Source organism: Heterodontus francisci, chromosome 8 (assembly GCF_036365525.1).
Source record: "Heterodontus francisci isolate sHetFra1 chromosome 8, sHetFra1.hap1, whole genome shotgun sequence".
NCBI classification, from domain to species: domain Eukaryota; kingdom Metazoa; phylum Chordata; class Chondrichthyes; order Heterodontiformes; family Heterodontidae; genus Heterodontus; species Heterodontus francisci.
The window spans coordinates 8,848,978-8,909,359 of NC_090378.1; the positions used below are offsets into that span (position 1 = coordinate 8,848,978).

The 60,382-nt window shown below is 44.6% G+C and overlaps 1 protein-coding gene across 1 annotated transcript; it reads left to right on the forward strand.

Moving 5' to 3' along the window:
• The first annotated feature begins 8,140 nt into the window (after positions 1-8,140).
• LOC137372640 (vitellogenin-like) lies at positions 8,141-33,934 on the forward strand. The gene is made up of 35 exons (XM_068036612.1): positions 8,141-8,180; positions 8,289-8,312; positions 8,413-8,564; positions 9,677-9,928; positions 10,014-10,175; positions 10,390-10,538; positions 10,838-10,985; positions 13,042-13,199; positions 14,369-14,534; positions 15,002-15,127; positions 15,217-15,435; positions 15,720-15,937; positions 16,045-16,142; positions 16,512-16,636; positions 16,743-16,844; positions 16,951-17,070; positions 17,177-17,351; positions 17,701-17,785; positions 17,935-18,120; positions 18,204-18,354; positions 18,634-18,856; positions 22,141-22,301; positions 22,838-23,161; positions 25,813-25,866; positions 26,147-26,296; positions 26,400-26,612; positions 26,718-26,860; positions 26,949-27,087; positions 27,192-27,321; positions 27,932-28,124; positions 31,093-31,181; positions 32,954-33,048; positions 33,139-33,289; positions 33,392-33,553; positions 33,767-33,934. The coding sequence occupies exons 1-35, from the start codon at positions 8,141-8,143 to the stop codon at positions 33,868-33,870; spliced, it is 5,187 nt and encodes a 1,728-aa protein (XP_067892713.1). The 3' UTR covers positions 33,871-33,934.
• The last annotated feature ends 26,448 nt before the right edge of the window (positions 33,935-60,382 follow it).

A 60,382-nucleotide genomic window follows, 5' to 3' on the forward strand; every position in this document is an offset into this window, starting at 1 on the left:
GAAGAATTTAGATTGGGGGCGGCTGTTTGAGACTAAATCAACATCTGACATGTGGGAGTCTTTCAAACCAGGACCAGCATGTTCCTGTGAGGGAGAAGGATAAGTTTGGCAAGTTTCGGGAACCTTGGATAACGCGGGATATTGTGAGTCTGGTCAAAAAGAAAAAGGAAGCATTCGTAAGGGCTGGAAGGCTAGGAACAGACGAATCCCTTGAGGAATATAAAGACAGTAGGAAGGAACTTAAGCAAGGAGTCAGGAGGGCTAAAAGGGGTCATGAAAAGTTATTGGCAAACAGGATTAGGAAAATCCCAAGGCTTTTTATACGTATATAATGAGCAAGAGGGTAACTAGGGAAAGGGTTGGCCTACTCAAGGACAGAGAAGGGAATCTATGTGTGGAGCCAGAGGAAATGGGTGAGGTACTAAATGAGTACTTTGCATCAGTATTCACCAAAGAGAAGGACTTGGTGGATGATGAGCCCAGGGAAGGGAGTGTAGATAGTCTCAGTCATCTCATTATCAAAAAGGAGGAGGTGTTGGGTGTCTTGCAAAGCATTAAAGTAGATAAGTCCCCAGGGCCCGATGGGATCTACCCCAGAATACTGAGGGAGGCAAGGGAAGAAATTGCTGGGGCCTTGACAGAAATCTTTGCATCTTCATTGGCTGCAGGTGAGGTCCCAGAGGACTGGAGAATAGCCACTGTTGTTCCTTTGTTTAAGAAGGGTAGCAAGGATAATCCAGGAAATTATAGGCCGGTGAGCCTTACGTCAGTGGCAGGGAAATTATTAGAGATAATTCTTCGGGACAGGATTTACTCCCATTTGGAAACAAACAAACTTATTCGCGAGAGGCAGCATGGTTTTGTGAAGGGGAGGTCGTGTCTCACTAATTTGATTGAGTTTTTTGAGGAAGTGACAAAGATGATTGATGAAGGAAGGGCAGTGGATGTTATCTATATGGACTTCAGTAAAGCCTTTGACAAGGTCCCTCATGGCAGACTGGTACAAAAGGTGAAGTCACATGGGATCAGAGGTGAGCTGGCAAGATGGATACAGAACTGGCTCTGTCATAGAAGACAGAGGGTAGCAGTGGAAGGGTGCTTTTCTGAATGGAGGGATGTGACTAGTGGTGTTCCACAGGGATCAGTGCTGGAACCTTTGCTCTTTGTGGTATATATAAATGATTTGGAAGAAAATGTAGCTGGTTTGATTAGTAAGTTTGCGGACAACACAAAGGTTGGTGGAGTTGCAGATAGTGATGAGGATTGTCAGAGGATACAGCAGGATATAGATCGGTTGGAGACTTGGGCGGAGAAATGGCAGATGGAGTTTAATCTGGACAAATGTGAGGTAATGCATTTTGGAAGGTCTAATGCAGGTGGGAAGTATACAGTAAATGGCAGAACCCTTAGGAGTATTGACAGGCAGAGAGATCTGGGCGTACAGGCCCACAGGTCACTGAAAGTGGCCACGCAGGTGGATAAGGTAGTCAAGAAGGCATACCACATGCTTGCCTTCATCGGTCGGGACATAGAGTATAAAAATTGGCAAGTCATGCTGCAGCTATACAGAACTTTAGTTAGGCCACACTTGGAATATTGCGTGCAATTCTGGTCGCCACACTACCAGAAGGACGTGGAGACTTTGGAGAGGGTACAGAAGAGGTTTACCAGGATGTTGCCTGGTCTGGAGGGCATTAGCTATGAGGAGAGGTTGGATAAACTCGGATTGTTTTCACTGGAACAACGGAGGTGGAGGGGCGACATGAGAGAGGTTGACAGAGTTTTGAGCGGCATGGACAGAGTGGATAGTCAGAAGCTTTTTCCCCAGGGTGGAAGAGTCAGTTTCTAGGGGGCATAGGTTTAAGGTGCAAGGGGCAAAGTTTAGAGGGGATGTGCGAGGCAAGTTCTTTACACAGAGGGTGGTGAGTGCCTGGAATTTGCTGCTGGGGGAGGTGGTGGAAGCAGGTACGATAGCGACGTTTAAGAGGCATCTTGACAAATACATGAATAGGATGGGAATAGAGGGATACGGTCCCCGGAAGTGCAGAAGGTTTTAGTTTAGGCAGGCATCAAGATCGGCGCAGGCTTGGAGGGCCGAATGGCCTGTTCCTGTGCTGTACTGTTCTTTGTGGTGAGAGTGCTACCCACTGAGCCACAGTTTGAGGATGTTGTTTAGTTTTGGATACAAAGACAAAATGAAAGTATTCAAGCTATCAAGGCACAGAAGAACTGTAAGGCTGATCGCTAGCATCAAAAGCTTGTGTTGCAAGGGTGGGTTGTTTTAACTGCCCTCTTCAGCTTTGAAAGGGGGTGACATAGAAGTGTACAAGATATGAAACAGTAGAACAAGGTGACATAAGTTAAAATGGGTGAAATGAGAGACAGATAGTAGGAAAACTGCTTCAAGGAATGAGTGAACAATATGTTTAATGTTCTTCTGAATTGTGGAGACAAAAAAGCTTCGCTCCATTCTAAAGACAAATTGATGATGGAGGATATGGCTTTTATTTTTTTTTAAACTCTGGGTGGAAGAGCACAGATAAGCTGATGATCTCCCTCTGCTGTATCTATATTGTACATGTTTTATATATATATATATATATATATATATAGATATAGATATACACATGTTAAAAGAAATATTTTTATGCAAAAGCATATTAGTGAATCAGATGGGTTTTTACAACAATCCGATTGTAGATTTGATTGTTGCGATTTTTATTGTGATTGACACAGCTTCAATGACCACTTTTGGTAATGCATTCCATATCCTAATAATGTCCTTTAAGGAAGGAATTCTGACGTCCTTACCCCGTCTGGCCTACATGTGACTCCAGACCCACAGCAATGTGGCTGACTCTTAACTGCCCTCTGAAATGGCCCAGCAAGAGTCAGTTGTATCAAACCCCTACAGAAAAGTCAAAAAGGAATAAAACCAGGTGGGCCACCAGGCATCAACTTAAACACTAGAAATGACAATGGCACACCTTGCCCAGCCGATCCTCCGAAGTCCTCCTAACTAACATCTGGGGACTTGTGCCAAAATTGGGAGAGCTGTCCCACAGACCAGTCAAGCAACAGCCGAAGGGCTGAATGGCCTACTACTGCCCATATTTCTTATGTTCTTACTTCTTATGTCATACTCACAGTATCATATCTTACAGCCAATGTTTCAGAGTCCTCCATTACCATTCCTGGGTATGTCCTGTGCAGACTCATCAAAGTTGGCGGCACAGCGGTATATAGTCGGGAGGGAGTTGCCCTGGGAGTCCTCAACATTGACTCTGGACCCCAGTACGTCTCATGGTATCAGGACAAACATGGGCAAGGAAACCTTCTGCTGATTACCACCCACCACCTCCCCTCAGCTGATAAATCGGTATTCCTCCATGTTGACTACCATTTGGAAGAAGCACTGAGAGTAGTAAGGCCACAGAAAGTACTCTGGCTTTGGGACTTCAATGCCCATCACTAGGAGTGGTTCAGTAGCACCACTACTGAAAGAACTGGCCAAGACCTGAAGGACATATCTGCCAGATTGGGCCTGCAGCAGGTGGTGAGAGAACCAACAAGAGGTAAAAACATACTTGACCTCGTCCTCACCAATCTACCTGTCGCAGATGCATCTATTGATGACAGTATTGATTGCAGCGACCACTGCACAGTCTTTGTGAAAAAGAAGCACCATCTTCACATTGAGGCTACCCTTCAAAGTGTTGTGTGGCACTACCACCGTGCCAAATGGGATAGATTTAGAACAGATCGAGCAGCTCAAAGCTGAGCATCCATAAGGTGCTGTGGGCCATCTGCAGCAGCAGAATTGTATTCAACCACAATCTGTAACCTCATGGCCCGGCATATCCCTCACTCTACCATTACCATTAAGCCAGGGGACCAACTCTGCTTCAGTGAGTAGTGCAGGAGAGCATGCCAGGAGCAGCACCAGACATACCTCAAAATGAGGTGCCAACCTGGTGAAGCTATAACACAGGGCTACATACGTAAGCAGCATGCAGTAGACAGAGCTAAGTGATCCCACAACCAATGGATCAGATCAAAGGTCAGCAGTCCTGCCACATCCAGGCATGAATGGTGGTGGACAATTCAACAACTAACCAGAGGAGGAGGCTCCATCCTCAATGATGGAGGGGCCCAGCACATCAGTGCAAAAGACAAGGCTGAAGCGTTTGCAACAATCTTCAGCCAGAAGTGCCGAGTTGACGATCCATCTTGGCCTCCTCCTGAATTCCCCAGCATCACAGATGCCAATCTTCAGCCAATCAGATTCACTTCAAATTATATCAAGAAATGGCTGAAGGCACTGGATACTGCAAAGGCTATGGGCCCGGACAACATCCCAGCAGCAGAACTGAAGACCTGTGCTCCAGAACTATCTGCACCCTGAGCAAAGATGTTCCAGTACATCTACAGCAGGGACATCTACTTAGCAATGTGGAAAGTTGTCCAAGTATGTCCGGCACACAAAGCAGGACATACCTGATCTAGCCAGTTACCACCCCATCAGTCTACGCTCGATCATCAATAAAGTTATGGAAGGTGTCGTCGACAGTGCTATCAAGCGGCACTTGCTCAGCAATAACCTGATCACTAATGCTCAGTTTGGGTTCTGCCAGGGCCACTCAGCTCCTGACCTCATTACAGCCTTGATGCAAACATGGACAAAAGAGCTGAACTGAACTCAAGGCAGCATTTGACCAAGTATGGCATCAAGGAGCCCCAGCAAAACTGGAGTCGATGGCAATCAGGGGGAAAACTCCGCTGGTTGGAGTTATACCGAGCGCAAAGGAAGATGGTTGTTGGAGACAAATTGTCTCAGCCCCAGGACATTGCTGCAGGAGTTCCTCAGGGTAGTGTCCTAGGCCCAACCATCTTCAGCTGCTTCATCAATGACCTTCACTCCATCATAAGGTCAGAAGTGGGATGTTTGCTGATGATTGCACAATGTTCAGCACCATTCGCGACTCCTCAGATACTGAAACAGTCTGTTTCCATATGCAGCAAGGCCTGGACAATATTGAGGCTTTGACTGGTGAGTGGCAAGCAACATTCACACAAGTGCCAGGCAATGACCATCTCCAACAAGACAGAATCTAACCATCTCCCCTTGACATTCAATGGCATTACCTTCGCTGAATTCCCCAACATTAACATCCTCAAGGATACCATTGACCAGAAGCCTAATTGGACCAGCCATATAAATACTGTGGCTACAAGAGAAGGCCAGAGGCTAGGAATACTGCAGTGAATAGCTCACCTCCTGACTCCCCTGTCCTGTCCACCATCTACAAGGCACAATCAGGAGTGTGATGGAATACTCTTCTCTTGCCTGGATGGGTACAGCTCTAACAACACTCAAGAAGCTTGACAGCATCCAGGACAAAGCAGCCCGCTTGATCAGCAACCCATCCACCATCTTAAACATTCAATCTCTCCACCACTAATGCACAGTGGCAGTACTGTGCACCATCTGCAAGATGCACTGCAGCAACTCACCAAGGCTCCTTAGACAGCACCTTCCAAACTCACGATCTCTACCACCTACAAGGACAAGGGCAGCAGTTGCATGGGAACACCACCACCTACAAGTTCCCCTCCAAGTCACACACCATCCTCACTTGGAGCTATATCGCTGTTACTTCACTGTCACTGGGTCAAAATCCTGGAGCTTCTTCCCTAACAGCACTGTGGGAGTACCTACAGCACATGGACTGCAGCGGTTCATAAATGTGGCTCATCACTACCTTCACAAGGACAATTAGGGGTGGGCAATAAATGCTGGCCTAGCCAGCAAAACACATATCCCATGAACAAGTGAAAGAAAAGTGAAATATTAAAAGAAAAGATAGAAGGACTAAAGGATAACGCAGGGATAAGGATAGAATGCTCCAACATGGAGTTGCTGCTGATTTAGGAGTGATAGACCAAATGATCTTCTTCTGCACTGAAATGTTCTGGAATGTTGTACTTTACATTCACAATTCATTCTTCTACAATACTGCTTTTCTTTTAAAGTAATCATGATAGGTGTAAAGATAAGGCAGAAATATAAACCGTTTTCAGACATGGTTACCCCCTGGAGAGATCATCCAAATAATCCTTTCAATCAGAATTTTTTTTTTATTCGTTCGGGGGATGTGGGCGTCGCTGGCTATGCCAGCATTTGTTGCCCATACCTAATTGCCCTTGAGAAGGTGGTGGTGAGCTGCCAGCTTGAAGCGCTGCAGTCCATGTGGGGTAGGTATACCCACAGTGCTGTTAGGGAGGGAGTTCCAGGTATTTGACCCAGTGACAGTGAAGGAACAGTGAAATAGTTCCAAGTGAGGATGGTGTGTGGCTTGGAGGGGAACTTGCAGGTGGTGGTGTTCCCATGCATGTGCTGTCCTTGTCCTTCTAGGTGGTGGAGGTTGTGAGTTTGGAAGGTGCTGTCAAAGGAAATAAGCTATGGATGTGTCAAAAACTTCAGTATCTTGCCACAGGAGCAGAACGAAGCCATTTAGCTGCTCAAGCCTGTTCTCCCATTCAATGAGATCATGGTTGATCTGTGACCTAACTCCATATAAGCGCTTTTGCCTCATATTCCTTAATACCTTTGGTTAACAAAAATCTATCAATCTCAGAAATAATACTTACAATTGATCTGGCATCAATTGCCATTTGTGGAAGAGAGTTCCAAACTTTCACCAACCTTTGTGTGTAAAAGTGTTTCCTAATTTCATTCCTGAAAGGTCTGGCTATAACTTTTAAGCTATGGCCTCTAGTCCTAGACTCCCCAACTAACATAAATAGTTATTCCCAATCTACCATATCAATTCCCTTTGATTATATCACCCCTTAACCGTCTAAATTCCAGGGAATATAACCCTAGTTTGTGTAATCTCTCCTTGCAATTTAATTCTTGAGTCCGGGTATGATTCTAGTAAATCTGTGCTGTGCTTCCTCCGAGGCCCATATAACCTTCCCAAACTGTGGTGCCCCGAATGGTTCATCGCATTCCAGGTGTGGTCGAAACAGTTCTTTGTAGAACTGAAGCATGACTTTTAACCCCTTGTATTCTAACCATTGAAGGACATAGTGGAAGGAATAGTTCAGAGGTTGACGTTTCAAGTAGTGCTATAGTAGACATTGGCATTGCAACAAAATAATGCTGTCAACTCCCCTCCCCAACAAAGGGCTGAAAAGCAATCACCCCAACTAATAGCATGCAGAGCTCCACTTTCCCCTCAGAGACAAGCCTAACTAACTCGTATGATCTAAGATCAGACAAGTTGCCTAAACCCCCTGACCTGCTCCCAAGCAACTTGGATGTAACAATGGAAGCACTGTCCACTCAAAAGGCCTCATTTGTGCACTTAAATGTACATAAAACATACATGTGACTGTACATTTCAATAAAAAATATTTTGGAAAATCAATTTAAAAAGAAAAGATGAAACAAACCTTTCGCTTAGCAAAAGGCTGTTCATTATCCAACTTGACCAGACCAATGATGAATATATATCCAATATAAATGGAAGTTGGAATCATTCTGTTCCTGATATGAAATTCTGCATGAAATCAAGGTGCCTCTTTTCCTCTAACTTGTAATTTCTCCTTTAGATGCTGGACTGAGGTGTATTAACTTTACATGTTTGCATTATTTTTGAAGATTCAGTCTGGCCCAAAGCAAATCTCGACATAGTCAACAATGAATTGACTGATGGTACAAATGACTATGTGACATGGTTTGTTCAAACAACAGCAAGTTTATCTTGATCTGCCCAGGTCATCACAACCTTTGCAATGAAATTACAATCATGTCAAGCCACATCATCAATTGTTTATAATATTTAAACCTTTAACATTTAAAGTTATTTTAACATATCTCATGATTTCTTAACCAAACTTGTGTATGGCTGTTACATTTACAAAGAGAATAAAGCGTGTGGTTCATATAACATTTGGATTGAAGCTTTATGTCTTTTCAAAATTAATTAAACCAAATAATGCTATTCCAAAATCATGAACTTTGATACTGATAAAAATTGGATTATTCAGCAAAGTGACAACTTCAAGTGGTCACCTGATACAGAGTAACTGGCTATATATTGGGAGTGTCGAACAAACTGAATTTAGATTCAACATGAGGGCCATTATCTTCTTTTTGGTTCTCGCCTCTGCGGGTAAGTCAACACATCAAGTATTTTCACCCTATTTTTCAAAGCAAATTCTTAAACATTTGATAACAAAATGTTTTTTGTGCTCACCTTTATTTACGTCTTAATTTCCAGGAAGTCAGCATGTCAACAGATACGGTATGTATATTTCTTCTTGTTCAAAAGCTGTGATATTTTGCTGCCAGTTCAATTTTATCTTTTTACGATTGATGTCACTTGATTATTTCAAATTGCACAGATCCCAGCTTCTCTGAAAACAAGTTGCATATTTATAAGTATGAAGGTGTGATTCTGACTGGGTTGCCGGAGAAAGGCTTGAACCGAGCTGGTTTGAGAATAACCAGCAAAGTGAAAATCAGGGGAGCAGGACAAAGGCAGTACCTTCTTCAAGTAAGCAAATTTATGGATTTTTCTGCAATATTAGATCAGTGAGAGCAAATACAAACAAACAAAAAATAATCAAGGAATTGAGATGAGCTCTTAAGCTCTTAAAGAGGCTGACATAAAAACAAGTTTCACCTTTTGTTTGGGCCTGTTCTTCTCAAACAGTAACACAGTACTTCATACTACTAACAATGTGTTTGTAGCTTTGCTATTCTTATTCTCCTGAAATCAGAAATGAAAGGTTTAAGTGGGAAGATAGTGAAATGTACTGGAGCCGCAATCCTCCATAACATGGCTTTCCAGCTCCCAGCCATGCAAAGATACAAAGTGAACCGGCTTCTGCCCTTCAGTAAGGGAAATTGACAAGAGTGAGATCGTCTAGAAACTCTTCAGCTCCCACAAAAATAATTTGAAAAAGGACCAAAGCAGTAGGGCCAAAAGAAGAAAGTAAGGACTAACTTGCTTAGTAGAAAGTCTGGTTAAGTACATGAGGGAGGAAGGAATAGGAGTTATGCTTATAGGGCTTGTGTGGAGAATAAACAATGGCACAGCCTATTGGACCAAATGGCCTATTTCTGTGCTGTAAATATAATGTACATAATATTATGTATTTAAAAGCTGTGGCCTCAGAAAGTATTGGTACAAGCCAGGTATTATCCCATCTATGTTGTTTTATGGAACCCCAATCAATATGGACCTTTTGCACTTTGTTATGTTGCACGCGTTCACAAGGCTCCACTCCTATTTGTTAAAATTTAAATATTCAAGAGTGTACTCTAAATATAAATAAATGAAGTAAAGTTAGACTGAAAAGTGTCCGGGAGGTCCAAGGGAGCGAGTCTCTGAGCACCTCCTAAACCTAAGTTGACACTGGATTTGCACTCCATATTCACTAATGGCGCAGTGAAGGAGACAGGAGAGGATGCACAAGCAGTCAGAGTCAAAGGATTGGATAGTTCTGGTTAAGTTGTAGAGCTGGAAGCAGTTACAGGCATATTGTTTCAAAGTACAAAAAGTATGCAAAAATCAAAATGTCTAATTATTAAAACCAGACTCTGGGTCATTAAATATATTGGCACTAGCACAGCTTTCATCTCCTGTATATATCTTAACCTCAGCTTGAAGATCCTCGGATTGAAGAGCTCAATGGAATTTGGCCAAAAGATCCATTTTCCTCAGCCCGTAAGCTGAGGGAAAGATTGGTATCACAACTGACCAAACCTGTGAAGTTTCAGTACGACAAAGGCCGAGTGGGAAATATCCAAGCGCCTGAAAGCTTACCTGAAGATATCTTGAACATCCACAGGGGAATCCTGAACATTTTCCAAATCACCATCAAGAAATCGCAAAATTTCTACGATTTACAAGAGGTAGTTTTTTCTTCAAACTTTATACTCCATCCGCTCTTGCTTTCTTGGTCTCACACAATAACTCAATTTTATTTGCCATGTACAGGCTGGGATTGAAGGAATCTGTCATGCAAGATATATAGTTCAAGAGGAGAAAAGAAGGGAGCGCCTGGTTATAACAAAAGCAAAAGATTTGACCAACTGTCAGGAGAGGATTGTAAAGCAAACTGGTACAATCTACACCCAACTCTGCCCTTCCTGTCAGCAGGTACACTTTTCAATATCAATTCTTTCTCAAATTATTCCAAGTTATCTCACAATAAAAATAAGATTATTGCATATCCTGATAGATTTCCCTAGTGGAAACACCACTATTTCATCTGGAAAATGGGTTGGGTTGTTAGAGGTCTGATCTTGTTTTCTGAACCTACCAACAGAAATACACAGAATGGTAACCATGTTGATGTTTCTCTTATTTTCAGAGAGGCAGGAACATACGTGCGACTGCGGCTTCCACCTTAGTCCTAAAACCTACATCAAGTGGTGCAATCCTTCAGGAAGCTAAGGTTCGAGAAGTGCATCAGTTTACACCATTCCATGAACGTGATGGAACTATTCGGCTGGAAGCAAGGTAAGACTTTGAACATTGTCCCATAAATTATCTATTTTCCAATGATTCTCATCAATTCATATTCCTTCTATTTCTTAAGAGTGTCTCTAATTTAAAATTGTCAAATATTGGTAAGTGTAAAGCTTTTGTAGACTAGTTTGATTATAGGTTAGACCAGGAGGTTGCTATTATTTGCTGCTGAACAAAAACTTCCCCAATGACCCAATCCTGACCTTTCCCCCCCTTTTATAATGCTGTTTGACATTCTTTCATTGCCACATTTGTTATTGCTAGCCTCTGATGAACATTTTCCTTTGCAGACAAAGCCTTATCCTGCAGCAGATCACAACAGCATCGACGAGTGAAGTGCCAGACCTACAGATTCGACAAAGCTTGCAGTATCGCAGTGAAAGCAATGTACTCCAGCAACCATTCAAGCTGATTAAGAACCAAAATGTGATCACCCAGGTGAATATCAACAAACCTTTTTCATTCATTCATGGGATGTGGCATCGCTGGCAAGTAATTATTGCCCATCCCCATCTTCAGCAGCCCACCACCCCCTCCACCGGGCCTGCCGGTCTGGCCTCAGCGACCCGGCTTCACCTACCTTGGATCTGGGCTCCAGCGTTGGGCCTGGGTCCAAGGCCACTTGCAGTACCAAAAGTGGCCACCGCTCCTGGTGGAGCTGCCAATACTACTGAGCTGAGATTGGTTGGCAGCTCTTGGAGGTGAGATCCCCATCTCAATGGGACAGGGATCCGGGCACTGGGCTGTTAATTGGCCTGGCGCCTTAGAATGGCACTGGGATGGCACTGGGGGTGGTTGGCAGGGGGCTCCAGCTGGCCGAGGCAGGATTCCCCACAGTAATTCAGGCCGGCACCAGGACCCTGCTGTGGGCACATAATCCGGCCCTCAGGCTGTTAGGTGGCGAGTTCCAGATTTTTGATCCAGTGACAGTGGAGGAACAATATATTTCCAAGTCAGGATGGTGAGTGGCTTGGAGAGAAACTTGCTGGTGGTGGTGCTCCTGTGTGTGTGCTACCTTCTTCTAGGTGCTAGAGCTCATTGTTTGGAAGGTGCTGTTGAAGTTGCTTGGTGAGTTGCTGCAGTGTATCTTGTAGATGGTGCACACCAGCTGCCACTTTGTGCCGATGGTGGAGGAAGTAAATGCTTAGGGTGGTGGATGGGGCTGAAGCATTTGCAACAATCTTCAGCCAGAAGTGCTGATGATCCATCTTGACCACCCCCGAAGAACCCAGATTCACAGATGCCTGAATTCAGCCAATTCGATTCACTCCGCGTGATAGCAAGAAACGACTGAAGGCACTGGATACTGCAAAGGCTATGGGCCCTGACATTATTCCGGCAATAGTACAGAAGACCTGTGCTCCAGAACTTGCCGCGCCATTTGGAGGAGTTCCTCAGGGTAGTGTCATAGGCCCAATCATCTTCAGCTGCTTCATCAATAAACTTCCTTCAATCATAAGGTCAGAAGTGGGGATATTTTCTGATGATTGCACAATGTTCAGCACCATTCGCAACTCCTCAGATGCTGAAGCAGTCCGTGAAGAAATGCAGCACGACCTGGACAATATCCAGGCTTGGGCTGATAAGTGACAAGTAACATTCACGCCACAGAAGTGCCAGGCAATGACCATCTCCAACAAGAGAGAATCTAACCATCTCTCCTTGACATTCAATGGCATTACCATCGCTGAATCCCCCACTATCAACATTCTAGGGGTTATCATTGACCAGAAACTGAACTGGAGTAGCCATATAAATACCGTGGCTACAAGAGCAGGTCAGAGGCTAGGAATCCTGTGGTGAGTATCTCATCTCCTGACTCCCCAAAGCCTGTCCATCTACAAGGCACAAGTCAGGAGTCTGATGGAATACTCTCCACTTGCCTGGATGGGTGCAGCTCCAACAACACTCAAGAAGCTCGACACCATCCAGGACAAAGCAGCCTGCTTGATTGGAACCCCATCCACAAACATTCACTCCCTCCACCACTGACACATAGTGGCAGCAGTGTGTACCATCTACAAGATGCACTGCAGCAACGTGCTAAGGCTCCTTAGACAGCACCTTCCAAACCCACGACCTCTACCAACTAGAAGGACAAGGGCAGCAAATGCATGGGAACATGCAAGATCCCCTCCAAGCCACATGTCATCCTGACTTGGAACTATATTGCCGTTCCTTCACTATTGCTGTGTCAAAATCCTGGAACTCCCTTCCTAACAGCACTGTGTGTGTACCTACCCCACATGGACTGCAGCGGTTCAAGAAGGCCGCTCACCACCACCTTCTCAAGGGCAATTAGGGATGGGCAATAAATGCTGACCTAGCCAGCGATGCGAAAGGTGTCAATCAAATGGGCTGCTTTATCCTGGATGGTGTTGAGTTTCTTGAGTGTTGTTGGAGCTGCACCCATCCAGGCAAATCTTTGCCTCTTACTGTGCACTTTGTCATAGTAATATATCTTAATTTTCTGCTGTGTCGTTTTTCTTGATAGATAAAAGATACCTTAACTCACATGGCTCAGCACAATATGCAGAATGTTCATACTGATGCTCCAGAGAGACTCTTGCTGCTTGTCCAGCTTCTCCGTTCAAGTTCACGCAGAGATCTTCAAGAAATTTGGGTCCACATTCAGAAAAAAACTGAGCTAAGGTATCTTATCACAACAGTAATTTTACAATTTAAGATGCAAGTTTTATTCAAATATAATTAAAATATTTCCTGTTGAAAGTTCAGTGATGACTATCATCCAATTCTACCATGTCCAATCGCCACTTCTGCCTCAAGTTCTCATACACAAATCTACATATCTAGCTTTTTTTTTTAATTGTCATGAGATTTATTGCTTACGTTTATCACAAGTAATTTATTTGGTTAGTTCAGCTGACTAATCCAAAGTACAACGAGTTTAGACAGTCTCAATGAAAACCCATTGAATCACCAAACAGTGATGTCTATTTGAAGTAAAATACAAAATATCAGTTTTATCAATGACAGTAATAATTAGGATTTTCAGCTTTTTTCAAGCAATATAATCCATGATAGTCAGAATTTTCTCGAAGAATGGATTCAATCAACCTCTGACACAAATCAGAACTCAATCACTAACTGGGAATCTCAAACTAAATGAATGAGACCTGGTGTGAGGAGTGGAATTGCTTTGCCAGTGCAGTAATAACTTGGCCTCCAAAGCTGGAGTCAGACTAGGCTGGATCTTCAATCTGTACTTTACCTGAACGCGACGATCAATTATTTGGCTCCAGGACAAGAATTTGTAAAACACCTCCCCTCAATTTACAATGTTATGTCACACAGTAATCAATTACCATATTGTCCAGTCATAGAGTCATAAAGTCATAATGGGACAGGAGGAGGCCATTCAGCCCAATGAGTCCATGCCAGCTCTCTGCAGATCAATCCAATCACTTCCAATCCCCTGCTCTATCCCCATAGCCCTGCAAGTTTATTTCCCTAAAGTGACCATCCAATTTCCTTTTGAAATCATTCACCATCTCTGCCTCCAACACCCTCAGAGGCAGTGAGTTCCAGTCCCAGAAATGGTTCACTGCAATTTTTTTTTTTACATTCACTCTCAGGATATGAGCATGGCTACAAAGGCCAGTGTTTATTGCCCACGAAAAGGTGATGGTGTGGTGGTCAATCTTCTTCTTGAACCAGTGCTGTCCGTGTAATGAAGATACTACCACAATACTGGGAATTTCAGCTTTATGACCCAGCAGCATTGATGATATTAATGTGGTGCCGGGAAAGGGTATGAATGAAAATTTTAAAAAGCTTCCTGCTTTGTTTCTTAACTATAGGCACTGGTTCCTTGAGGCACTTCCTGCTGTTGGAACAATAGAATCCCTGAGATGCCTCATCAGCAGAATTCAAAATAGTGAAATCAGCCGCTTTGAAGCACTTCCAGCTTTAATTCTTGCAATGCACCAAGTCAAAATTGACCAACAAGTTCTAATTTTAGCTAAAGTGAGTATGTGCTTATTCTATCCTTTCTACCTTTTATAAAAATTAATTCTGGGAATGTGAGCATCTCTGGCAGGGCCATCATTTATTGCCCATCACTAGCTTCAATGACAAAGATTTATGACCTCCAAGTGGTCTAGACTATTTCAGAGTCAACCACATTGTTGTGGGACTGGAGTCACAAATACGCCAGACCAGGCAAGTTTCCTTCTTAAAAGGACGTTAGTGAACTCATTGGCATTTTAACAAATATTCAACAACTTCATATTCACTTTTAATTTAGAGAATTTTTAAACTGATTTCATATTCTAAAGCATGTGGGATTTAAACTGACAATCTTCTGGGTTACTACTCCGGTTCCATAACCACTATACTACACTTTACAGAAATCTAACTCCTAACACAGTTTCACAGTGTTACTATATGCAATGTAACTTTCATGGTCATCCTTAATTGGTTTGTCTGTGCAGGATATCCTTAACCTTCAGCAAGTAAAGAAATGTCAGTTTCTTCGCAAAGGCACACTTCTTGCATACGGTTCTATGGTTTTCCGACATTGTGCAGAGAAGTCAACTTGCTCCAGTGACCTTCTGAAGGTGAGCCGAGGTGACTCATTGGTCTGTCTGCTGCATTTGCCGTGTGTGTGCGACTTCTGCAAAAATCCTAACTGAGACTTTTCTTTCAGCCCCTCCATGACTTGCTGATCGATGCCAGCAATCGGCCCAATGATGAGGACATCGTTCTTGGCCTCAAAGCAATCGGAAATGCGGGGCAGCCAGCGAGCATCAAGAATATCGTGAAACTGTTACCTGGAATAGGATCAACGGCGAACACTCTCCCGTTGAAAGTCCGAGTTGATGCTATCATGGCACTGCGTAACATTGCAAGGAAGGACCCACGGACGGTACAAGAACCTTTTTTTAAATTATTATTTGTTGTGAAATTAACTTAAGCTTCAATTTATTTCTGAAATTGATCACATTTAATGCATTAAATCATTCATTGAAAATAAAACATTTGGGCAAAATTGGACACCTGTGGGGACACAAAATGAATGGTCACCCATTGTGTGCCTCACTCTATATTCAATTGCATTGAATTCAATAGGCTGATTATCCAGCCCAGGTTCAATTTCACTCCTATACAGTTTTACCACAGTTAAATTCTCCTTTTTATCCTCTGTACCAGGTACAACGTATCACTGTGCAGACATTCCTCAATCGAAAGAATCATCCTGAAGAACGAATGATGGCTTGTGCAGTACTGTTCGCTACCAAACCACCTCTGACTTTAGTAGCCATGGTGGCTAACTCTCTGCTAACTGAGACCAGCTTGCAGGTGGCAAGTTTTACCTATTCCCATATGAGATCTCTGTCTAGAAGTTCACTTCCATCTATCAATTCAGTGTAAGTACACAGACTTTCCTAACCAATGGAAGGTTGCAGGCCATTCACAGGTGATTCAATATTAAGCCCCAGTGTTTGATAAATGTTACTACTGTTGTTTTTCACAGGGCTGCTGCCTGCAATCTAGCTATAAATCTCTTGAGTCCCAAACTTGAGCAACTTGGGCACCGCTTCAGCAAAGTTTACCGCGTGGACACATTTATCTGTAAGTATGTCGGCCCACTGCCAGGAGAAAGTTTTGTAACAGCAGCTTAAAAGTCACAAGTTTTAACAATGAAAGAAAGAACATTTTAAATGGAGTCCTATGAATTTATTGCATCTCACAGCATTGCCTTCAAGTTCCTTCCTCAAAATAGACAGTAATATGTTTTATATTGTACAGCTATAGTAATAATTCATGAACTATCCAATATAGTATATGATTAACTGAAGATCACAACCTGTGTTCAAGTTGATATTTACTGAGAATGTAATCAGTCTCATTTTAAAGGTAACAAATTTGGCCTAGTGCATTTTTATTTTTGATAAGGAGCTAGAAACATGCTGGTCTCATTGCTCTATTCTTATGATGTAGACCAAATGATGGCGGGAGCATCTGCAAAAGCCCTCCTAATTAAGACGTCCAGTAGTGTCGTTCCCACAGCACTGTTGGCCAAAGTCAGAGGTCATGCTCTGGGAAGCTCATCAGATCTTATAGAGGTAATCTACCATCCGATTGGAGCAATCAACCCTACACAATAGAGAATCTATTACTCCAGTTTACTTAGTAGCTCTTTTTCATTGTGTTTCTTTTTGATCTACAAAGGTTGGTTTACGGGCAGAAGGTCTCCAGGAGATCATAATGAAAGCTCGTGCACCAAACCTTAGGGCAACTGAGAGTAAAACTATTCGGCGCATCTTAAGCAAGGTGAGAGATGGTTAGCACGTTAGATTGTTAAGAAATGTATTATCTAATGTCTTGTGGACTAGTGAGTCCTGTGTATTAATACCAATTAATACTTTCTGTCCTCCAGTTTATAAATTGGAAAGAATTGCCAGAAGAGGAACCTTTGGCTTCAGCATACATCAAACTGTTTGGGCAAGAGTTAGCTTTCATTCAACTGAGAAAAGATGACCTTGAAGCAATTGGGCAGGTACTAAGGTTATAAGTAAAAGAACATTTTTAATGAACTGACTCCGGAGAGATTCTGTGAAACTACTAACTTAGGTACCATTGAATTATCTCTTTGCATTTTACAGACGCTTTTTAGTCCAATCAGCAACAAATACGTGGAACAACTTAAAAATGGGATTCTTGTCAATCCTGCCAAGGCATTGGTATTAGCTGAGATGCGACATGTTGTACCTACAGTAATTGGTCTGCCAATGGAACTGGGCATCACCTCCTCTGCTCTAGCAGTTTCCAGTATAAACGGTAAGATTCTTATGAACATTTTAACTCAAAGCAAAGTTTACCTTTAGTTTGGGGAGTAACTAGTCAATATATTAATGAAGCCTATATGTACATCTCCAGGTTGTGCCAATGTGAGATGATGTTTTCCTCTCTCTTTATCCTTAACCTAATTTGGGCAGAAATTGGTGCAGCTAGTGGCTGACATGAGTTTAGTGTCAGGCAGGATTTATACAACTGCGCATGATCAAGGCTTTGAACGATTATGGCACTTAGTGTAGAATAGACTCATAGAATAATACAGGAGTCCACATGAAATATACCTCTCACTGAGGAAGCAACTTCCTTTTCTCACTTCCTTTTCTCAAAACAGTTCAAGCCCGCTCTGAAGCCCCCATTCATAAAATTCCACAGTTGCTCACTTCCAGAATTCAGCTGAAGGCTCAACTCAACCCAAGGTATTCACTTCAAACTATTTTGTTTTGAGAACCAGAAATAGTACCACTTAAATTTCTTAATATGAATTATTATTCACTGCAGAGATCTATTATGTTTCATGCCCTTACCAGGTCTGCTGACTGTTGATGCCTTTTCTGATATTTTGCAGTGTGTCCATACTTACCAGAATATTCATGGGAATAAATATGCCTTACATCCAGTCAGGCGTGGCACTCCAAGTAAATGTCCGTTCAATGATCCCTGTGGACATAGCTGCAAAGATAAATCTAAAAGAGCGAAATTTCAGGATCGACTGTACACCAGCTGAAAAGGAGAACAGGATTCTATCTATGACGTAAGTACATCTCTCTTGTTTGATCAACTGGTAACAATTTGATATTTAATTTATTATTGCCTAACCCAATATTCAATGTGTAGTTCTCAGGTTTATGCTGTTTCAAGAAATGTTGAGGATTTGCCTGCGGAAAAGCTGACCCCGATTTTACCTGTGACACGAGAAAGTCGCATTTCGAGGCAAAGCTTCAGATCTTCATCTCGCTCAGCTCGTGCAGTAGGCGATAGAATTGTTGTAAGTATATCTCACCTCAAGGCGCTTACCTATTGTCTCTCGAGATAAGAAGGCCAAAGAAGAATCTCATTTGTTACATGTATGAAATCAGCCTTCCACTCAGGTATCCATTAATGTTCAGCTCTGGTCATTCTGTTAATTTGTATTGTATTTCGATTCTCTTCACATATCACCTGATACCAACCCATTGTAATTTAAATTCGCCTGGTATGTGGCAGTTAAAAAAAATCTTTATGTTACTGTCTCACAGGTATGTTCCATTTCCTTGTGTCTCCACAGGCACATCTGTCTCCAGAAACACTGTCTGACCAAATCCCGTGTTCTGAAGAAGATCAGAAGCCACGTGTTCCCAATCGCTTGTCCTATCACACATGTGCGAAAGCAACTAAATTCGGCTTCCAAGCTTGCTTGGACGCCAGAATGGAAAACGGTCTTTCCTTCAGACATAGCCCATTGTACCGGCTGATTGGAGAGCATACTTTGAACGTATCCATTGCACCAGGTAAAAAGCGTGAGAAAACATTTCCCTTAAGGTTTCTCATTCTCCAGTTGATACCTAACAACTTATTTGGATCAAAACAACCCATGTTCAAGTCTATGCATACAACTGTTTTTTTTATTCTTGCATGCAATGTGAGCATTGCTGGCAAGGCAAGCAATTGTTGCCCATCCCTCATTACCCTTGGGATGGTGTTTGTGATCCTCCTCCTTTAACCGCTGCAGTCCATGTGGGGTAGGTATACCCACAGTGCTGTTAGGAAGGGAGTTCCAGGTTTTTGATCCAGTGACAGTGAAGGAACAGCGATATAGTTCCAAGTCAGGATGGTATGTGGCTTGGAGGGGAACTTGCAGGTGGTGGTGTTCCCATGCGTCTGCTGCCCTTGTCCTTCGAGTTGGTTTGCATGGTGCTGTCTAAGGAGCCTTGGTGCATTGCTGCAGTGCATCTTGTAGATGGTACACACTGCTGTCACTGTGTGTCGGTGGTGGAGGGAGTGAATGTTTGTGGATGGGGTGCTGATTAAGCGGGCTGCTTTGTCCTGGATGGCATCGAGCTTATTGAGTGTTGTTGAAGCTGCACCCATCCAGGCAAGTGGAGAGTATTCCAGCACAATCCTGACTTGTGCCTTGTAGATGATAGACAGGCTTTGGGGAGTCAGGAGGTCGGTTACTTGCCGCAGGATTCCTAGCCCCTGACCTGCTCTTGCAGCCACTGCATTCATGTGGCTACTCCAGTTCAGTTTCTGGTCAATGGCAACCCCCAGGATGTTGATAGTGGGGCATTTAACGATAGTTAATGCCATTAAACAACAAGGGGAGATGGTCAGATTTTCTCTTGTTGGAGCTGTCATTGCCGGGCACTTGTGTGGCACGAATGTTACTTGCCACTTATCAACCAAAGCCTGAATGTTGGTTCAGGTCTTGCTGCATATGGACACAGATTTCTTCAGTATCTGAGGAGTTGGGAATAAACCATTCGCTTGCCTTGTCATCAACTCTTTGCACGAGGTTGATTGCACAGCTGTTGAATGGGTCCACTTTATTTATTTTTATTTAGAGATACAGCACTGATACAGGCCCTTTGGCCCACCGAGTCTGTGCCGACCATCAACCACCCATTTATACTAACCCTACACTAATCCCATATTCCTACCACATCCCCACCTGTCCCTATATTCTCCTACCACCTACCTATACTAGGGGCAATTTATAATGGCCAATTTACCTATCAACCTGCAAGTCTTTGGTGGTGGGAGGAAACCGGAGCACCCGGAGGAAACCCACGCAGACACAGGGAGAACTTGCAAACTCCACACAGGCAGTACCCAGAATTGAACCCGGGTTGCTGGAGATGTGAGCTGCGGTGCTAACCACTGCGCCACTGAACTATGCAATCTGTTGATATATGTTGGAACTGTCTCAGTTTGACAAGTGAGAAGCTATAGCATTGCCATGTGTACTTATAGCTGCACATTGATCCAATAGGGTTGTGACCTGTGTTTGTAATTATCAGTTTTCAATTCATGTACTGTACCCCTTTTCTGGGAATTGTAGCATCTCAGTGACAAACTATAGGTCTTTTTGAAGTTAATAGCACAGAAGGAAGCCATTCAGCCCATCATGCCTGTGCCAGCTCTTAGCTAAAGAATATCACTGTACTCTATAGCTTGATATAATGGTACCTTGACCTAAAAGGCCCGTCTCAGACTAGGATTTAATAGTTTTGATTCTTAACAATGCCCTGTGCAAAGCTTAGGATGAAGAGAATCTTGGTTTCCTCGTGTGTTTGTTTTTCTTTATGATCCAGCACCTTCAACATTCACTCCCTTCACCACCGACACACAGTGGCAGCAGTGTGTACCATCTACAAGATGCACTGCAGCAACTCACTGAGGCTCCTTCGACAGCACCTTTCAAATTTGTGACATCTACCACCTCGAAGGACAACAGCAGCTAAAGGCCTGCTACCTGACCCGAATCCGACGGGGCCGGACGACATGTGTCAGGTTCGGGTCGGGTCGGGTCGCACTTCCGGGTCCGGCATTCGGGCTTGGGTCGGGTTGGGCTGGATCAGACACGCTCTATCACCACCTCAGGTAAGTGACTTTAATGTTAATTTACTTTTTGGACTTTAAAGCTGGTTTTGTTACAGTTATTTTAAGCTTGTGCAGGTGAGGAACAAAGTGAAAAATGGAAGGTCGGGTTGTGCGCGGGAAAAAAATGGAAGGATTCGGGCTTGGGTCGGACTCGGGTCAGGTCTCATCTGCAGACCCGAGCAGGCCTTTAACAGCAGCAGATGCTTGTGAACACCATCATCTGCAAGGTCCCCTCCAAGCCACACACCATCCTGACTTGGAACTTTGTTACCATTCCTTCTCTATTGCTGGGTCAAAATCCTGGAACTCCCTTCCTAATAGCACTGTTAGTGTACCTACATCCCAAGAACTACAGCAGTTCAAGAAGGCAGTTCACCACTACCTTCTCAAGGGCAATTAGGGATGAGCAATAAACGCTGACCTAGCCAGGGACGTTCACATCCCATGAACGAATAAAAAAAAATTGAGGTGCTTAAATGAAAGGTAATTACTGAACTTGGGATATAAATGTATTAAGGGATACTGAGAAAAGGCAAGGGATTTGGATTAAGAACACATGGCTAATGCAGCTAAGAAAATTGGAGATCAGGCACAAGGTCTAAATTGCTCTGTGCTCTTCCCCTGTTCTCAGGTAAAGCCTGAACCATCCGTGATCACTGTTCCTTTTCTTAAATTGATCAGATTCTCAAATAGAGGAGAAAAGCCACCAATAGCAAACCGGGTATAGCATGTAATACTTACTATAAGTTGCAGGTCTGTTCCACAATTTCTCCACATCACAAGTCATGCTGTAGACCTTACCTCTTAGCAGCAGGATTACTTTCATTTCCTAGATCAACATAGGATGTGTCAAAGATGGTATAGGCTTATTGTAAAAGACTGGAGGATCCGTGAGTACAGCTTGAATTCTTCCGCCCTTAAAACAGAATTCTGACCCACTACGAATCATTTTTTAATGGCTTGAATGGTCTTTACCAGTGGTGGTGCTGATTGTTAATAATATACTGGAACACTAAGTACCTGTCCTTGATGAATCAACATCAGCCATGCCGCTAGTTAAGTCTTATGGCAATGATGGTGTCTTTCGGTCTCTTTGAAGACTGCACGGTAGAGGCTTCTGAATGAATGCCTAATTGGTGATGGGGATGAAAACAATGTGACCTGTTGTAAGTGCTGCTTAATTTATTTCCAGTTAATTCAGAGACCGATATTGAAAGGATTGTGCTAGAAATACAAGCAGGATCCAGATCATCTTCAAAACTAATGCGAATGCAAGACAAAGAGTTGGGGCCAGAAAGAATTCGCAGCAGCTTAAGTGAAGACCGACTGAGACTGATGAAAACAGAAACACGGGTACCGTCTGATTAATATATGTAATGAATTTTCAAATAGCACCTTCAACTTATCACAGAAACTTGGCACAGCTAAGATACCTTCCGCCCGGTTTAAATTAAGACGTGGAAATTTGAAGCAAAGTAATCCATTGGACCATTACCAATCAATCTGACAGTGTGGCAGCACTAATCAAAGTATGTCCCACACAATGTCAATGTGCAATAGGAAAAATACAATTTTCAAAAAACATCCAGCAAGCTGTCACTAAGTAGCTGGGCCATTAGACAAGCAAGGTCCCAACACTGATACCCAGTCAAATAAACCTGCCCATCAGTGGGAAGACGAATAAACTCATCTGCTGTGTTGGAAAGGCTAATGGAATTCGTACTTCTTTCACTTTAGGTCAGAGGAATCTAAGTTAATCTAAATACTCGTCACCATGGGCCGCGAGATGTCAGGCTAGCTAGAAATCCCAGTGTCCTCCTTAAACTGCCTTTTTCTCTTTCAATCTCCACAGTGAAACAAGTTACCTTTAAATGTTGTTTCCTTTGCAGACTAAATTGCAGAATAGCACTTGGACCAAACGCAACTCACTCAGTTCAAGTTCCAGCAGCTCTACGTCACACACAGGAAGAAGAGTCCATTCTCGAAGCTCTTCACTTTCAAGTAGCTCATCAGAGTATGCACAGCGCAGAAGTTCTCAGAGATCCAACAAAAGTAGAATAAGCAGGAACAAAGCTGGCATGAGGAGGAGCAGTAGCAGCAGCAGCAGCTACAGCAGCAGCAGCAGGCGGAGCAACAGACATTTACGACCAACCACAAGCAGACACACCAGCGGTACTGTGCACGGTCAAACTAGATTGTCCAGTAGAGAAGAGGTAATTGTTGCTATGTAGTTGATTCCTGTCAATAACTTGTTCTTTTTATGCTGGTACATGAAATGGAGAGGTGCCAGAGGATTGGAGAGTGGCAAATGAGTGTAAGGACAGTCCTAGCAACTTACAGGCCAATTAATTTAACATCAGTGGTGGGTAAGGTTTTGGAAACAATAATTAGGGAAAAAATCAACAGGCATTTGGAGAGGTTTGGGTTAATTAAGCATAGCCAGCATGGATTCATAAAAGGCTTGACTAATCGAATTGAACGTTTTGATGAAGTAACAGAGAAGGTTGATGAAGGGAATGCGGTGCATGTTGTTAATATGGATTTTAAGAAAGTGTTTGATAAAGTACCACATAAGAAGCTGGTTAACAAAATTGAGGCTCATGGAATAGGAAGGTCTGTGTCCTATTCGACTAAAAAAAAAGTAGATTAAAGACAGAAAACAGTGGGTCATTGTAAAAGGTTGTTTTTCATTCTGGAGGCTGACAGACAGTGGTGTACCCCAAGGCTCTGTGCTAGGACCACAGCTTTTTTTGCTATATATAATTGACTTGGATCTTGGAATACAGAGTAGAATTTCAAAATTTGCCATTGATACCACCAAACTTGGAGAAGTGGCAATGAGAATGATACGAACTGCCTGCAAAAAGACCTAGACAGGCTTGCAGAATGGGCAGACAAGTGGCAGATGGAATTTAATACTGACTAGTGTGAGGGATGCATTCTGGCAGAAGGCATAGTGTGAGGCAATATAGTCGGAATGGCACAGTTCTAAAGAGTGTGCAGCAACAGAGGGACCCTAGGGGTGCATGTGCATCGATCTTTGAAGGTGGCAGGATATACTGAGAGAGTGGCTAGCAAAGCATATGGGATCTTAAGCTTCATAAATAGAGGCATTGAGTACAAAACCAAGGAAGTTATGTTTCTAATGAACCTTTATAGAGTTCTGGTTAGGTCCCAACTAGAGTATTGCATCCATTTCTAGTTACCACACTTTAGGAAGGATGTGAGGGTCCTTGAGAGGATACAGAGGAGATTTACCAGAATAGTTTCAGAGTTGGGGGATTTTAGTTACAAGGTTAGGTTGGAAAAGCAGGGGTTGTTCTCTTTGAAACAAAGGAGATTGAGGGGAGATTTAATAGAGGTGTACAAGATTATAATAGGCTTAGATAAATTAGACAAGGAAAAGCTGTTCCAATTAACTGATGGTACAAAGACTATGGGACACAGATTGAAGGTTTTAGGCACAAGATGCAAGGGGAATGTGAGGAAGAACTTTTTTATGCAGCCAGTACCAATGACCTGGAACTGGCTGCTCACAAGGTTGGCTGAAGCAGAGAAGATCAATGATTTCAAAAGGAAATTGGATGGGTACTTGAAGGAATTAAACTTGCAGGGCTATGGGGATTGAACGCGGGAGTGGGACTGACTAGATAGCTCCAAAGAGAGCTGGCATGGACCTGATGGCTGAATGGCTTTGTTTTGTGCGGTAAATGACTCCATGACTTTCTATTGAGCAAAGATCTCTTCTTTGTCTCCGCAACCTCAAAACCATACTTTGCTCTACAATTTCCCAAACTTCCAAAATTGCCAACTTGCAGTTGGGGTTGTGATAAAATAAATTTATTTCCCATAGGATCCTTCCTGACAACAGAGACAGAAATCTTCCAGCCTCTCTATCTAGACTGGATGTAAACTAGATCCCTGAGATAATAGGTTCATGTATAACTGTCTCATTAACCACCCCATCACTACATTACCCCTCCCCCGTAATATCATGCTTTACTTATTATAAAGCAGATAAGCACGCGCAAACGAGTTTATAAATGTGGCATTCTGAAACTATGTGCATTGTACCTGAGGAAAATAATATTAGAATCACAATTTATTCTCAAAATCTTTGAGCTACATGTAAATTATGTTGACGGTGATTGGGGAATTCTAAGTTGCAAGTCAGGTATCATAAATATTCACCTATGAGATTCAACATTCACTTTTGTGAAATGTTTCAAATCCCCCCCAATCTGTCTGTTGGAGCAGCAAACTTAAATTGTAGAATTAACTTCTTTTATGTTGAGCCAAACAGTTCAGATCTGAAATTTGCAGAGTATTTTCGTTGATTCAAAGAGCCAGCACAGGTCTGATGGGTCAAATGGTCATCTTCGGTGCTGTAAAAATCTATGATACCATGATGGTTGTCTCAGCATGAAAGCTGCATTTTAGGCTTCATACAGTAATGAAGGGTTTTTTTTTTCATTGGATATTCTAGGCCCATAATTCCAATCGAAGCCTGGGCAGAACTGAAGTGAATCACCCATTGGGGGAAGTAGAAAATGGGGTGAAATCCAGTTCCATTGCCTCAGGTTTTCTGTAATAGAGGAGTGGAGGGGTTGGGGGAGGATGGGGGTGGGGAGCACCTTGGGCAGATCGTTGTGCCTATCCCGTCCTGTTACTGGTCTGAGCCTATCCACTTGGGTGGTTTTAGGAACGACCCTGCCAGAAATCCTGGGCCTTTGTTACTAAGGAAGGCCTTGTGTTGGCCCCAATAGCTATGTGACAAACTGGCGGTATTCATCATGATATATCACCTGATGGATTCTGTAGCAGAGAGAGTGATATGATTTTTTATTTGAATACATTTTCACAGAGAAGAAGCCAGCAGCTCCTGGAACTTGCATTCAATCCATTCCAAACAAGTCAGGTAAAATCACATCCTTCTCTAATGGTTATTAAATTCTTTGAACATTTATATAACTGAGTAAGCCATATTGTCTGGACTCTGATTTAATCACTTGTTTTTTTCAGAATATGCTAGTGAATACCTGCAGTAAATATTAATCATATTGCGACATTGGAATATTTACTTTTGCCCTGATTGAATTTAAACAATATCAAATAATTAATGTAACCAGCAATAAATGAGATAATTTCTTCTTGATCTGTATCCTCAGATTATCAATTTGTAAATTGATTTTGTTTAGTACACAGTCCGAAGGCAGTCAGGACTTCAAGGTATCTCTCTGTCAAGAGCTCACTCTGGCTCAAGCCGTATCGCCAAGATAGGACAGACCTCTATTTCAAGGGAAAGGCGCACCAGCCGTGGTTCATCCATCCTTCGATCATCTGAGCAGGTTTGTCTGATACTCTGGGACTGTTCTGAAAGGCTCTCAGTACTTGGAGATTTTTGTGGTTTAGGTATTCCTTTTAAATCTGCATTTGTGTTCATAATTGCAGCGCTATTTGATTAGCAGAGTGGGTATACCTGTCCTGGTTGTCATTGCTCGATCTAGAAAGACTGATGGCACACAGCAAGGCTACCAGCTCACTGGATACGGGAAGATATCATCTCGCCTGCCGAGGATGCACTTGCGTCTGGTGGAACTGGATGAAAAGAGCAATTGGAGAGTCTGTGCTGATGCAGCAATGCCCAGCTCACACAAAGTATTGGTAATGGCTAACTCTGCTATAACCTACCTGTCATTCTGTAGACATTCTGAAGTGTTCACGGATAAAGTGTCTCCTTGTCTCATTCTTATTTCTTTTAATCTGTAGACATTAATGAGATGGGGTGAAAACTGTGAGAAATACAGAGTGTCTGTTAGGGTATCAAATGGTCAGCTTGCAAGTCACCCAGCTGTTAAGGTCAAAATGCAGTGGTCCAAGATTCCTGAGACTCTGAAATATAATGCAAGACTGTAAGTATTATTTAATATCATTGCCTCAATATGCTCTTCACTCTGTACACTATATACAATAATAAGATGTCATTTGTTTTTGGATCAGGGTTGGTGACTACGTACCAGGATTGGCCTACGCATTAGGATTCTCTCAAATCTACCAACGTAACCCTTCCCGTCAGATTACAGCAGTGGTGGCTCTAACATCTCCACGAACTCTTGATGGAATCGTCAAATTGCCCCGGGTATCAATACCTTTAATTACTATTGTTTCATGTGCTTTGGTGATCTACTTTACACACACACTTCTGTGACAGTAGAATCATGAATCTTTTTGTTTCTCTTTTAGATGACAGCCTATTATCAGGGTTTGCAGATCCCAACATCATTGCCCTTGCACGCAGTAAGTGAACGAGTACAGGAAAGAGGATTCAGCAGTATAAATGAAATTCCAGAACTGTTTCTGGCAATGAACCAAGGTAATTATTATTTCAAATTCGCACCTCCAGACTTGCCTGCAGCAATCTGATCTGAAAACATGCCCTCATTTTAATTTGAAGACCAGCTAGAAAAGCATTAAGGTCCTGCATGTTTGTTTAAGTTTGACATCTTAACCAACGAAAGATGCTCTGTGAGATCAGCAATGTTGGAAATGTTTCCTTCCCCTCTGTAGAAAGAGCTTTGGTTTGCAGAGTTTTGGAACCAATCACGAAGCTTAATGTGAGATTCTAATGATGAAATACCAGCCTAGCAATTATTGTTGGCATATTAATAGTTGAATAATTCACGCAATATTCCAATATTCTGTGCTTCCTATTTTAACACAGACATTAACTTGTTTATTTTAAATAGGTTAACACCTTCACTAAAATAAGGGCCAAAGGGATGATAAATGACCTTTTTAGCAGTTGCTTATGCTGCCAATCATAATTTCCAGGCCAATTTGTCCTACAAGTAAAATGTGAGAAAGTATGGTATAAATTAAACCTTGCCTCCTAGTAATAACACTGACTGCAACTCATAGGGAATTTAGCAAGGCTAGTGTATTGGCTATAAAGTAATTCTTTGCAAATATTCTTTGTTCTGTAGCTGAGTGTGTTGCAGAAAATGGAATTGTTCGATCCTTTGACAAACAAGATTTGCGGTATTCGCTACCTAATAATTGCTACTATGTCCTGACCCAAGATTGTTCAACAACTGCAAAGTTTATATTATTGATGAGACGTGCTAAAATTGATGAGACAAAGAAGGAAATAAAATTGGTGCTGGCATTGAATAATATGTAAGTTACATCATATTTGATCTTTAATGTCTTTAATATCTTTAACTGATATTTCTAGGTAATGTAATTATTTCATTGAAGAGGAAGCAAAGTTGTCAGACTGAGGAATGGCAAATTATGTGACAATTTAATATATCTAATATTTCCATGCTACCAGACTGGAGTTTGCTGGTAAACATACTAATGGGCACAGGCAACAATCAGTTTTGTGCAGCCACTGAATTGGTAATGCAGACAGCGGTCAGGGACATCACATTGATTATTAGGATGCAGGACTATCATTAAAGTTGGAAAGGTTAGTTATCAAGTTAACCATGGTCTGGATGAAAACATACATTTTGTTAGCAGAACATTCATGAAATCCCATTGCAATAATGACTTGGTCTAGAAGATGAATTTGTAGAATGCTTCAGTGACGGTTTCTTGGAGCAATACCTTGTAGAGCCGACAAAGGATAAAGCTATCTTAGATCTCATATTGTGTAATGAAGCAGGGTTAACAAGCAATGTCATAGTAAAAGATCCACTGGGAAACAGTGATCATAAAACAATTGAATTTCATGTTAAGTTAGAAAGTGACAAATTTCAATCACAAACAAGAATCTTAAACTTAAAGAAAGCCAATTACGAAGGTATGAGGGGAGAACTGGCTAAGGTTAATTGGGTAAATAGACTGGAAGGTATGGCAGTAAATGAACAGAGGGAACCATTTAAAGAAACAATTCAAAGGGTTCAACAAAAGTACATTTCATTCAAAAACAAAAACACATCAAGAAAGACCCATCCATGGCTCACTCAGGAAGTTCAGGAGAGTATTAGACTAATAGTCATACAATGTTGCAAAAAAAAAGTAGCAAATATGAGGATTGGGAGTGTTTTAGAAACCAACAAAGGGCTACCAAAGAGTTGACAAAAAGGGAAAAAAATAGAGAGAAAACTAGCCAGCAATATAAAAACAAATTGCAATAGCTTTTATAAGTACATAAAAAGGAAAAGAGTAGCTAAAGTAGATACTGGTCCTTTAGAGGCAAAGACAGGAGAAAGCGTCATGGGGAATGAGGCAGAGGCATTGAACAAATATTTTGTGTCTGTCTTCACAATAGAAGACACAAGTTCCATACCAGAAATAGGCAGTAACTGAGGGGTTAAAAAGAGTAAGGAAATTAAGAATATTGATATCAGTTGAGAAAGAGTATTGGAGTAACTTGAGGGACTAAAATCTGACAAGTCCCTGGGATCAAATGACCTACATCCTAAGGTTCTAAAAGAGATAGCTGCAGAGATAGTGGTTGCACTGGCTATGATTTTCCAGAAGTCCTTAGATTCAGGAATGGTCTCGTCAGATTGGAAGTTGGCAAATGTCATGCCACTTTTCAAGAAAGGAGGTAGAGAGAAAACAGGGATCTACAGGCCAGTTAGCCTAACATCAATCGTTGGGAAGATGCTGGAAACTATTATTAAAGAAGTCTTAACATGGCACTTGGAAAAGCATAGTATGATTAGAACAAGTCCGCATGGTTTTACTAAAGGGAGATCCTGTTTGACAAATTTATTAGAGTTTTTGAGTATGTAACTAGTAAGGTAGATAAAGGGGAATCAGTAGATGTAGTATACCTGGATTTTCAAAAGGCATTCGATAAGATGCAACATAAAAGATTAATAGGCAAGATAAAGGCTCATGGTGTTGGGGGTAATATATTAGTGTGGATAGAGGATTGGTTAACAGACAGGAAGCAGAGAGTGGGCATAAATGGGGCATTTTCAAGTTGGCAGGCAGTGAATAGTGGGGTACCGCAAGGATCAATGCTGGGACCTCAGCTATTTACACTCTGTATTAATGACTTGTATGAAGAAACAGCGAGTAATGCATCTACGTTTGCAGATGATACAAAGCTCAGTGGAAATGTAAGCTGCTTAGGACATAGAGAGGCTGCAAAGAGATATAGACAGGTTAAGTGAGTGGGCAACAAGGTGGCGAATGGAGTGTCATGTAGGGAAGTGTGAAGTTGCTCACTTTCGTCATAAAAATAGAAAGGCAGAATATTTTTTAAAAGGTGCGAAACTGGTGATTGTTGATGTTCAGAGATACTTGGGGATACTTGTACAAGGAACGCACAAAGTTAACATGCAGGTGCAGCAGGCTATGAGGAAGGCAAATGGCATATTGGCCTTTATTGCAAGGGGATTGGAGCACAGGAATAAAGAAGTCTTACTGAAATTGTACAGGGCTTTGGTGAGACTACACCTGGAATACTGTGTGCAGTTTTGGTCTCCACATTTAAGAAAGGATATACTTTCACTGGAGGCAGTGCAGTGAAGATTTACTAAATTGGTCCCTGGAATGAATGGGTTGTCCTATGATGAGATGCTGAGTAACTTGGGCCTATATTCTCTGGAGTTTAGAAGAATGAGAGGCGATCTAATTGAGACATACAAGATTCTGAAAGGGCTCGATAGGGTAGAAACTGAGAGATTGTTCCCACTGGTCGGGGAATCTCGAACACGGGGACACCGTCTCAGGATAAGGAGCCAATCATTCAGGATTGAGATGAGGAGAAATTACTACACTCAAAGGGTTGTGAATCTTAGGAATTCTTTACCACAGAGGGTTGAAGATACTCCATCATTGAAAAGATTTAAGGCTGGGATAGACAGATTCTTGGTCTCGCCGAGAATCAAGGGATATGGGGAGTGGGTAGGAAAGTGGAATTGAAGCCCAAGATCATCCATGATTGTATTGAATGGCAGAGCAGGCTCGATGGGCCGAATGGTCTACTTCTGCTCCTATTGTTTGTGTTCTTGTGACTGCATTTCAAAAAAATTATTTGCATATGTAACAATCTAGGACATTTTGAGAATGATGATGAAGCAAGTTCTTGTTTATTTTTTCACTCCATATTTTCCAATGATCCAATGCTACAAAACATTTACAGCTGTTTTAATAGGATTATGTTTTTTCTTTTAAACAGAAGCATTGAAGCAATTCCTACGCAAAGTGGAATAAAACTATTGGTTAATAATGTAGAGAGAGACCCGAACCAGAAGATTCCAGAGCTAAGTGGTGAGAAGACTTTTCATTCCTAACAGGGTATTGTGATACATTTTTGTAATTGATTCACAATTCCACAAATCGGATTCCAAGCAAATAAAGACTTCAGATCTTGAGTTTCTTATTTAACTCACTTCATGTTAAGTGTTGACATCATTTTACAATGGTGAATTGCACAAGAATTATTTCTTTGCCACAAATTAATATTGGAGCAAATCACTCCTTGGGCCAGCCAAGTGTGTCGGCCGCCGGCACCAATATTACTCCGGGAAGGATGGCAGGAGTGCGACGTTGGTTAATTCAGGTATTTAAATTAATTTAAATAGTGAAATTGGGTTCCATCGCTGAGTAGCAGGGGGAAACGCCATGAGCTGAAAAGTCAGTGACGAGCCCGGCCTGGAAGCAATGCGGCGATGTTTTGTGACCCAGTCCGTTAATTGGCCCTGGGTGGGACATCTGCCCCCCTGAAGTTGCAAGTCCCGCCTCCAGGAGCTGCTGTGCAATCAGTGGGCTGACAGCTCGTCAGTCCCAGCAGTGCCACCAGGAGTGGTGCCCACTGCTGGGACTGCACCCAGCGAGAGGAGCAGCGACAAAGGAGGAAAAGGTAAGGATGTGGGGCCTCACTGGGGACAATCGACTGGGCCTTCGCAAGGCAGGGTCGGGGGAGGTTGGTCAAGAGCTGGGCGGGGGGGAGAGGGGCCCCAGTAGGGGCAGCTTGTGCCGTTGGGGAGAGCTCTCCCTGGGGCACAGGGTTACAACTATTTCGGGCCAGTTTTCCAGAGCATAGTGAATCCCCAAATCTCTTCCCTTGAAAGGAAATGATGAATTGGATTGTTTGCGCTCATCACTTTTACATTCCCACATTTTTTTATTCTTTTATGGGATTGGGCGTCGATGTCAGGCCAACATTTGTTGCCCATCCCTAATTGCCACTGACAACTTGAGTACTTGCTCGGCCATTTCAGAGGGCAGTAAAGAGTCAACCACATTGCTGTGGGTCTGGAGAAACATGTAGGCCAGATTGGGTAAGGACATTAGTGAACCAGATACGTTTTTTTTTAGTGACAATCGATGATAATTACATGGCACCATTACTGAAACTAGTTTTTTTAATACCAGATTTTTATAATAAATTACATTTAAATTCCACCAGCTGCCATGGTGGGATTTGAACCCATGTCTCCAGGGCATTAGTTTGGACCTCTGGATTATTAGTTCAGTGACATTACCACGACAGCACCATCTGTCCTGATCACTGAGAAGTTGTTGATTGGGTATTTTGAATGAGTTTTTGACCAGATATTTCACTGCACTGTTTACCATGTTCTCTTGCACTTTTTAATACAATGGGGCAGAAAAACATTAATTGGCACAGGTTTCCCCTCAATTCCTTATATTATGGAATTAAAAAAAAGATAATTCAGACTAAATATAGAAATTAGAAATATCCTAATATGGAAGATGTCTCTGAGCCTTTCTCCTTGTATTTCCTGCAAATCAATGCCAAAGCTAACATCCCCTTTGTCTGGGGACTTTTTTTTTCAAAAATCATTGTATGATAGACAGTCATCACTACTGACATCGTTTCCATCTGTGAGGTTTTCCCTCTACACTTCACTCAACGTACTGTTGAGTCCACATACTCTCCAGTTACAATCATCTTGTAGCTTGAAAGTTTTTTACTTTTCAGAACATTAATTTAGTAGCAACTGAGTGGTCGATACAAATTGTCAGAAGATCCAAATGTCTGTTTGGAAAAAATGATGTCTGTCTTGTTCTAGAACATGTAACTATTCGGCCAATGGATAATGGAATTACTTTAGAAGGACCATCGATCAATATCAAAGAATTGAACTTTGATGGAGACAGAGTGCAGGTACCTCATGCTTATTAACAAAATTTGAATATAACTTTTGTTGAAGGGTAGTTGGTGCACTAATTAATTATTTTTTGCCTTTATGTGAAGATTGTACTTGATCAGATGTTGAGTAAGACATGTGGCATTTGTGGAATTAATAATGGTGAGAAGAAAATGATGATGCCAAATCAAGTGGAAACCAAAGAGGTTGAGCAACTTTTCCAATCGTGGACATGTCCAGGGCAATCCTGTAAAGATGGTGAGAGAATCTCAATTCACTTTAAATCATGCTCTGTCTCAAAGCCATCATCTTATCTACCATTTTTCCTTAAACAATAAACTGTCCTTTGCTGAATTTCAGAGTGCAAAGTTAGACCAGAATTTGTGGAATTAGGAAAGGTCATCGAATTTGAGGGGCAGAATTCGAAATGTTACTCAGTTGAACCAGTTCAACGGTGCCTGGCAGGATGTTCACCAATTGAAACACTTACTCGTTCAGTCAACTTCCACTGTGTATCAGCCAGTAAGTCCACATCACTAACCTATGTAAATATACAAACTGGGTGGTTTTATTTTAATAAAAAAAATTCAACAGATGAAACTCTCTGCCGAACAAAGGCGGTGGAGGGGTGCCACCACCACCCGGTAAACAGGACCTACATTAATCAACAAAAAGACAATGAAAACAGTGTTTTCTGGTAGTTCTGTCATTAATTCCATATTTTTCTATTTACAGATTTTGCTGTGCCTGACGCTACAGTCTTCAGTAGGAAGGCTACAGATATCCGTCGCTCAGTAGATTCTCATAGTGATTGCATGTGCAGGTGTGCGGAAGCATAAAGACATATGGCTACCTTGTCTTCAAGGAGGATACATGAAGAACTCTATTCATTTGTGAATTTAAAATAATTAAATTCTGAACTGCAGTGTTTGTAGGATGGACTAACTGTAAATTCAGCATACTGAAATGTTCTTTCAAATACACCAATAAAGTTTTTATTTCCCAGCAAGTGCAAAACCAGTTGTTTGTGAGTCATTTTTGTAATTGGGATTAAGCAATTACTGAAAATATTCTGCCAGTTACTGACAATGACCCTGGATCATTTTCCCTCAAGCGCGCATCCAATTTGCTTTTGAAATCATTCATTGTTTCTGTTTCCACCACGCTCATCAGCAGTGAGTTCCAAGTCATTACCACTTGCTGCATAAAAAAGTTCTTCCTCGCATCTCCCCTGCATTTCTTGCCCAAAACCTTAAATCTGTGTCCCCTAGTCCTTGTACTATCAGCTCAAGGAAATATTTTTTGTTTGTCTAACCCAGGGTTGTCCAACATAAGGCTCATGGGCCAGGATCCAGCCTGCCAACTATCCGGCCCACTGAGCTAAACTGGACCAGTCTGTTCCTCACCAGGGATCCATGACTGCAGAAATTTCCCACTGGATTCTTCTTGCAGACTAGCTTGAAAAAAAAAATCGCAGGTCGGTTTCACAGCTGACAGGTACTGGGAGCGGGAACAATGGTCTCACAACTTCGGATTCGCAGATTCAAGGTTTTCTGGCAGGTTTTTTTTTAAAAGTCGAAATCCCGGGGGGTCCGAAACAGCAGAGAGAGAGAAGGGAGACAGAGAGATAAATGAAAAAAGTGAAATATTAAAAGAAAAGATAGAAGGACTAAAGGATAACGCAGGGATAAGGATAGAATGCTCCAACATGGAGTTGCTGCTGATTTAGGAGAGATAGACCAAATGATCTTCTTCTGCACTGAAATGTTCTGGAATGTTGTACTTTATATTCACAATTCATTCTTCTACAATACTGCTTTTCTTTTAAAGTAATCATGATAGGTGTAAAGATAAGGCAGAAATATAAACCGTTTCCAGACGCTGCTTACCCCCTGGAGAGATCATCCAAATCATCTTTCTGATCAGAATTTTATTTTTCCTTTGGGGGATATGGGTGTCACTGGCTATGCCAGCATTTGTTGTCCTTCCGTAATTGCCCTTGAGAAGGTGGTGGTGAGCTGCCTTCCTGAACCGCTGCAGTCCATGTGGTGTAGATACATCAACAATGCTGTTAGGGAGGGAGTTCCAGGTATTTGACCCAGTGACAGTGTAGGAACGGTGAAATAATTCCAAGTGAGGATGGTGTGTGGCTTGGAGGGGAACTTGCAGGTGGTGGTGTTCCCATGCATGTGCTGTCCTTGTCCTTCTAGGTGGTAGAGGTTGTGAGTTTGGAAGGTGCTGTCAAAGGAAAAAAGCTATGGATGTGTCAAAAACGTCAGTATCTTGCCACAGGAGCAGAACGAAGCTATTTAGCTGCTCAAGCCTGTTCTCCCATTCAATGAGATCATGGTTGATCTGTGACCTAACTCCATATAAGCGCTTTTGCCTCATATTCCTTAATACCTTTGGTTAACAAAAATCTATCAATCTCAGAAATAATACTTACAATTGATCTGGCATCAATTGCCATTTGTGGAAGAGAGTTCCAAACTTTCACCAACCTTTGTGTGTAAAAGTGTTTCCTAATTTCATTCCTGAAAGGTCTGGCTATAACTTTTAAACTATGGCCTCTAGTCCTAGACTCCCCAACTAACATAAATAGTTATTCCCAATCTACCATATCAATTCCCTTTGATCATATCACCCCTTAACCGTCTAAATTCCAGGGAATATAACCCTAGTTTGTGTAATCTCTCCTTGCAATTTAATTCTTGAAGTCCAGGTATGATTCTAGTAAATCTGTGCTGTGCTTCCTCCGAGGCCCATATAACCTTCCTAAGCTGTGGTGCTCAGAACTATTCATTGCATTCCAGGTGTGGTCGAAACAGTTCTTTGTAGAACTGAAGCATGACTTTTACCCCCTTGTATTCTAACCATTGAAGGACATAGTGGAAGGAATAGTTCAGAGGTTGACGTTTCAAGTAGTGCTATAGTAGACAATGTCATTGCAACAAAACAATGACGACACCTCCTCTCCCCAACAAAGGGCATGAAAAGCAATCACCCCAACTAATAGCATACAGATCTCCTCTTTCCCCTCAGAGCCCAGGCCTAACTCGTATGAACTAAGCTCAGACAAGTTGCCTAAACCCCCTGACCTGCTCCCAAGCAACTTGGATGTAACAATGGAAGCACTGTCCACTCAAAATGCCTCATTTGAGCACTTAAATGTACATAAAACATACATGTGACTGTACATTTCAATAAAAAATGTTTTGGAAAATCAATTTAAAAAGAAAAGATGAAACAAACCTTTCGCTTAGCAAAAGACTGTTCATTATCCAACTTGACCAGACCAATGATGAATTTCTTTTGGGCCTCCTTATCTCGAGAGACAATGGATACGCGCCCGGAGGTGGTCAGTGGTTTGTGAAGCAGCGCCTGGAGTGGCTATAAAGGCCAATTCTGGAGTGACAGGCTCTTCCACAGGTGCTGCAGAGAAATTTGTTTGTCGGGGCTGTTGCACAGTTGGCTCTCCCCTTGCGCCTCTGTCTTTTTTCCTGCCAACTACTAAGTCTCTTCGACTCGCCACAATTTAGCCCTGTCTTTATGGCTGCCCGCCAGCTCTGGCGAATGCTGGCAACTGACTCCCACGACTTGTGATCAATGTCACACGATTTCATGTCGCGTTTGCAGACGTCTTTATAGCGGAGACATGGACGGCCGGTGGGTCTGATACCAGTGGCGAGCTCGCTGTACAATGTGTCTTTGGGGATCCTGCCATCTTCCATGCGGCTCACATGGCCAAGCCATCTCAAGCGCCGCTGACTCAGTAGTGTGTATAAGCTGGGGGTGTTGGCCGCTTCAAGGACTTCTGTGTTGGAGATATAGTCCTGCCACCTGATACCAAGTATTCTCCGAAGGCAGCGAAGATGGAATGAATTGAGACGTCGCTCTTCGCTGGCATACGTTGTCCAGGCCTCGCTGCCATAGAGCAAGGTACTGAGGACACAGGCCTGATACACTCGGACTTTTGTGTTCCGTGTCAGTGCGCCATTTTCCCACACTCTCTTGGCCAGTCTGGACATAGCAGTGGAAGCCTTTCCCATGTGCTTGTTGATTTCTGCATCTAGAGACAGGTTACTGGTGATAGTTGAGCCTAGGTAGGTGAACTCTTGAACCACTTCCAGAGCGTGGTCGCCAATATTGATGGATGGAGCATTTCTGACGTCCTGCCCCATGATGTTCGTTTTCTTGAGGCTGATGGTTAGGCCAAATTCATTGCAGGCAGCCGCAAACCTGTCGATGAGACTCTGCAGGCACTCTTCAGTGTGAGATGTTAAAGCAGCATCGTCAGCAAAGAGGAGTTCTCTGATGATGAATATATATCCAATATAAATGGAATTTGGAATCACTGTTCCTAATATGAAATTCTGCATGAATCAAGGTGCCTCTTTTCCTCTAACTTGCAATTTCTCCTTTGGATGCCCGACTGAGGTGTATTTTACATGTTTGCATTTATTTTTTCAAGACTCAGTCTGGCCCAAAGCAAATCTCAACAAAGTCAACAATGAACTGACTGATTGAACAAACCATGTCACATAGTCATTGCACCAACAAGAGCAAGTTTATCTTGATCTGCCCAGGTCATCACAATGTGTGCAATGAAATGCCAAGCCACATCATCAATTGAATTTTAATATTTAAACTTTTAACATTTTAAGTTATTTTAACAAACATATCTCATGATTTCTTAACCAAACTTGTGAAGTTACATTTACAAAGAGACTGAAGCGTGTGGTTCATATAACATTCGGACTGACCTAGCCAGCGATGCAAAAGGTGCCAATCAAATGGGCTGCTTTGTCCTGGATGATGTTGAGTTTCTTGAGTGTTGTTGGAGCTGCACCCATCCAGACAAGTCTTTGCCTCTTATTGTGCATTTTGTCATAGTGAAATATCTAAATTTTATGCTGTTTCCTTTTTCGCATTAGATAAAAGATACCTTGACTCACATGGCTCGGCACAATATGCAGAATATTCATGCTGATGTTCCAGAGAGATTCATGCAGCTTGTCCAGCTTCTCTGTTCAACTTCAGGCAGAGATCTTTACAAATTTGAGTTAGGGTTAAGAAACAAACTGAGCTAAGGTATCTTATCACAAAAGCATTAATTTTACAATTTTAAGATGGAAATTTTATTCAAATATAACTGCAAAATATTTCCTGTTGAAAGTTCAGTGATGATTATCATCCAATTCTATCATGTCCAAAAGTCCCTTCTGCCTCAAGCTCTCATACACAAATCTACATATCTAGCTTTTTAAAAACTGTAATGAGATTTATTGTTTAGATTTATCACAAGTAATTTATTCGGTCAATTTAGCTGACTAATCCAAAGTACAATAAGTTTAGACAGTCTCAATGAAAACCCAACGAATCACCAAACGGCCATGTCTATTTACCTTCAGTTTGGGGAGTAACTGGTCATCACTTCCTCTGCTGTAGCAGTTTCCAGTATAAAAGATAAGATTCTTATGAACATTTTAACTCAAAGCAAAGTTTACCTTTAGTTTGGGGAGTAACTAGTCAATATATTAATGAAGCCTATATGTACTTCTCCAGGTTCTGCCAATGTGAGATAATGTTTTCCACTCTCTTTATCCTTAACCTAATTTGGCCAGAAATTGGTGCAGCTTATAGCTGACATGAGTTCAGTGTTATGCAGGATTTATACAAGTGTGCATGAGCAAGGGTTAGAATGATTATGGCACTTAAGAGTAGAATAGAATCATAGAATAATACAGGCGGCCACATGAAATCCATTCACTTAGAAGGTGGTTGGAATCTGGAACACACTGCCTGAAGAGGTGGTAGAGGCAGGAACACTCACGACATTCAAGAAGTATTTAGATGAACACTTGAAATGCCATAACATACAAGGCTACGGGCCAAGTGCGGGGAAATGGGAATAGTTAGGACGGGTGCCTGATGGTCGGCACAGGTGCATTGGTCCGAAGGGCATGTTTCTGTGCTGTAAAACTCTATGACTCTATGAAATATACCTCTCACTGAGGAAGCAACTTCCTTTTCTCAAAACAGTTCAAGCCCGCTCCGAAGCCCCCATTCATAAAATTCCTCAGTTGCTCACTTCCAGAATTCAGCTGAAGGCTCAACTCAACCCAAGGTATTCACTTCAAACTATTTTGTTTTGAGAACCAGAAATAGTACCACTTAAATTTCTTAATATGAATTATTATTCACTGCAGAGATCTATTATGTTTCATGCCCTTACCAGGTCTGCTGACTGTTGATGCCTTCTCTGTTATTTTGCAGTGTGTCCATACTTACTAGAATATCCATGGGAATAAATATGCCTTACATCCAGTCAGGCGTGGCATTCCAAGTAAATGTCCGTTCAATTATCCAAATGGACATAGCTGCAAAGATAAATCTTCTTTCTTTCTTTCTTTTGGGCCTCCTTATCTCGAGAGACAATGGATACGCGCCTGGAGGTGGTCAGTGGTTTGTGAAGCAGCGCCTGGAGTGGCTATAAAGGCCAATTCTGGAGTGACAGGCTCTTCCACAGGTGCTGCAGAGAAATTTGTTTGTTGGGGCTGTTGCACAGTTGGCTCTCCCCTTGCGCCTCTGTCTTTTTTCCTGCCAACTACTAAGTCTCTTCGACTCGCCACAATTTAGCCCTGTCTTTATGGCTGCCCGCCAGCTCTGGCGAATGCTGGCAACTGACTCCCACGACTTGTGATCAATGTCACACGATTTCATGTCGCGTTTGCAGACGTCTTTATAACGGAGACATGGACGGCCGGTGGGTCTGATACCAGTGGCGAGCTCGCTGTACAATGTGTCTTTGGGGATCCTGCCATCTTCCATGCGGCTCACATGGCCAAGCCATCTCAAGCGCCGCTGACTCAGTAGTGTGTATAAGCTGGGGATGTTGGCCGCTTCAAGGACTTCTGTGTTGGAGATATAGTCCTGCCACCTGATGCCAAGTATTCTCCGAAGGCAGCGAAGATGGAATGAATTGAGACGTCGCTCTTGGCTGGCATACGTTGTCCAGGCCTCGCTGCCGTAGAGCAAGGTACTGAGGACACAGGCCTGATACACTCGGACTTTTGTGTTCCGTGTCAGTGCGCCATTTTCCCACACTCTCTTGGCCAGTCTGAACATAGCAGTGGAAACCTTACCCATGCGCTTGTTGATTTCTGCATCTAGAGACAGGTTACTGGTGATAGTTGAGCCTAGGTAGGTGAACTCTTGAACCACTTCCAGAGCGTGGTCGCCAATATTGATGGATGGAGCATTTCTGACATCCTGCCCCATGATGTTCGTTTTCTTGAGGCTGATGGTTAGGCCAAATTCATTGCAGGCAGACGCAAACCTGTCGATGAGACTCTGCAGGCATTCTTCAGTGTGAGATGTTAAAGCAGCATCGTCAGCAAAGAGGAGTTCTCTGATGAGGACTTTCCGTACTTTGGACTTCGCTCTTAGACGGGCAAGGTTGAACAACCTGCCCCCTGATCTTGTGTGGAGGAAAATTCCTTCTTCAGAGGATTTGAACGCATGTGAAAGCAGCAGGGAGAAGAAAATCCCAATAAGTGTGGGTGCGAGAACACAGCCCTGTTTCACACCACTCAGGATAGGAAAGGGCTCTGATGAGGAGCCACCATGTTGAATTGTGCCTTTCATATTGTCATGGAATGAGGTGATGATACTTAGTAGCTTTGGTGGACATCCGATCTTTTCTAGTAGTCTGAAGAGACCACGTCTGCTGACGAGGTCAAAGGCTTTGGTGAGATCAATGAAAGCAATGTCGAGGGGCATCTGTTGTTCACGGCATTTCTCCTGTATCTGACGAAGGGAGAACAGCATGTCAATAGTCGATCTCTCTGCACGAAAGCCACACTGTGCCTCAGGGTAGACGCGCTCGGCCAGCTTCTGGAGCCTGTTCAGAGCGACTGGAGCAAAGACTTTCCCCACTATGCTGAGCAGGGAGATTCCACGGTAGTTGTTGCAGTCACCGCGGTCACCTTTGTTTTTATAGAGGGTGATGATGTTGGCATCGCGCATGTCCTGGGGTACTGCTCCCTCGTCCCAGCACAGGCATAGCAGTTCATGTAGTGCTGAGAGTATAGCAGGCTTGGCACTCTTGATTATTTCAGGGGTAATGCTGTCCTTCCCAGGGGCTTTTCCGCTGGCTAGGGAATCAATGGCATCACTGAGTTCCGATTTGGTTGGCTGCATGTCCAGCTCATCCATGACTGGTAGAGGCTGGGCTGCATTGAGGGCAGTCTCAGTGACAGCATTCTCCCTGGAGTACAGTTCTAGGTAGTGCTCAACCCAGCGGTCCATCTGTTTGCGTTGGTCAGTGATTATGTCCCCCGATTTAGATTTGAGGGGGGTGATCTTCTTGATGGTTGGCCCAAGAGCTCTCTTCATGCCATCATACATTCCTCTGATGTTTCCGGTGTCTGAGGCCAGCTGAATATGGCTGCATAGGTGTTGCCAGTAGTCGTTTGCGCAACGCCTAGCTGTTCTTTGTGCAGTACTTCTGGCTGCTTTAAGTGCTGCGGATGTTAAATCGCTGAGGGCTTTCTTGTAGTTCAAAAGTGCAATGCGCTTAGCGGCTATGACAGGTTCCAGCTCTTCATTATGAGATTGAAACCAGTCTGCATTTCTCTTCGCACTTTTGCCGTAGGTGGTCAAAGCTGACTCATAGATGGCGTCTCTGATGTGGGCCCACTTGGTCTCAGCATCCCCTGTGGGAGTGTTTTGAAGGGCTGTTACAAGTGAATTTAGAAATTTTTGTAACAGCTGTGGGTGAGAAATTCTGCTCGTGTTGATGCGCGGGTGGCCCTTCTGCTTGGAATGATGCAACTTCTTTGGTCTGAGTCTAACCTTGCTGCACACCAGGGAGTGGTCGGTGTCGCAGTCCGCACTGTGGAAGCTGCGTGTGATTTGAACACTGTTTAAGGCGGCTCGCCTTGTGACAATGAGGTCTAGCTGGTGCCAACGACGTGATCTTGGGTGCCTCCATGAAACCTGGTGACAGGGTTTAGTGTGAAAGAACGAGTTGGTGATGCAGAGGTTATGATAGGTACACAACTCAAGCAGTCTCTGCCCGTTCTCATTCATCCTTCCAACGCCATAGCGCCCAAGGCAGGAGGGCCATGAGTCATGGTCGGCCCCAACCCTGGCATTAAAGTCCCCCAGCAGGAATAGGTGTTCGGTGTTGGGGATGCTGCTAATGATGTTATGGAGTTGTTCATAGAACTGGTCTTTAGCTTCAGGTGCGGAACAGAGTGTTGGAGCATAGATGCTGAGTAGGTGTACTGGACCAGAGGTGGTGAGCAGTCGGATGGACAGTATGCGTTCCGAGCCATTTGAGGGAGGCTCTATCATGCTGAGCAAGGAGTTTCTGATGGCGAAGCCCACTCCATGCTGTCTTGGTTCTTCAGGATCCCTGCCCTGCCAGAAGAAGGTGTAGTCTTGCTCTGCTAGAGAGCCACTCGCGGGGAGGCGAGTCTCCTGAAGTGCTGCAATGTCCACATTGAGTCTACTGAGCTCGTTGTTAATGATGGCGGTCTTCCGAGAATCGTTGATTTGTGTAAGGTCTTCCGACAGGCCAGGGCACATAGTTCTGACGTTCCAGCTTGCAAAGCGAAGGGCTGGTACCCTCTTTCCTTTTTTCATGTTGTTTGGTGCGGTGTATCAGTCCACCTTTCGAGCAATGACCCTGAGCTCCAAGCACCCATTGAAGCAGGCAGACTGTGGCGGGACAGAACCTTATTGACCGGGGGCTGCCCGGTTTGAGGCGGGCGGTAGCTGTCCAGTGAGGTGCAATGACCTCTCCCACCGACAAAGGCAACCCGTGGCGCCCAGTTTCTACGCCAATTTATCTGGACTTATAACCCGTAACTGCTGCCTTCCGTGTTGTTTCAGTCGCTGTGAGGCAACTATGGAGTGACCTCTCCATGGCGCATGCCTGGGCAAATTTATGGAGGTTGAGAGTTGCCCAGTCGTCAAAACCCCCCTCTCGGCCTTTCTGGTGGGGTCCAAAGGAGGGCAGGACACGACGTTTGGCACCAGTATGGCTGCAGGAACTGCCGGAAACATGCCAAAGGTGACACATGACCGCCTACGGGGTTCCGCTCCGGATTTTCTGTTAGGGTTTACTCCCTTAGCCTTGGTCTCTCCCGAGACGCCCACAAGGCAGTGGGGTTGTTGGGGCCCCTACACAGGTGTAGGATGGTGCCGGTGGGAGGAGGGGATGCAAGGGGGAGGGGTAGAGGGAGGGGGTGGGGGGGGGTGCAGGGGAAGGGGGTGCGGGGTGAAGATGGTGCGAGGGGGGGCGGGCTGGGACGGGGTTGTGAGGGGGTGAGCTGAGAGGGTGGAGCAGGGAAGGGGACGGGGGTGGGGGGGGGGTGGAAGGGGGGTAAAGGGGGGGGGAGGGGGGGTGGAATCTGGTGCAGGTAATAAGCCATTTCCTCAGTGCCCACCATCGACGTCCGGAAAGCTCATCTACGTCCTTCGGGAGGTGAAGCATCATTTGGCAGACTTAGAGGTGATTACATTTGCTAAGGGTTTTTTTTTTGCAGTGGTTTAAATAAAGGCATGCAGCATTGCCGACAGTGCGCTGCAGATGCTCTCCGAGCCATCTCCCGCGGGCGCTTTGAAGTTGCGGCCGGGGGGGCCGCTCGTGGATGTTTTGGGTGTTCGGGGCACCTTTTCACAGGACTTCTCTCGGGTCCCGCAGCTCCTTCTTCACCTCAATGGACTTACCGCATGCCGTGGCTGCAGACACTCTGGACTGTGAAGACAGCAGGATCGGAGATTGAAGTATCGGCAGCTGTGCTCGTCAGTTTCATCCGGATCAATTTCATTGAGAAAACAAAGAGCAGGTGTGGCTGGGGGAGGGCAGTGGGCCCAGGTAACATACACTAAACTAACTGTTAACTTTTAGATAGGGCTAAAATGAACTGATTTAAAGAGCCAGGGGAATTTAAACAGTTTAAGAGGGCAGATTGGGGGAGAAAACGTTAGGGATGGGAGCAGATGGCCATGGATAGAGTTGAACAGCAAGGGAGCTTCCTAGGGAGCTTCCAGCCCAGGAGCCATCTTGAAAACTTTATCTTGAAAGATAAATCTAGAAGAGCGAAATTTCAGGATCGACGGTACACCAGCCGAAAAGGAGAACAGATTCTATCTATGACGTAAGTACATCTCTCTTGTTTGATCAACTGGTAACAATTTGATATTTAATATATTATTGCCTAACCCAATATTCAATGTGTAGTTCTCAGGTTTATGCTGTTTCAAGAAATGTCAAGGATTTGCCTGCAGATAAACTGACCCCGATTTTACCTGTGACATGAGAAAGTTGCATTTTGAGGTAAAGCTTCAGACCTTCATCTCGCTCAGCTCATGCAGTATAGAACTGCTGTAAGTATATCTCGTTTGTTACATGTATGAAATCAGCCTTCCACTCAGGTATCCATTAATGTTCAGCTCTTGTCATTCTGTTAATTTGTATTATATTTTGATTCTTTTCACATATCACCTGATACCAAGAGAGTATTCTATCAAGCTGTTGGCTTTGGGGAGTCAGGAGGTGAGTTACTCACTGCAGAATACCAAGTCTCTGACCTGCTTTAGTAGCCACAGTATTTATATGGCTGGTCAAGTTCAGTTTCTGGTCAATGGTAACCTCAAGAATCTTCATAGTTGGGGATTCAGTGATAGTAATGTTCTTGAACACCAAGTGGAGATGGTCATTGCCTGGCATTTGTATTTCTTTTCTTTTCTTTTGGGCCTCCTTATCTCGAGAGACAATGGATACGCGCCTGGAGGTGGTCAGTGGTTTGTGAAGCAGCGCCTGGAGTGGCTATAAAGGCCAATTCTGGAGTGACAGGCTCTTCCACAGGTGCTGCAGAGAAATTTGTTTGTTGGGGCTGTTGCACAGTTGGCTCTCCCCTTGCGCCTCTGTCTTTTTTCCTGCCAACTACTAAGTCTCTTCGACTCGCCACAATTTAGCCCTGTCTTTATGGCTGCCCGCCAGCTCTGGCGAATGCTGGCAACTGACTCCCACGACTTGTGATCAATGTCACACGATTTCATGTCGCGTTTGCAGACGTCTTTATAACGGAGACATGGACGGCCGGTGGGTCTGATACCAGTGGCGAGCTCGCTGTACAATGTGTCTTTGGGGATCCTGCCATCTTCCATGCGGCTCACATGGCCAAGCCATCTCAAGCGCCGCTGACTCAGTAGTGTGTATAAGCTGGGGGTGTTGGCCGCTTCAAGGACTTCTGTGTTGGAGATATAGTCCTGCCACCTGATGCCAAGTATTCTCCGAAGGCAGCGAAGATGGAATGAATTGAGACGTCGCTCTTGGCTGGCATACGTTGTCCAGGCCTCGCTGCCGTAGAGCAAGGTACTGAGGACACAGGCCTGATACACTCGGACTTTTGTGTTCCGTGTCAGTGCGCCATTTTCCCACACTCTCTTGGCCAGTCTGGACATAGCAGTGGAAGCCTTACCCATGCGCTTGTTGATTTCTGCATCTAGAGACAGGTTACTGGTGATAGTTGAGCCTAGGTAGGTGAACTCTTGAACCACTTCCAGAGCGTGGTCGCCAATATTGATGGATGGAGCATTTCTGACATCCTGCCCCATGATGTTCGTTTTCTTGAGGCTGATGGTTAGGCCAAATTCATTGCAGGCAGACGCAAACCTGTCGATGAGACTCTGCAGGCATTCTTCAGTGTGAGATGTTAAAGCAGCATCGTCAGCAAAGAGGAGTTCTCTGATGAGGACTTTCCGTACTTTGGACTTCGCTCTTAGACGGGCAAGGTTGAACAACCTGCCCCCTGATCTTGTGTGGAGGAAAATTCCTTCTTCAGAGGATTTGAACGCATGTGAAAGCAGCAGGGAGAAGAAAATCCCAAAAAGTGTGGGTGCGAGAACACAGCCCTGTTTCACACCACTCAGGATAGGAAAGGGCTCTGATGAGGAGCCACCATGTTGAATTGTGCCTTTCATATTGTCATGGAATGAGGTGATGATACTTAGTAGCTTTGGTGGACATCCGATCTTTTCTAGTAGTCTGAAGAGACCACGTCTGCTGACGAGGTCAAAGGCTTTGGTGAGATCAATGAAAGCAATGTAGAGGGGCATCTGTTGTTCACGGCATTTCTCCTGTATCTGACGAAGGGAGAACAGCATGTCAATAGTCGATCTCTCTGCACGAAAGCCACACTGTGCCTCAGGGTAGACGCGCTCGGCCAGCTTCTGGAGCCTGTTCAGAGCGACTCGAGCAAAGACTTTCCCCACTATGCTGAGCAGGGAGATTCCACGGTAGTTGTTGCAGTCACCGCGGTCACCTTTGTTTTTATAGAGGGTGATGATGTTGGCATCGCGCATGTCCTGGGGTACTGCTCCCTCGTCCCAGCACAGGCATAGCAGTTCATGTAGTGCTGAGAGTATAGCAGGCTTGGCACTCTTGATTATTTCAGGGGTAATGCTGTCCTTCCCAGGGGCTTTTCCGCTGGCTAGGGAATCAATGGCATCACTGAGTTCCGATTTGGTTGGCTGTATGTCCAGCTCATCCATGATTGGTAGAGGCTGGGCTGCATTGAGGGCAGTCTCAGTGACAGCATTCTCCCTGGAGTACAGTTCTAGGTAGTGCTCAACCCAGCGGTCCATCTGTTTGCGTTGGTCAGTGATTATGTCCCCCGATTTAGATTTGAGGGGGGTGATCTTCTTGATGGTTGGCCCAAGAGCTCTCTTCATGCCATCATACATTCCTCTGATGTTTCCGGTGTCTGAGGCCAGCTGAATATGACTGCATAGGTGTTGCCAGCAGTCGTTTGCGCAACGCCTAGCTGTTCTTTGTGCAGTACTTCTGGCTGCTTTAAGTGCTGCGGATGTTAAATCGCTGAGGGCTTTCTTGTAGTTCAAAAGTGCAATGCGCTTAGCGGCTATGACAGGTTCCAGCTCTTCATTATGAGATTGAAACCAGTCTGCATTTCTCTTCGCACTTTTGCCGTAGGTGGTCAAAGCTGACTCATAGATGGCGTCTCTGATGTGGGCCCACTTGGTCTCAGCATCCCCTGTGGGAGTGTTTTGAAGGGCTGTTACAAGTGAATTTAGAAATTTTTGTAACAGCTGTGGGTGAGAAATTCTGCTCGTGTTGATGCGCGGGTGGCCCTTCTGCTTGGAATGATGCAACTTCTTTGGTCTGAGTCTAACCTTGCTGCACACCAGGGAGTGGTCGGTGTCGCAGTCCGCACTGTGGAAGCTGCGTGTGATTTGAACACTGTTTAAGGCGGCTCGCCTTGTGACAATGAGGTCTAGCTGGTGCCAACGACGTGATCTTGGGTGCCTCCATGAAACCTGGTGACAGGGTTTAGTGTGAAAGAACGAGTTGGTGATGCAGAGGTTATGATAGGTACACAACTCAAGCAGTCTCTGCCCGTTCTCATTCATCCTTCCAACGCCATAGCGCCCAAGGCAGGAGGGCCATGAGTCATGGTCGGCCCCAACCCTGGCATTAAAGTCCCCCAGCAGGAATAGGTGTTCGGTGTTGGGGATGCTGCTAATGATGTTATGGAGTTGTTCATAGAACTGGTCTTTAGCTTCAGGTGCGGAACAGAGTGTTGGAGCATAGATGCTGAGTAGGTGTACTGGACCAGAGGTGGTGAGCAGTCGGATGGACAGTATGCGTTCCGAGCCATTTGAGGGAGGCTCTATCATGCTGAGCAAGGAGTTTCTGATGGCGAAGCCCACTCCATGCTGTCTTGGTTCTTCAGGATCCCTGCCCTGCCAGAAGAAGGTGTAGTCTTGCTCTGCTAGAGAGCCACTCGCGGGGAGGCGAGTCTCCTGAAGTGCTGCAATGTCCACATTGAGTCTACTGAGCTCGTTGTTAATGATGGCGGTCTTCCGAGAATCGTTGATTTGTGTAAGGTCTTCCGACAGGCCAGGGCACATAGTTCTGACGTTCCAGCTTGCAAAGCGAAGGGCTGGTACCCTCTTTCCTTTTTTCATGTTGTTTGGTGCGGTGTATCAGTCCACCTTTCGAGCAATGACCCTGAGCTCCAAGCACCCATTGAAGCAGGCAGACTGTGGCGGGACAGAACCTTATTGACCGGGGGCTGCCCGGTTTGAGGCGGGCGGTAGCTGTCCAGTGAGGTGCAATGACCTCTCCCACCGACAAAGGCAACCCGTGGCGCCCAGTTTCTACGCCAATTTATCTGGACTTATAACCCGTAACTGCTGCCTTCCGTGTTGTTTCAGTCGCTGTGAGGCAACTATGGAGTGACCTCTCCATGGCGCATGCCTGGGCAAATTTATGGAGGTTGAGAGTTGCCCAGTCGTCAAAACCCCCCTCTCGGCCTTTCTGGTGGGGTCCAAAGGAGGGCAGGACACGACGTTTGGCACCAGTATGGCTGCAGGAACTGCCGGAAACATGCCAAAGGTGACACATGACCGCCTACGGGGTTCCGCTCCGGATTTTCTGTTAGGGTTTACTCCCTTAGCCTTGGTCTCTCCCGAGACGCCCACAAGGCAGTGGGGTTGTTGGGGCCCCTACACAGGTGTAGGATGGTGCCGGTGGGAGGAGGGGATGCAAGGGGGAGGGGTAGAGGGAGGGGGTGGGGGGGGGGTGCAGGGGAAGGGGGTGCGGGGTGAAGATGGTGCGAGGGGGGGCGGGCTGGGACGGGGTTGTGAGGGGGTGAGCTGAGAGGGTGGGGCAGGGAAGGGGACGGGGGTGGGGGGGGGTGGAAGGGGGGTAAAGGGGGGGGAGGGGGGGTGGAATCTGGTGCAGGTAATAAGCCATTTCCTCAGTGCCCACCATCGACGTCCGGAAAGCTCATCTACGTCCTTCGGGAGGTGAAGCATCATTTGGCAGACTTAGAGGTGATTACATTTGCTAAGGGTTTTTTTTTTGCAGTGGTTTAAATAAAGGCATGCAGCATTGCCGACAGTGCGCTGCAGATGCTCTCCGAGCCATCTCCCGCGGGCGCTTTGAAGTTGCGGCCGGGGGGGCCGCTCGTGGATGTTTTGGGTGTTCGGGGCACCTTTTCACAGGACTTCTCTCGGGTCCCGCAGCTCCTTCTTCACCTCAATGGACTTACCGCATGCCGTGGCTGCAGACACTCTGGACTGTGAAGACAGCAGGATCGGAGATTGAAGTATCGGCAGCTGTGCTCGTCAGTTTCATCCGGATCAATTTCATTGAGAAAACAAAGAGCAGGTGTGGCTGGGGGAGGGCAGTGGGCCCAGGTAACATACACTAAACTAACTGTTAACTTTTAGATAGGGCTAAAATGAACTGATTTAAAGAGCCAGGGGAATTTAAACAGTTTAAGAGGGCAGATTGGGGGAGAAAACGTTAGGGATGGGAGCAGATGGCCATGGATAGAGTTGAACAGCAAGGGAGCTTCCTAGGGAGCTTCCAGCCCAGGAGCCATCTTGAAAACTTTATCTTGAAAGATAAATCTAGAAGAGCGAAATTTCAGGATCGACGGTACACCAGCCGAAAAGGAGAACAGATTCTATCTATGACGTAAGTACATCTCTCTTGTTTGATCAACTGGTAACAATTTGATATTTAATATATTATTGCCTAACCCAATATTCAATGTGTAGTTCTCAGGTTTATGCTGTTTCAAGAAATGTCAAGGATTTGCCTGCAGATAAACTGACCCCGATTTTACCTGTGACATGAGAAAGTTGCATTTTGAGGTAAAGCTTCAGACCTTCATCTCGCTCAGCTCATGCAGTATAGAACTGCTGTAAGTATATCTCGTTTGTTACATGTATGAAATCAGCCTTCCACTCAGGTATCCATTAATGTTCAGCTCTTGTCATTCTGTTAATTTGTATTATATTTTGATTCTTTTCACATATCACCTGATACCAAGAGAGTATTCTATCAAGCTGTTGGCTTTGGGGAGTCAGGAGGTGAGTTACTCACTGCAGAATACCAAGTCTCTGACCTGCTTTAGTAGCCACAGTATTTATATGGCTGGTCAAGTTCAGTTTCTGGTCAATGGTAACCTCAAGAATCTTCATAGTTGGGGATTCAGTGATAGTAATGTTCTTGAACACCAAGTGGAGATGGTCATTGCCTGGCATTTGTATTTCTTTTCTTTTCTTTTGGGCCTCCTTATCTCGAGAGACAATGGATACGCGCCTGGAGGTGGTCAGTGGTTTGTGAAGCAGCGCCTGGAGTGGCTATAAAGGCCAATTCTGGAGTGACAGGCTCTTCCACAGGTGCTGCAGAGAAATTTGTTTGTTGGGGCTGTTGCACAGTTGGCTCTCCCCTTGCGCCTCTGTCTTTTTTCCTGCCAACTACTAAGTCTCTTCGACTCGCCACAATTTAGCCCTGTCTTTATGGCTGCCCGCCAGCTCTGGCGAATGCTGGCAACTGACTCCCACGACTTGTGATCAATGTCACACGATTTCATGTCGCGTTTGCAGACGTCTTTATAACGGAGACATGGACGGCCGGTGGGTCTGATACCAGTGGCGAGCTCGCTGTACAATGTGTCTTTGGGGATCCTGCCATCTTCCATGCGGCTCACATGGCCAAGCCATCTCAAGCGCCGCTGACTCAGTAGTGTGTATAAGCTGGGGGTGTTGGCCGCTTCAAGGACTTCTGTGTTGGAGATATAGTCCTGCCACCTGATGCCAAGTATTCTCCGAAGGCAGCGAAGATGGAATGAATTGAGACGTCGCTCTTGGCTGGCATACGTTGTCCAGGCCTCGCTGCCGTAGAGCAAGGTACTGAGGACACAGGCCTGATACACTCGGACTTTTGTGTTCCGTGTCAGTGCGCCATTTTCCCACACTCTCTTGGCCAGTCTGGACATAGCAGTGGAAGCCTTACCCATGCGCTTGTTGATTTCTGCATCTAGAGACAGGTTACTGGTGATAGTTGAGCCTAGGTAGGTGAACTCTTGAACCACTTCCAGAGCGTGGTCGCCAATATTGATGGATGGAGCATTTCTGACATCCTGCCCCATGATGTTCGTTTTCTTGAGGCTGATGGTTAGGCCAAATTCATTGCAGGCAGACGCAAACCTGTCGATGAGACTCTGCAGGCATTCTTCAGTGTGAGATGTTAAAGCAGCATCGTCAGCAAAGAGGAGTTCTCTGATGAGGACTTTCCGTACTTTGGACTTCGCTCTTAGACGGGCAAGGTTGAACAACCTGCCCCCTGATCTTGTGTGGAGGAAAATTCCTTCTTCAGAGGATTTGAACGCATGTGAAAGCAGCAGGGAGAAGAAAATCCCAAAAAGTGTGGGTGCGAGAACACAGCCCTGTTTCACACCACTCAGGATAGGAAAGGGCTCTGATGAGGAGCCACCATGTTGAATTGTGCCTTTCATATTGTCATGGAATGAGGTGATGATACTTAGTAGCTTTGGTGGACATCCGATCTTTTCTAGTAGTCTGAAGAGACCACGTCTGCTGACGAGGTCAAAGGCTTTGGTGAGATCAATGAAAGCAATGTAGAGGGGCATCTGTTGTTCACGGCATTTCTCCTGTATCTGACGAAGGGAGAACAGCATGTCAATAGTCGATCTCTCTGCACGAAAGCCACACTGTGCCTCAGGGTAGACGCGCTCGGCCAGCTTCTGGAGCCTGTTCAGAGCGACTCGAGCAAAGACTTTCCCCACTATGCTGAGCAGGGAGATTCCACGGTAGTTGTTGCAGTCACCGCGGTCACCTTTGTTTTTATAGAGGGTGATGATGTTGGCATCGCGCATGTCCTGGGGTACTGCTCCCTCGTCCCAGCACAGGCATAGCAGTTCATGTAGTGCTGAGAGTATAGCAGGCTTGGCACTCTTGATTATTTCAGGGGTAATGCTGTCCTTCCCAGGGGCTTTTCCGCTGGCTAGGGAATCAATGGCATCACTGAGTTCCGATTTGGTTGGCTGTATGTCCAGCTCATCCATGATTGGTAGAGGCTGGGCTGCATTGAGGGCAGTCTCAGTGACAGCATTCTCCCTGGAGTACAGTTCTAGGTAGTGCTCAACCCAGCGGTCCATCTGTTTGCGTTGGTCAGTGATTATGTCCCCCGATTTAGATTTGAGGGGGGTGATCTTCTTGATGGTTGGCCCAAGAGCTCTCTTCATGCCATCATACATTCCTCTGATGTTTCCGGTGTCTGAGGCCAGCTGAATATGACTGCATAGGTGTTGCCAGCAGTCGTTTGCGCAACGCCTAGCTGTTCTTTGTGCAGTACTTCTGGCTGCTTTAAGTGCTGCGGATGTTAAATCGCTGAGGGCTTTCTTGTAGTTCAAAAGTGCAATGCGCTTAGCGGCTATGACAGGTTCCAGCTCTTCATTATGAGATTGAAACCAGTCTGCATTTCTCTTCGCACTTTTGCCGTAGGTGGTCAAAGCTGACTCATAGATGGCGTCTCTGATGTGGGCCCACTTGGTCTCAGCATCCCCTGTGGGAGTGTTTTGAAGGGCTGTTACAAGTGAATTTAGAAATTTTTGTAACAGCTGTGGGTGAGAAATTCTGCTCGTGTTGATGCGCGGGTGGCCCTTCTGCTTGGAATGATGCAACTTCTTTGGTCTGAGTCTAACCTTGCTGCACACCAGGGAGTGGTCGGTGTCGCAGTCCGCACTGTGGAAGCTGCGTGTGATTTGAACACTGTTTAAGGCGGCTCGCCTTGTGACAATGAGGTCTAGCTGGTGCCAACGACGTGATCTTGGGTGCCTCCATGAAACCTGGTGACAGGGTTTAGTGTGAAAGAACGAGTTGGTGATGCAGAGGTTATGATAGGTACACAACTCAAGCAGTCTCTGCCCGTTCTCATTCATCCTTCCAACGCCATAGCGCCCAAGGCAGGAGGGCCATGAGTCATGGTCGGCCCCAACCCTGGCATTAAAGTCCCCCAGCAGGAATAGGTGTTCGGTGTTGGGGATGCTGCTAATGATGTTATGGAGTTGTTCATAGAACTGGTCTTTAGCTTCAGGTGCGGAGCAGAGTGTTGGAGCATAGATGCTGAGTAGGTGTACTGGACCAGAGGTGGTGAGCAGTCGGATGGACAGTATGCGTTCCGAGCCATTTGAGGGAGGCTCTATCATGCTGAGCAAGGAGTTTCTGATGGCGAAGCCCACTCCATGCTGTCTTGGTTCTTCAGGATCCCTGCCCTGCCAGAAGAAGGTGTAGTCTTGCTCTGCTAGAGAGCCACTCGCGGGGAGGCGAGTCTCCTGAAGTGCTGCAATGTCCACATTGAATCTACTGAGCTCGTTGTTAATGATGGCGGTCTTCCGAGAATCGTTGATTTGTGTAAGGTCTTCCGACAGGCCAGGACACATAGTTCTGACGTTCCAGCTTGCAAAGCGAAGGGCTGGTACCTTCTTTCCTTTTTTCATGTTGTTTGGTGCGGTGTATCAGTCCACCTTTCGGGCAATGACCCTGAGCTCCAAGCACCCATTGAAGCAGGCAGACTGTGGCGGGACAGAACCTTATTGACCGGGGGCTGCCCGGTTTGAGGCGGGCGGTAGCTGTCCAGTGAGGTGCAATGACCTCTCCCACCGACAAAGGCAACCCGTGGCGCCCAGTTTCTACGCCAATTTATCTGGACTTATAACCCGTAACTGCTGCCTTCCGTGTTGTTTCAGTCGCTGTGAGGCAACTATGGAGTGACCTCTCCATGGCGCATGCCTGGGCAAATTTATGGGGGTTGAGAGTTGCCCAGTCGTCAAAACCCCCCTCTCGGCCTTTCTGGTGGGGTCCAAAGGAGTGCAGGACACGACGTTTGGCACCAGTATGGCTGCAGGAACTGCCGGAAACATGCCAAAGGTGACACATGACCGCCTACGGGGTTCCGCTCCGGATTTTCTGTTAGGGTTTACTCCCTTAGCCTTGGTCTCTCCCGAGACGCCCACAAGGCAGTGGGGTTGTTGGGGCACCTACACAGGTGTAGGATGGTGCCGGTGGGAGGAGGGGATGCAAGGGGGAGGGGTAGAGGGAGGGGGTGGGGGGGGGTGCAGGGGAAGGGGGTGCGGGGTGAAGATGGTGCGAGGGGGGGCGGGCTGGGACGGGGTTGTGAGGGGGTGAGCTGAGAGGGTGGAGCAGGGAAGGGGACGGGGGTGGGGGGGGGGTGGAAGGGGGGTAAAGGGGGGGGGAGGGGGGGTGGAATCTGGTGCAGGTAATAAGCCATTTCCTCAGTGCCCACCATCGACGTCCGGAAAGCTCATCCACGTCCTTCGGGAGGTGAAGCATCATTTGGCAGACTTAGAGGTGATTACATTTGCTAAGGGTTTTTTTTTTTGCAGTGGTTTAAATAAAGGCATGCAGCATTGCCGACAGTGCGCTGCAGATGCTCTCCGAGCCATCTCCCGCGGGCGCTTTGAAGTTGCGGCCGGGGGGGCCGTTCGTGGATGTTTTGGGTGTTCGGGGCACCTTTTCACAGGACTTCTCTCGGGTCCCGCAGCTCCTTCTTCACCTCAATGGACTTACCGCACGCCGTGGCTGCAGACACTCTGGACTGTGAAGACAGCAGGATCGGAGATTAAAGTATCGACAGCTGTGCTCGTCAGTTTCATCCGGATCAATTTCATTGAGAAAACAAAGAGCAGGTGTGGCTGGGGGAGGGCAGTGGGCCCAGGTAACATACACTAAACTAACTGTTAACTTTTAGATAGGGCTAAAATGAACTGATTTAAAGAGCCAGGGGAATTTAAACAGTTTAAGAGGGCAGATTGGGGGAGAAAACGTTAGGGATGGGAGCAGATGGCCATGGATAGAGTTGAACAGCAAGGGAGCTTCCTAGGGAGCTTCCAGCCCAGGAGCCATCTTGAAATTACAAAAAAAAAAAAAAAATGTTACTTGCCACTTATCGCCCCAAGCTGAATGTTGTCCAGGTCTTGCTGCATGTGGGCACAGACTGTTTCATTATCTGAGGAGTTGCAAATGGAACTAAACACTGTGAAATCATCAGTGAACATCCCCTCTTCTGACCTTATGATGGAGGGAACGTTATTGATGTAGCAGCAAAGGATTGTTAGACCTATGAGACTGCCCCAAGGAGCTCTACAGTGATGTCCTGTTCATTAGGTATGACTCAAGCCAGTGCAGAAGTTTCCCCTGATAACCATTGACTCCAATTTTATGAAGGTTCCTTGACGCCACTCACAGTCAAATGCTGCCTTGATATCAAGGCAACCACTCTCAGCTCAAGCCAGGAATTGAGCTCTTTTGTCCTTGTTTGGAGGTCCAGATCCGAGTGGTGTTGGCAGAACCCAAACTGAGCCTCAGTGAGGAGGTCCTTGGTCAGGAAGTACCACGCGATTGCACTGCCAACAACACTTTCCATCACTTTACTGATGGTTGGTGCGGATTAGGATATGTGAGCAGTTTGGAAGAGCTCAATCTTATGCAAAGTGGAAAATGGGAGGATGGCTAGGAGAACATTGGAATAGTCATGTCTAGAGATGAGGGTTTCAACAGCAGATGAATTAAGACTGATCAGAAACAGATAATGTTACAGAGGTAAAAGTAGGTCTTTTTGATGGGGCAAATATGTGGTTGCAGGTTTACCTGAGGGTCAAATAGGACAGCAAGGAGGTGACCAGCCTAGTTCAGCCTCAGACTGCAGTCAGGGAGAGGGATGGAGTGCTTTGGGATGTTGTGAGGTCATGAAAGGTGCTTTACAAATTAAAATTACTTTTCTTTTTAGCTACTGTGTTTGGTGTTAGGGATGATTGTTGTCCAAGATATGGAGGAAAGGAACAGGGGTGTAAGGACATATGTTGTTCAAGACAAGGAGGAAAAGAGAGAGAAGTTTATCGAGGATTGATGGCAAAAACAGGGAGGACAGTGCAAAGATTCAGGGATGAAGGCAGGAAAGTGGGGCTATGGGGAAAAATAGAGGTATAGGGATGAATATTGACCAACGATGGAGGGGAATAGCGGTTAGACTAAGGTTGAAGGTAATATGTTGACCAGCAAGGAGGGAGGGGAATACAGGTCAGACTGAGGTCATAGGGTCATTTACAGCACAGAAGAGGCCATTCGGCCCATCGAGTTCAAGCCGATTCTACATGGAACTATCCAGTCAGTCCCACTCTCCCGCTCTATCCTTGTAGCCCTGCAAGTGTATTTCCTTCAAGTGCCCATTCAATTTGCTTTTGAAGTCATTGATTGTCTCTGCTTCCAGCACCCTTGTGGGCAGGACGTTACAGGTCATTACCACCTGCTGCATAAAAAAAAGTTCCCCCCTGCATCTCTTGCCCAAAACCTCAATCTGTGTCCCCTAGTCCTTTTACCATTAGTTAATTGGAACAGCTTTTCCTTCTCTAACTTATCTAAGCATGTCATAATCTTGTACATTTCCATTAAAACTCCCTTCAATCTCATGTGTTCCAAGGAGAACAAACCCATCTTTTCCAACCTAACCTTGCAACTAAATCCCCTGTCCCTGGAACCATTCTGGTAAATCTCCTCTGCACCCTCTCATGGACACTCGCGTCCTTTCTAAAGTGTGGTGACAGAACTGGACGCAATACTCCAGTTGAGGCCTAACCAGAGTTTTATAAATGTTCAGCATAACTTCCCTGCTTTTGTACTCAATGCCTCCATTTATGAAGTCCAAGATCCCATATGCTTTACTAACCACTCTCTCAATATGTCCTGCCACTTTCAAAGATGCACATGCACCCCTAGGTCTCTCTTTTCCTCCATGCTCTTTACAACTGTACCATTAAGTCTATATTGCCACTCACTATTCCTTTTGCCAAAACGCATCATCTCACACTCGTCTGTATTAAATTCCATCTGCCACCTATCTGCCCATTCTGCTGGCCTATCTATGTCCTGTTGCAGGTGGTTCATATTGGTGACATCGGCAAATTTTGAAAAAAACTATTTACCATGACTCGCTGTGCTGAGTCCATTTTTTTGTCAAATCGGTCACTCACTCTCCTATTCCATGAGCCTCAATTTTATTAGCCATCCTTTTATTTGGCACCTTATTGAACACTTTCTTAAAATCCAAATAAACAACATCCACTGCATTCCTTTCATCAACCTTCTCCGTTACTTCATCAAAAAATGTAATTAGATTTGTCAAGCCTTTTACAAATCCATGCTGCTATCCTTAATTAACTTCAACCTCTCTAAGAGTCTGTCGATATTTTCCCTGATTACAGTTTCTAAAACCTTACTCACCATTGATGTTAAACTAACTGGCCTGTAGTTGCTAGGACTGTCCTTACACTCTTTCTTGAATAAGGGTGTCACATTTGTCACTCTCTAATCCTCTGGCACCTGCCCCATATCCAGGCAAGATTGGAAGATTATGGAAAGCTGTCACGCTCAAGGGAAGTGCAGCAATGGAAATACAAAATTAAATTGGAGTTATAAAAAATAGACCAATTTAAAAAGACTGGTACACTTGTCTTCAATAAGGTGGAAGACACAGTCACATGACAAATACCTTGTCCTGCACTGAACACATCCATGTTTGCTAGAACTGAAACTCAGTAACCCCGTCTGCATTGAAATTATACTGCTCATCACATATGGATGTAAGCTATCCACAAAGTGAGCTAGAACAAAGGGCCTAGAAGAGGCTGTGTCCCACAGCTGCAAGCACTACAATAAGTGTGAAAATACTTCATCTCATCAAATGAATTGCAATCAGATAGCCCTTCAGGGAATGAAACCTAAAGTCACATGGGCAAAACTAACACTTTATGAGCTTATCTTCAAAGGTAACCTTTCTGGAGAACAAAGAAGTCGTCAATCATCAAATTATCAGAACATCAAGAGATCAATCTGAGATCTCTAGCCCCAGAGAAAAAGCACAAAGCTGAGAGAGAGAGATGAATTAATCCAGCTAAATTAGTTGAACCCTGCTGAGACGAGTTGGCAATCAAATGCAGCAGAGAAATAAGAGAGTGCCTTTATAAACGACTGCTCCATCTGTGAGATTTGAACCAAGAGATACCAGTACCAGCTTCAAACTGAATGTTGACTGCCAGAAGACTTCAGCAACCCAGTGAGTGCAAGTCAACCAGCAAACAGGCCTGCAACTTTAAAACTGACCTTTCAAGAGGATCCCACAGGTGTTTCCTGAAAACAGCTGACTTTTACACCTTAAACTCTTAACTGCTCTTACCCTTTACCTTCTATCTATCATTTCTTGAGTGTGCATGTGGGTGGTGTTGCGAACATTTCAGGTGATATTGTTCAATAAATATTCAATCTTCTGTATTTAAACCTATGAGAAAACCTGAGGCTGTTCGTTTATTTGGTCAACAAAACACAGGGGCTGAAACACTAGTTTAACAACACTACCCTTGGTCAATTGGGATGTGAACAGTGGGACCCAGGCATGCTATCTTCCACCTACCCATAACAAAAACCCATCTGCTATCTCCATCCCCACTTCCTTTAGCAACCAGTGATGCAAGCCATCCAGACCAGGTGACTTATCTATCCTAAGCATAGCCAGCTTTTTTAGTACCTCCCCATCTCAATTTTTCCCCTATCCATTATCTGTACTCTTTCTGGTTCTATTGATATTTTGTCAGATTCCACTTCCTTAGTGAACACTGATACAAAGTACTTATTAAATATATTAGCCTTGCCCTGCACCTCTAAATATACATTACCCTTTGTCCTTAATAGGCCCCACTCCACCTCTTACTATCCGCTTACTATTTACATGCAGGTTGAAGATTTTTGGGTTCCTTTTATGTAGACTGCCATTCTAATCTCATATTTCCTCTTTGCCACTCTTATTTTCTTTTTCACCTCCCCTCTCAACTTATTGTAAAAGGCCTGGCTCACATTTGAAGAATTCACAAGGCATGCGTCACACACCCTTTTTTTGTTTCATTATAATCTCTGTCTCCCTTATCATTCAATGAGCCCTGTTTTTGGTTCTTTACATTTTGCCCTTGTTGGAATGTACCTAGCCTGTACCTGAAGCATCTCTTCCTTAAAGACAATCCATTATTCCAATACAGCTCTTCCTGTCAGTCTTTGGTTCCATTCTACCCTGGCTAGATCCCTTCTCAATGTGTTGAAATTAACCCTCTTCCAATCTAGCTGTTCTACCTTATCTCATTCCTTGCTTTTCTGCATTACTAATCCAAATCTTATGATAGGATGATCACTCTTTCCCAAGTGCTCCCCCACAGATACTTAGACCACTTGGCTTACCTCATTTCCCAGCACCCAGAAATGCCTCCTTTCTAGTTGGGCTAAGAACATACTAATCAAGGAAGTTCTCCTGAACATACATTCCTCCCATTCCTTACGCGTCTGGATAACTAAAATCCCCCAATATCACCACTCTATAGTTCTTGCACATCGCTGTGATTTCCCCGCAGATTTGCTCCTCTCTCCCACTATTTGGAAGCCTATAGAATACCCCTAGTAGTGTGATCATACTTCTCAACTCTAAACAAATGGATTCTGTCCTGCCCCCTCAAGGCCATCCTACTACTGGAACACTACAACGTCTTAACTAATCAGTACTGCGACGCCACCTCCCTTTTTCCCTTCTCTATCTTTTATGAACACTTTATATCCTTTCATATTAAGTGTCCTGTCCTCACCAGTTTTAAGCCACATTTCCTCTATTGCCACTACATCATATTCCCACACTGCTATTTGTGTTTGTAGCTCACCAACTTTATTCACCACACTTTGTGTGTTTACAAAAATGCATCATAATCCTGTCTTTGCATTCCTTATAACCCTTTTCAATCTGCTCCGATCTAGTACGGAACTGCTCCCTTCTCTAGTACTAACACTTTCACATTCTGCACCTTATTCCTCTTTGCTACTTTCATATGCTGGTGCCCACCCCCCTGCCAATTTAGTTTAAATCCTCCCCAACTATAATAGTGAATCTCCCCACAAGGACAATGATCCCAGTCCTATTGAGGTGCAACCGGCCCTTTTGAATAGGTGCCTTGTGTCCCAGAACTGGGTCCAATGCTCCAAGAATCTGAAACCCTCCCTCCTGCACCATACTTCAAACCTTCATAGGGACTGATCCTCCCTATCTTCCTGTTTCTACTCTTGCTAGTGTGTGGCACTGGGAATAAAGATAAAGGAGAACCAGTAGATGTGGTGCATTTGGATTTTCTGAAGGCTTTTGATAAGGTCAAAGAACAAAGAACAAAGAAAATTACAGCACAGGAACAGGCCCTTCGGCCCTCCAAGCCTGCGCCGATCCAGATCCTCTATCTAAACATGTCGCCTATTTTCTAAGGGTCTGTATCTCTTTTCTTCCTGCCCATTCATGTATCTGTCTAGATACATCTTAAAAGACGCCATCGTGCCCGCATCTACCACCTCTGCTGGCAACGCGTTCCAGGCACCCACCACCCTCTGCGTAAAGAACTTTCC

Excerpts from the sequence above, each read along its gene's own strand:
- LOC137372640 (XM_068036612.1), top strand. The coding sequence starts at position 8,141 with ATGAGGGCCATTATCTTCTTTTTGGTTCTCGCCTCTGCGG. Across the intron at positions 15,436-15,719 it reads CAAGGAAGGACCCACGGACG|GTACAACGTATCACTGTGCA; the intron begins GTACAAGAACCT and ends CCTCTGTACCAG. Across the intron at positions 22,302-22,837 it reads TGATGAAAACAGAAACACGG|ACTAAATTGCAGAATAGCAC; the intron begins GTACCGTCTGAT and ends TTTCCTTTGCAG.